Raw genomic sequence first — 72,089 nt, 5'->3', positions numbered from 1 at the left:
GTGTGAGTCTCGACTTACACCAAGCACATGTTGCATGGCCCACACACTGCTGGTAATGGGTTGGGCACAGAAGCGGTTCGCACTGTTCTTTCAGACTGTGCACGCGCAGTTTGTCTGCAGGACAGTGTACGGATGCCGCTCCGCTGCATGCAATCATGTACACTGCATGTGCTTTGGCTGACTGGTGGCTTATTTTCTTTCGCTGCTGTGCATACTTGGAGTCGTAGTGCTTTGACGCAATGCATTGGCCTGACGTGATCAGGGTGATGGATGTGCATGTGTGTAGCTTTTGCCAATCTGACAGCATTGAGTCATGTGTAAATCGCTTGTCAGATGGCACTTTGGAGCAAATGCTTCATTCTGGGCCACATGGTCGTCAAGTATGTATGCTTGTGCCAGTTGTGGCATTGCTGGGTCTTCCTGCCGCTGACATCTGTGCACACATGCATGGAAAATATACGTAAAAACACTAGTTAGAAATCACGTCACCAGAGGCATGCCCTTTTTTCGGCCAGAACATAACTTCCGCTCCAATGTCACAAAGACTTACTCTTTCGATACGTCCAGCATAGAAGCAGCAAAATGCCTGGTTAATTCGGTGGCACGAAATTATAGGTCGGGCGACGAAATTTCGACGAAAAAAGGAAAAGAGACAAACCGACGTGTAGCGACACCAAACTACAGAATTTCGTCGTTCTTGAAGAACTCATAACAGAAAAAGGTGAAAGGCGACTACTGAATCCTCGAGTGTGACGAATAACTCCGAGAAAGCGTGAGACTGGCCAGCACGTACTTACATGAAAACGATCGTATGTTGAGAATGCCTTTAGAAAAGTGCCCAAAAAGGGTGCATCTGAAAAATAGAACTCTGTGTTCCGACGTGATTTTTCAAATCTGGCGCATCGACTGAAAAGAAGAATGTGTTTTAATTATCGTCCTCAACAGTGAAATACTTTTAAGATGACGATGATTATTACATGTTTAGAACCAATTCGTAAAAACTCCAAGTCAATCTCCCATTGACACAAAGCTCGTTTATTTAACATAATCATATCCTATCCAATAAAAACAGTTCATAAAAACAGTTCATAAAAACAGCTTTTTAGGATCGGACCCAGTCCGCATAACCAAGAGAGCTAGCTCCCTTGGCTGCTGTTGGAATATGCAAGAATGGGCCTTCCATATAAGGTCTAACAAGCATAAGTGGCTATAGTTATGAAATGAACACCGGTAACCATGGAGACAGACCTCACTCTCATTATAGATACTGGTTATAAATAGACCGAATAAGGAAAATGATCTGATAGCCTATGAAGAGTAAAAGAAATTGAACCAATGACAACAAATACTCGTCAAGCACACGAGTTGTCATAGCAACACAAATAACAGTTGTCCACTAATTTTGTTGTTGGAGATTGAGTAGGAGTTTTTACTGGTTGATTCTAAATACAATAAATGCTCCGGCCTTGGGTTTATGACCAATAAAAACTAATTATAAAAACCTCGGGGGACCTCGGTTTTTATAGGGCCACCTAGAATTAATTCGTTGTTTCGGGTCACATCAGTAATCCGTACCAGGGTCGGTCGGTCGGGTTTATTTTTTATTTTAATATTTTTTATTATTTTGGTTACTGCCATGCGCGCCATGCATATGGCCATGTGCATACATAATAATCGCTTAGCCTTTGTCCATCAAGCCAGTCGATCAAATCTAGACGATCCAGCGCCTTCAGATCTAGGTCCCCAGCTAGCTCCAGGACCAGATCTTGACCTCGCTAGCAAACGAGTCTGACGAGCAGCTCCCACCAAAACTTCTAGAATTCTGTCAATGAGAGACACGGTGGCGGAGCTGATATTGTTTCAGGGCCGATCGCGGATCGGAGAATACAACGTCACCAAGCGCTGCAGCCTGTCATTTGGCTGCTTCTGACTCTGAGATCGACGTCTAGGTCTGGACTCAGTCACTGCTATTATTTTAGGGTCGCGTGTGTACATAGCCTAGTCATGTACATGTACATTTGCATGCACAATAAAAAAAACATTGCGGTCGGGTGAAAAAAGACGGTCGGTCGGGGGACTCGAAACAACGAATTAATTCTGGGTGGCCTAGTAGTTTTTATTGGTCATAAACTCTTCGCCTCCTCATTTATTGTATAAATAATTACTTTTTATTGTGGTTGTGATATTGTTGTTGTCTTCTTGTCTTGGCACATCAATTGATCAATTGACCTCAAGTGGCAGTACCCCTTTAAATTACCTGTTGCGAGAGATACCAGAAGTCCAGTTTGGCAGGTCATAGCCCAGTGAAACTTTGGTAATGGTCTCATAATGCATCTGGCCATGCGCACAAGAAAATTTAGAGCTTTATGATGGCTAAAAATGGTAAAATCAGTTTCCAGAAAAAAGACGGGCATATCGCACATATCTACAAAACTCGAGCCACAAGGGCAGGCAGAAAAATCTGTACAACAGGGGCAGTCATGCTTGTGTTGATGTACTATGGGTAGAGGCAGGTGCCAAACCTCAAATTTTAGTGAAAGAGAGAACACGAAGGAACACCCAGAACAGCCAAAAGTAGAATTAACGGAACGGCAAAAGTTCTTACAAATCTTCAAGCAAGCCAAGCCATAAGATGGTCAGTTTCTTAGTACAGATGTGAGGTTCAGCACCTTGGAAATTGGGTGTAGATAGCAAAAATGCCCTACATTGTGGCAGTGTGATGCACCAATCTAGAGATATGATGGCTCACAGCAGCCGCTATACATGAAAATAGGCCTAAAATCAGCAAAAAAAGGGACTCTTCAAAACCCACCGGCAGCATATGTTTCGCCTGTCGTCTCCTTCGTGTGGTCCTCGAAGCCCTTCTTCACAGCTCTCCGGTGTTTCCTTGCTTTCTTCTCTTTGTCTGACATCTTCCTCTTTCTGTGGTACTCTTTGTCTTGGTCTAGCATAGCCAGATTCTTCTTCAATTGTGCACCCACTGAACAGCCCATGCGACGCACAACATCAGCCAGGCTCCCATGTCCTTCATTGAAGAGCAACACTGCTAGGTACACAGCAGTTTCAACAGTCTGTGAGCCACAGAACATCTCTTTTGGGCATAAGTGCCAAATCATGGAGTTCAAGGCTTCATTCACATTCTGTGTGGCGCCACGGGTGCAGCGTTCCAGCAGCTTTAAGTCAGTCAGACGCATGTACAGTGGCTTCATTTCTTCAAACACAACAAGTGGTATGGTATTGCTGGAAGAGACTGCACCTGTGCTTGCAGCAATTCACTGTGGCTGGACTGGGCTTTTTCTCGTTGATATCTGCACCATGACGTGCTGGCTTCTGGACAGAACTGATGTCGCTTTGTGAGGTCTGGGAATTCCACGCTGTGGCAAACTGATGCCCAGATAGCACGAGCCATACCTGATGTTGAGCCGGGATTGCTGCGGATGGCTGCGCCATAATAGTTCTGCAGAGAATCAATTTTGCTGCCAGTCAATCTTCCTTTTCCGCCAATGGGCTTCCCATCAGATAGTGGCTTTGACCCACACTTCTGCTTCAGAGTACGTAAGTTGTGGCCAACACGCTTTTGAACGTGGCCAACACACTCCTCCTTATCAATATTCGTGTCACCATATGGCTTTAGCTGACATACACTGCGGTAGGCCTTCGAATCCCCATCACCAATGCAGCTTGTGTACTTCAGGCCATTATTCTGTTCAGAGCGACTCCACAGCAGTTTGACAGCCTCTGCTTCCATAGCTGGTGATGACACGGAAGTATTGGCTTGACAGTCAGCAGTGTGTGTCACTTTCCATGCATCAAAATCAGCCTGTGAAAGCTTGCCACTGGTAAGCCGGGCTTCTTTGGCAGTACAGCGAGTGCAGTGACGAGACAGCACCTCCACATCAGACTGTACGCTATACAGGGATGAGTACCCTCTTCTCATCCAGGTGCCATCTGTACTGACAGCGATGTTGGCGGGTGACGTTTCTCCGCTGGCGGTGCGATTCGTCAGCGCAGAATAAGCAGCACGCTTCATGCTCTGCTGGGCTGCAGCCTTGGCCGCATGGTGAAGCTTTTCGCTGTGACGTTGAAAATTTTTCTTCGTGACTGGTCCCGGCAGGTGTAGGAAAGCTGACAATTTTTTAAATCCTTCTCGTCCTCTGCCAAGCATCCGCATGCCCAGCACACTCATTCGGTTCAGGTCAAAATGATGTGTGGCCTTCTCTACAGCGTGTGACGAGGTAACATTGCCACAGTGATCGCAGGTCACTTCCACTGTTGATGCTAGGCCGGCACAAGCGCTCTCAGTCAACAATAGCTTTCCTTTCTTGCATTGCAAGAATTACAAATGGCAGCTGTGTGCAATAAATTCTGCAACTGAGACAAGCTGAAAATTCGATTGCCACGCTCCAAAGTGTCATCGATATCGCCCTCACTCTCAGATGACTCCTCTTCATCACTCGCCAACTCCCTTTCCTCCTCGCTCCATGGATTTGTAGAATCATCACTGGAAACACTTGTACGCTCGTCGCCGTCAGCTGATGCGTTCTCTATCAAATTCTCACCACTTGCATGCTCAGTCTCGACAGCCTGGAATTGGTTTCCATGGAACTGCCGCTTCCTTGCTCGATTGTGAAGGGACTTCTTCCTTTTATTTCCCATAGGAGCACAGGTTTGGAAAGAGAAGAGACAATTCGTAGATCTACCCAGCTGCAGATCAGAGACAAACAGCAAAGGAGCTGCAATTTTTTTGTTGAAAACTGCAGATGATCATGACCATGCATGATGACGGCCGCCCGCTTGCTGTTCGCGCGATCAGGTACGCACTGCGCGCTGTACTGGGCCGTTCTCGCACGATGAACCAGGAAACTTGCAGCAAACCGGTCCCGTGTACCTGGTGAATACCAAGGGCAATGTGGGGGTGGGCGGCGCGGCGGCCACGATCGGGAGATGATGGACGAACGAAAAAATTTCTATCATACCCAGTGCGTACCGTACGCATTGCGTACTCCAAAATTCGAATTTTCAATTCGAAATTTGAAATTTCCCAACCGTCATTAGGTTGATTGGCGAAAAATTACATATTTGGAAAATTCAGCACTCCAGGAATCGAATGAGCCTATAAACACCTCCAAATTCGAATTTTCATTTTTTGGCCATTTTTCAGCTGGCCGAAAGGGGTACTGCCACCTTTTTTGGAGGCTGAGCCCATCGTGTCCAGTAGTTACGCGGCCACTCTGCAGATGGCCGAATAAGAAAGGTGAGAGCGCCATGCCAGGGAGTCGTAAAAGCCCGGGAGAGGACACGCCACACATTCCCAGAAAACATCTTTGCCTCGCGCTGCCGGGGAACGCTGCCAAGGAACGCTGTTGCGAGGCAAGGAAATTATTATATCCGAAAATTGTGATGTCTTCTTGAAATACTAATTGGGACATTCTCCGATTTCTCTTAGAGCACGGAGACGATTGCTCCGTCGAGTCTTCTGATCTCTATTTTCATCCTCAATTCTTCCAGCTGCCTCGCTCATTCTCTCTCAGTTTATCGAAGTTAATTTATTCTGAGGCGCTGGAAATGCCTAATTGTACTTCAATTTTATTTGAGTTGGGGTGAACGAAATGAGATTTGTGGAAAATGACGCCACTTCCCGTGTTAGTCGCTGGTCGTATCATACAGCAGGTGATGGGCGAACGTTCGTGTTGAGATCCGCTGAGCTTCCTCGTACTCGTGGAGTTGAATTTGTGGCAGAAATTGCACTGAATTGCAGTCAAATGGTTGTGAATGAAACGAGATTTGTGGAAAATGACGCCACTTCCCGTGTTAGCCGCAGGTCGTATCATACAGCCCATATTCCATTGCAGGTGATGGGCGAACATTCGTGTTGAGATCCGCTGAGCTTCCTCGTACTCGTTGAGTTGAATTTGTGGCAGAAATTGCACTGAATTGCAGTCAAATGGTTGTGAATGTTTGAATTTGTGGCAGAAATTGCACTGAATTGCAGTCAAAATGGTTGTAAATGAAACGAGATTGTGGGAAATGAAGCCACTTCCCATTCCTGACAGGCTGGTGTCGTAGCGCCCACACAAAACACGTTTTCAGTCATTCAAGACAAAGGTCTACCGACACCTGAGAGACAGCAACTGGTACTGGGCAACAGATTCCCTGTAATTTTTCGAGCCCGTCGCTTGCCGGACCCGCTAATCCGCGTACCTGGCCTTGCTCAGAGTGCTCAGCTGTGTTTTGCATACATGGAAAAACTTGTTATGATTCTTTTCTTTTCTCTGCTTATTCTTTTACCAGGCGTGGGCCATCCCCTGGATTATCAAAATGGGTGCCTTATTATTTTTCTGTTTTTTAGCTTGTTTTCTTTACACTTCTTTGTGCGAGTTTCGTTTCAGATCTATTAAAAAAGTTCATACGTTTTGGTTGATGAAGTTGACATGTACATCAGTCCAAACACTGATAATAAACAATCTCTTTTCATCTTAATATGGCAATAAGTAGGACGAGCTGAAGCGACATGTGGACTACTTTATTAACAATGTAAGCGATGGAGACGATGCAAGAAACAACCTATAGGGTAAGGAAAAATACATGTAAGAAGAAAAAGTGCAATGGAAAAAAAAAGATGATTCGAACAAGTTTTCGTACAACACTCTTCAGGAATCACCGTTGTACTAAAGAACAAAATGAGAACAAAGGAAATAATATAGCAATCAAGGTAGGGTGACACGATACAATGACAGCACTGGAATATCGAGGTGCGATTTCTCACAAAAGTGTGCAGAAAACAAGGGTATACAAGTAAGAACTAAGCGTGACAAGTGTGTATCAGCAACAAAAACAAAAAAGTGAGAACGAATGATAATAATAACAATAATAAACAAGAAGGTGACAAAACACATTTAGGCACAAGTGGCAACAACGTTGCCACACTACACAAAAGAACATTATTTGAACAATTTTAGGGTAATAACACTATCTTTCTGGACACACAAATTCGGCTTATGAATGCGCTGACAAACAGCTTCCAAAACTTGTAACTGCAAAAGATAACCATGACGAGCACGGCACAAAACAGAAAAACAGGAATCAGAATAAGTACGACAACAGTCAGTACTAGAAACCAAATGATTGTATACTGAAGACTTGTTATTACGAGACGGACGCACACAATCTCGACTCACGCGCACACCCTCACACTCACTCTCACCCTCACTCAGCTCACCTTCTCCCTCACTGTCCGAATCAGAACCTGCTCCGTCATCCACAGCGGTTTGACTCTCCTCCTCACTTGCATCGTCCTGCGTCTCACCTTCACCACCCACGCCAACCGTGAATGCCGTTGCCTTCATGTCAGTCGTCGTCCTTTCCGATTGTTTCCTTTGTATTTTTACCGTGAATTCATAGGTCCGGTTGTAATCTGCTGTAGATCTCCGTGGTCTGTCATTTGCTGCTTTGTTTTGTGGATTAGTTGTTGTTGTTGTTGTTGTTGGATGTGAACCTGGTGTTGTTGTTGGATGTGAACCCTCCACCTCAGTCATGTTATCTACAACTTCGAATGCCGACATTGTGCTAGTCGGTATGTTGATAGGACTGTTCAGCACCTGAACGCACGTATCAAACAACACACTCCACTTCACATCCTTCCACCCAGTGCGCAATCTGAGAGGCCCAAACGCGGGAGGCCCAGGAAAAACCCATCACCTACACGGCAGGATAGTTCCTTGCCGCTGTCTGCTGCTCCCCCTCTGACATCTGTGTTGGACGGGCTTGAGCTTGGCAGCTCTTTGGAGGTGCGTGCGGAACCGCCATTGGTGCAGCCCTCGGGTGTGCCTAAGTCTGTGCCTCTGGGTGCTTTGCATGGGGCTGTGCCTCGAGTGATGACAGCACCTCTGCCTCCCCCTGACCCTCCTCCTTCGAGGTCTGTGTTGGTGGGGAGCACCCGCGGCGGTCGATTTGTCCCACCGGAACCAGAGCTGGATTCAACAGAAAGACCAACAACCATGGCTGCAACAACAACACCAGCTTCACATCCAACAACAACACCAGGTTCACATCCAACAACAACAACAACAACAACTAATCCACAAAACAAAGCAGCAAATGACAGACCACGGAGATCTACAGCAGATTACAACCGGACCTATGAATTCACGGTAAAAATACAAAGGAAACAATCGGAAAGGACGACGACTGACATGAAGGCAACGGCATTCACGGTTGGCGTGGGTGGTGAAGGTGAGACGCAGGACGGTGCAAGTGAGGAGGAGAGTCAAACCGCTGTGGATGACGGAGCAGGTTCTGATTCGGACAGTGAGGGAGAAGGTGAGCTGAGTGAGGGTGAGAGTGAGTGTGAGGGTGTGCGCGTGAGTCGAGATTGTGTGCGTCCGTCTCGTAATAACAAGTCTTCAGTATACAATCATTTGGTTTCTAGTACTGACTGTTGTCGTACTTATTCTGATTCCTGTTTTTCTGTTTTGTGCCGTGCTCGTCATGGTTATCTTTTGCAGTTACAAGTTTTGGAAGCTGTTTGTCAGCGCATTCATAAGCCGAATTTGTGTGTCCAGAAAGATAGTGTTATTACCCTAAAATTGTTCAAATAATGTTCTTTTGTGTAGTGTGGCAACGTTGTTGCCACTTGTGCCTAAATGTGTTTTGTCACCTTCTTGTTTATTATTGTTATTATTATCATTCGTTCTCACTTTTTTTGTTTTTGTTGCTGATACACACTTGTCACGCTTAGTTCTTACTTGTATACCCTTGTTTTCTGCACACTTTTGTGAGAAATCGCACCTCGATATTCCAGTGCTGTCATTGTATCGTGTCACCCTACCTTGATTGCTATATTATTTCCTTTGTTCTCATTTTGTTCTTTAGTACAACGGTGATTACTGAAGAGTGTTGTACGAAAACTTGTTCGAATCATCTTTTTTTTTCCATTGCACTTTTTCTTCTTACATGTATTTTTCCTTACTCTATAGGTTGTTTCTTGCATCGTCTCCATCGCTTACATTGTTAATAAAGTAGTCCACATGTCGCTTCAGCTCGTCCTACTTATTGCCATATTAAAATTATTGTCTCCTCGTCGAATTTTTAAATACTTCAGGTCTTTTCATCTTGTTTTTATTTTTCTAAACACCTACCGGTACTTTTACCCATTCTACTTCCCCATAGCTAGATCTAGCTTTGCTTTACATTTCTGTTTCTTTTTCCTGGTGCGTGCTTGTGGCATTGAAGCCGAGACCTTTGGTCGGTGGAGCCCCTGGTACCTCACCATCACTGCTGCCCAGTGCAGCCCCTGCTCAGTAGCTGTTTGTTTTTGTCCACAGAATTATTTATTTTACGAGTTGGGTTTGTGAATAATAGTAAAAAAATAAAAAAATAAAAATAAAATAAAAATAAGCCGCTGGTCGTATCATACAGTCCATATTCCATTGCAGGTGATGGGCGAAAGTTCTTGTGGAGATCCGCTGAGCTTCCTCGTACCCGTGGCGTTATGAATTTGTGTCAGAAATTGCACTTAAATTGCAGTCGAGTGGACTTCTGTGCGTGTGTTGTGAGTGAATCGCAACGGCTCCCTTCCTTCAGCATCGTCAAAATGCAACATAGAGCATTATTACGCACTCGTTCCACCATGATTCATGATATTGCCTGGATTCTTTTAAAAACAATCAATGTGTGTTCCCTATCTATCTACATTGTACATGGTTGCAGGTCGTTATTTATAAATCTTGATAATTTCAACACTTTTCTACTCGTATACTGAGTACGCGGTGACTTTAGCCGTTTAGGAAACGGAAGGCTCAGCCTCCAGGTTGGCCAGAAAGGTTCTCAGTGAATCTAACCGAAGTCTTGGCGAGTGTACAAAAGGTAAACCTATCATTTGTACTTCATAACGGAATTGTGCACAAAAATGCGCACACACGCACGCACGCGCGCGCACACACACACACGCACACAAACACTGTACAAACACACACAAAAGTACAAGCACATGTGCACATACACACGCCTCCCCCCCCCCCCCCCACACACACACACTCAACTCCCCACCCCCTGTACCTTGTGTACTGAGTCTGACAGACAGACACACAATCATGTTTATGCTTCCTTCGCCACCAGTTTCGGATAATGGTGTCAACAACGAGTTGTAAAATATTAGTATTTTAGGACTCCCTGCCCTGAAGGCGAGCACAGCGCCATGGATCGAGCAGATCCGGCCGCGCTGGCCTAGCGTGCTTCACTTTCTGGCTGAGGCAAACATCGTCCGCGTGCGCGCATCCCGTGTCCTCTCCCGGGCTTTTACGACTCCCTGCGCCATGCCAGTGCCATTCTCCTGTACCCTCATGTTACTCTCTACTCCAGCAGTGTACTAGCTAACTCATCTCGTGTTGAAATCCAACATCATATAAGACCGGTTGAGTTTACATGAACCATTCTGTGACTCTAGTCCTGTATGAGGCTGTGACTCTGTGTGAGCTGAGTGAGCAGAGTGACCATGGTGACTTCGACAACCGTACACCATGGTACACGGACTACAGTACATGACTTTTGCATGTACTTTCAGACCACTGAAATGGTAGACTCATGATGAGTGGATTCTGTCCACTGCCACTGCCCGTCGTCACTTCGTCGTCACTTGACGACGGGCAGTGGAACTAGTTCCATCACCATTCAGCAATCAGCAGGCAGGTTCGCGCTTTCCAGCCCGCGTAATTTTATCTGTCACTAGCAGCACCCCAGGCCAGCGTTGCCTGGCCGAATGTGGCATGCGGGTGAAGCAAGTACAGTCAGTATCGCCTATAGCGTTGGTGTTTGATTTTGAGCATTTTATCACTATAAGCGATATATTACTATGACCGATACTGCATGCAATGTATGCGAGTGGGGTGTCAAACGACTCAGCGCGCCGTGCACATACACACTGCATACATGTACAATGTCATGTAGCTAGCTGGCTGTAGCTCCTGACACACAAAATCAGGATTTCCTCATGATGGAGGCATATTTTGGCAACTTGTACAAGCAAAACTCACCAAACAACACTCACTGGACAAGTTCTTCACGAAGAAGTAACACCCCGTTCTCCTCTGACATCGCTTGATTTTACATCAATCACTATAACCGATGCAAAATAGTGTAATAGACGTCTTTTGAAATATGAATTTGATCACTATAGGCGATATATTACTATAGACGATTATTACTATACGCGATAACTGTGAATACTTAGTTATGGCAAATGAAAATGAATTTGAGAAATTGATCACTTTATCCGGTATATTACGGACTGTACATGAACAGCACACTTGCTCAGCACGTGGTGGTGGCCAGACCGCTGAAGTCCTGGTGAGGAAGGTTCTTCATCGTTGGAAGGAGAAGGAGGGACGTCTGTTACGCCTTCGGGAGGCTGGTCAGGGTTGTCCATCACCTAGTGGCGGATGAAGCGGCTCAAAAATTCATAAACTTTCATAAAAATTCATAAACTTACGAACAAAAGTGCGATGCGCTCTTCACTGCAGATCAGATGCAGAGTGCAGTCAGTGCAGATCTTTTGTTGCAGATGTTTCTATTTGCAGAGAACGGTTCACGTGGTCCGCAGCGCTTGTGCGGCTGCTAGTGCTACCTATGGCCTATATGGCCTAGGCTAGGCCATATAGGTGGCTACATGATTCGCACGCTTCGCGTGCTCAGTGCTTCTGCGCGCGGCTGCTACCGCTACTCGTACGATCGTACTGATCGTGTCTGCTACCACCTACATGTATACACTGTTCGCACGCTTCACGTGCTCAGCACGTGGTGGTGGCTACACGATTCACACGCTTCGCGTGCTCACTGCTCAGTGCTTCTGCGGCGCGCGCGGCCGCTAGCTAGCTACACTGCGCTACACGATTCGCACGCTTCGCGTGCTCAGTGCTTCTGCGGCCGCTAGCTACTCTGCGTGCGCTACACTGTTCGCACGCTTCGCGTGATCAGGGCAGCGCTGCTCCGCAGCGCTTCAGCGTCACACAAAAACACACGTCACAGGTGTCTCTTCTCTATAAGGAGCGTGACACACAGACACACGTCACAGGTGCCTCTTCTCTATAAGGAGCGTGACACACAGACACACGTCACAGGTGCCTCTTCTTTATAAGTAAAGATTGGTCGACTCCAAGGCGACAGTCATGTGACATACGGGAACAAGTTTTTTTATTGTTTCATGCATAGCTCTTTTACATTCGCTTGAAAGTTTAGTTTCAACTCGTTAGTGCTTGCGATTGCCTGATGGCGTTTACTTGCGCTTTATTATTGTGCTGGTCTGTGGACTTATTTGTGATGATTGCCGTGGCTGACCTGTTCTATTGTGCCTTCCTATTATGTTTACTGCTGGCTTGTTAGATTTCCTGGAGCAGCAGAAGTCTAAATCGACTTGGTACTGAGTCAATGAGAAAATCTAGTTCTTTTCGAGCCTCCTGAGCTGGACTCGGCAAAGGCAGTCCTTTTAGAACGAGCTCTTTCTGTTTATAGCCGCTCCTTCATCCTGGTCCAAATTTATCAATGCATCAGTGTCTACTTCAGTATCGATAGAGACGCTATCGCCAGAGCCTATGGCACAACGAGAAAACTATTCTTCGTCTGTTTGATATTCACTTCGCGTACGTTTCTTCCAGTGTAGCGATCTCCAGTATTCTAAAAGAAAACTTGTAAATCATTTAGAAAAGAAAAGGGACATATGGATACGAGTTAAGAGTAACTCTCCATCACTGTAACTGGATACAATTACACAGTCAGAAAGTGCAATAACTAGGCACAAAACTGACAGAGTACTGAGGCATTCGACATCCTGACACCTAGCTTCAACACATCTCCGTAGCGCTAACCGACAGCCTTCCAACTTGGAAGGTTCAAGGTTATGAAAAGACCACAGAGGGGAAGGCAAGCGCACGTACGTCGTGTGAAAGAACTTGTTTTGAAGTCAACTAGTCCATCACAATGTCGTGCATGAGGAGTACAGTAGGAGTTTGGCTTTTGGCTTGAACAATTCGTTTTCGCAAAGCTTCCCCTTTCTTTACTTATCTTTGATATTTATGAACAATCCAAGTTGGGTGGTGTGCTGCTTTGCTGCTTCGAATTGTAGTTAGACCGCTTTGTCAAATATCGTACTGGTCTCGTCATCGTCCAGTAACAATCGATATTCTTTGTTCCGTTGGGACTGTAGCTTTTTGCTCGTTTTTCGTTGCGTTTGCCTTCCACTCCTTGGTCTTTAATAACCTTGAACCTTCCAAGTTGGAAGGCTGTCGGTTAGCGCTACGGAGATGTGTTGAAGCTAGGTGTCAGGATGTCGAATGCCTCAGTACTCTGTCAGTTTTGTGCCTAGTTATTGCACTTTCTGACTGTATATAGTACTGTATCTAGTTACAGTGCATGAAAGTGATGGAGAGTTACTCTTAACTCGTATCCATAATTATGTCCTTTTCTTTTCTACATTAATTTTATTTATGGCTCAACATCCGAGTTGTAAATCATTTCTCCGGATTTGTGTAACTAGCTGGCTCGTGGTTGGGCATGCTTCATACATGGCTTGTCAGTAAGTTGTATGCCTTTACCTGACTACATAGCTACATACCGACGTCCTTTGATGATTGTGGCAATGTGGCCAGGTCAATGTACAGTCATGTACATGTATGTAGCACTTAGTGGCAAAGGTGTTAGTATGTGCTCTTTAGACTAGTTTAGTCTTACGTGTCTACACAATCACACAGTCACGTGCCGGTACAATGACTATGTACAAGGTTGCACGTCATCATGATCACTGTAGTCTGTCGGCTAAGTGTAGCCGATTGTTGCCAAAAACCTGGCATTTCCTGAACTCATTATGCCGCTCAAACCTCACATAATGCTCCTTTTGTTCCTTTCTAATGTTCCGTAATGCTCTGATGTTCGGATAGTCTTATAATGCCCAATATAATGCCGGCAGTATCCGCTGGACCCTAGACTGTATGCTCAGATACACAAAGAGCAGACATGAATGATCCACACAATCATACGGAACGAAGTTTTTAGCAAACGCGAGCTCTAGCAAGTCACGCCGAGCAAACATCGAGCGAGCGACGCATGACGCCCACGTTGAGCACCACATATTAATGCCATGGTGAATGCCACGTCGCACGTCGCCCACACGTTGAATGTCACGTTCAATGACACGTAAATTGTAACGTCACCCTCGAGTGCCACGCGCGTAGGTCTACGCGTGCATGCAGCTTGAGAAGTACTGTAAAAGCCATACTTATATGTAACGAAGTGCTAATTCAAACGAGTTAACGAGGAGAAATCTGTCGTTAGAATAGAAATCGATATACAGAAATCGATACATATGCTGTTCTATTGAGCGTTGAGAACGCGTGAGAATCGTTACCTTTGCTACACGTAAACTAGTCTTTTTTGGAAATCGTTATTATATGCGCCTCGTTAGAATAATGGCTTTTACAGTACCCTAAACTAAAGCCTAAGGGTGGGGTAGTACTTGACCTGTGAGTGGATCCAGGAGAGAGGAAAGCAGCTATTAACTGAACCTCAGTGCATGTATTTCTACGCAGAAGCCTGGCGAAGGTTCACGAACCGTAGCAGGGGCGATCTTTATTATCTTTATTATAGTACTTTACTTCGAAGTATTGTCAAAGTCTGCGTGTAGTAGTACAATACTTCAGTAAGGTTACAATTGTTGTCTACGTAGGATACGTAGAATAACACGCACTGTTAGTACTGCGCGTGGGCCGTGGCTTTGAGTTTGCTCACAATGGACATAGTATGACATGATGCGCTCCCCGTTACTAGTAGTAGTAATAATTAGTATGTCATGCGAATGGCTCAGACCAGGGCACTCTCGAGTGGTGTAAGTTGCCAGTATGATGCAAACCAGAATATTGATCTGATGTTGATTGATGGAAGAAGGATAGGTTTGCCATCACTGTGTATAACAGTAGTCATACTGGCTGGCGAGCCGAAGGTTGACGAAGAGCAGCGGGGGCGATCGTTATTACTGTATTATTGTCGAAGTCTACGTGTAGCAGTACAGTACATGTACTTCAGTTAGACTAGCCTAGGTACTAAGGTAGGATGAGTAGAATACCACGCACTGGTACTGTTCGAAGTATTGTCGAAGTCCACGTGTAGTACAGTGTTGCTCAATGAAATCCAGTCTAGTCACTCAAGTACACGCCGGGCGTTGCGCAGCCCTAGACCTGCGAACACTGGGCTGCAAAATGGTGCAAGGTGCAAACTTGAGTGACGGGGCTGGATTTCATTGAGCGGGACTGTAGTACAGCACTTCAGTAAGACTAGTCTACGTAGGATGTGTAGAATAAAACGCACTGTTAGTACTGCGCGTGGGCCTTAAGCCTTGTTTGCTCACAGACATCTAGCATATGGCCAAAGTGCCTCTTGAGTGGTGTGGATCCAGCCTTCCAGGGGAGAGGAAAGCGGCTACTAACTGAACCGAAGTGCATGTATTTCTACGCAGACGCCTGGCGAAGGTTGACGAAGAGTAGCGAAGGCGATCGCATCTAGCATATGGCCAAAGTGCCTCTTGAGTGGTGTGGATCCAGGGGAGAGGAAAGCGGCTACTAACTGAACTGAAGTGCATGTATTTCTACGCAGACGCCTGGCGAAGGTTGACGAAGAGTAGCGAGGGCGATCGTTATTATAGTATTGTCTTAGTCTAAGATAGCAGTACAGTATTTCACTTGGCGGCAGAAGGAGCGGAAGGAGAATCTGCCTCTAACAGGTTGTCCAGTTGGCAATTTTGAGTTTTCCAACATGGCGGCAGACAAGTATAATTATAATAACAATAATAATATTATACAATGTATTCGCGTGAAGAAGAGGCTGGACTGTCTTGGGCACTGAAAGAAGGACTATAGCAGAGCTGCCGTAAGTAAAGTATGTCCTGTTTGTTATCTCTTCCACTAGGAAGTTCTAAATTCTTTTCCAACTGGCGTAGCAGAGTCTGTACTATTATCAGAGTAAATACTTAGCGAGATGCACTGAAAACCTGCAACTAACCTTACTTATCACATGCAAGTGCATAATAATAACTGAGGGCATGCGATCAGTCACTCTGCAGACGTCTTCAGAACGTTTCCGAAGCAATGGGAAACACGTTGTAGTGCGAGGGAAAGCTACTAGTGTTTGTCTGGAGGTGCCTTCACGGGAAAGCTAGTGCCATATTGTCTGTACTGTTCGTAAGATCTGAGTCATCAGAGGTCCAACGGTCTGCTCATTCAGCCATCCTCGGCCGTCCGTCGCAGGATAAGCACTCTGGAACCTGCTGCTGGATGACGTTCGGACCATAGCAAGACAGAACAGGTTTAGCATAAGTTGCCTACCGTTGAATTTGTTGCTCAGACTAGCCCTCCCCTAGCTCTCCTCGACCACCCTGTCACCCCTGATACTCGCTTGACTCGTCTGTCAGACACTTCTTCTTTCGTAATTTTCTAAGTCCTGTCCTCTCTTTTCTAATTGCGGCTCATCCATTCGCCTTTATATCATTAGGCCTAGTTCCCGTTTATTGTGCCAATTAAAATAAACCAACCAACCAACCATATTGGACAGTAGGTGGTGGCCTTTTGGGAGTACACTTCCCATGCACAGCAGTACGTGCAGTTACATCCAGATATATCCAGTATTTGCAGTCCCAAAACGTGTCGTAGCTGGTTATATAATGGCTCGAAAGGTATCCTTCTCGTTATATGAACATTGTTTGCAATGAGAAATGTTAGCTCTGGCGGTCTCAGTCTTTTATTTCAGTGGAGGGCTAATTTGTGTCTATTGAACAGCGTGCAGGCCATTTCCTTGAACACAGGTAGATTCATGAATTGTAAATTAGGGACGTGATAGCATAAGGAAAAACTGACGTTGCCGGTGCTTAGAGATTTCAAACATGGCAGGAATCCAGCTTCGGAAAAGAGTGTCTCCTTTACTGGTAAGGTGTGGTCCTTTCACTTTCATGCCAACTTGAGTTTTGCCGGAATTTAAATATCTCCAGTAGGTGTGCATTGACTTTGCCAAGTCAAAAACCTGTCTTTTCTACTTTTCCCCACAAATTTTCTTTGTGAGAAGACAACTTTGGCGACCACTCCAAGTACAATGTACAAGGTAGAGTTCACAGGATCCTATCTCGGTGGATACTGATTTTGTCACCCTACTTTTTTTCTTGTACCATCTGTACTGTGTGCATGCAGGTGCAATTATAAGTTCAACATCTGAGCCGGTTCTGCCCCCTACGACACTGACATGGCTTCTCACAGTCAGTTTGTCAGTGACTGTTGCTGGAACAAGTCATTTTTCTGTTCTCTTTCCTCTGCTTTTATTACTGGTTTGAACTTTTTCATCACACTTGCATACTTCACGATTGTTTTGTTCCCCAGCTTTTCACTCAAATCTGACATACACACACCCACATGTATGCGTGTGTCTGCCCATCTGTTGAATGTGATTTGTTTTGGGCAGCCCATCGTCCGAGTTATTCCTTTGCTGGCGAAGAACGCGGTGATGATGACGAAAATGATGATAATAATTATGGTAAGTTGGAATGAGCTTCAAGCTGTTGCCTCTGTATGATGAAAAGAATGGAAGTAATTATGCAACCGATGATGATAACTTTTGCGCTCTTGCCACTTTGTATTGCCGCTGAGGCTGTACCATGGTGAGCTAGTGCACTGAGGTTGCTGGCGGGGTTTGGGGATGCTGTGTGGTGTTTGCAAGTACCTGGGAAGAGATCTTGCTGTGGTGTGTGTTGCGTTTCTTGTTCTTTGGAATGGCGGAATGTCTCCACACTCCAGTTGGAAGGACCAGGTACTGAGGGTTTGGAGGCACTCATAATGTGTACTGGTACCATTATGGGTGTCCTTCCAGCTGCCCTTTAAAAGAATAATGCAGGGTTCAGCTGGTCCCGGGTAGTAAGTCATTCCACAAAAAAAGATTAAAGAAAGAGAAAAAAGAATGACCCTGTGCGGGCGGGAAGTCATTCTGCATTAAAAAAGAAGGAAAAAAAGAAAAAGAAAAGAAAGAAAAGAAGAATGACTCACCGGTGCTTGACGACAAAAAAAGAATGTGGTGGGCTCCGCGCCTGCAGCATGCATGTCGTGTTTCACTGAGGCTCAGTCCCAGTGCCCGCTTTCTTTTTCATTTGGTCCCATGCACGCACGGTTGGGCCGAGTACATGGGATACGCACATCATTGCTGTGCGTATCACTCATGATTTCATACTTTTCTATGGCCAGTTCCATGGCTGGAAACCTGGATCTGTTTGAGACTATCTGAGATGTCCAAACTCCGGAGGTCCGTGGTGTTGTATTTTTCAACACTGCGGGGTTCGACGCTATTTCCGAACACATATCATTTCCTTTTTCTTTTGTTGTTGGCCTAGGATGATACGCTGCACTGGTTGGTGTCTATTGGACATCTGTGCATGCTGAGGCCATTTCCACTGTCTTGAAGTGTGCGTGCGTGCCCGCGTTTTTGGCAGTTTGTGTTTAGTGGTTTCTTTTTCTTTGTGTTTGCACTTTTGCTTGTTTATGGAAGGATATCGGAGAGCCGGAGGAAGCTGCACCAGGTACAGCTGGTTGGAGTCAAGTGGATCCGCCACAAAAAAGAAGGACATTATTGAAGTTCAGCTTGAAGTAAGTAACTGAGTTTAGAAGACCACAGCTGTTTTCCACTGAGTTGTGTTGGCCTACAATCTTAGAACAGGACACTGTGAGGCACTGTTGATGACACACTTTCATGCCAACTTGAGTTTTGTCAGATTTTAGATACCTCCAGCAGGTGTGCATTGACTTTGCGAAGTCTAAAACCTGTCTTTTCTACCTTTTCCCCACTAGGTTTATTTGTGAGAAGATAACTTTGCCGACCACTCCAATTACAATAGACAAGGTAGAGTTCACAGGATCCTGTCTCGGTGGATACTGATTTTGTCACCCTACTTTTTATCTTGTACCATGTGTGCTGTGTTCATGCAGGTGCAATTATAAGTACAAAATCTGAGCCGGTTTTGCCCCCTACGACACTGACGATGCTTCTCACAGTCAGTTCGTCAGTGACTGCTGCTGGAACAAGTCATTTTTGTGTTCTATTTTCTCTGCTTTTATTGCCGGTTTGAAAGTTTACATCGCACTTGTATACTTCACGATTGTTTTGTTCCCCAGCTTTTCACTCAAATCTGACATACACACACACACACACATATGTATGCGTGTGTCTGCCCGTCTGTTGAATGTGACTTGTTTTGGGCAGCCCATCGTCCGAGGAATTCCGTTGCTGGCGAAGAACGCGATGATAATATGGTGAGTTGGAGTGAGCTTTCAAGCTGTTGCCTCTGTATGATGAAAATAATGTAAATAATTATGCGAGCTAAGTGCAACGGTGGGTGAAAAACTAATAATTATAACGCTAAAACTGTGTAGTGAGACAAACAATCATGTTGTGCACCTACGAAAACAATTTTAACGCAACTACATGTTCCTTCTGCTTACAAAGACCAGGCTTATGCAAACGAATACAAACAGGCTCAAGTACTTTCAACTGACTAGCATACCGTGCACGACAAAGAACAGAAAAACTAAAATCATCATACACCTGCAGACACTTAGGGTGAGACAACAAGTGAAGAAAAATGGCAGACTTCTTACGATCACAATCACCATCTGATTCCTCGTCTCCAACAACCGCAACCTCGTCCTCCGTTTCATCTCCCAACTCGTCCTCAGTGTCGTCCTCCGTGTCATTCTCCTCATCAACATTGATCGGTCCCAGGCTCGTTTGACGTTGTTTAACCTCTGTTCGTTGACTCCTCCTTTGATCTTGATGGCAACTTGTTACCATTGTTGTTGTTGTTGTTGTTGTTGTTGTTGTTGTTGTTGTTGTTAAATCTTGTGTTCCCAGTGTCCTCGCCGGTGCTTGATCTTCAGTACTGTAATAATTCATTGAATAATTAGCCGTTGATCGTCTAGGTCTTTGAATGTTGATTGTGTTACTTTCTTTGTTGAATTCCGTTCCCTTCAGCCTTCTTTCTCGTTGTTCACAATCAGTGCTTGCCTCATCCATATATGCACGTGCCACCGACACCACAGACTCAGCCCCAGCACCGCCGATGATAGATGTAGGTGGCGGTTCTGGAGGAGGCAACGGCAAAGACGGCGATGAGGGCATTACCTCATCATAGCGTCCACTTTGGTCTTGAGCTGAATGTTGGTGTGTTGTGTTATCTTGTGTTGTTATGGTGCATTGTGTTGTGGTGACAATATGCCCATTACCCGACTCCAAGGCTCTCGATACGGGTAATGGAGGCACTATTGCCGATGACGGAAATTGTGCTAACGATGGCTGTGGCCGAGGGTTCTTCATTGGCCTGCCGCGTTTTGGTCGCAGTGCCCGTGCCGAGCCAGTCAGCATATGCAGTGGGACGTGCTGCTTGATACGTGCGTTCAGATGTTGAAGAGTCCTACCAACGTACCGACTACCGCATTGTCGGCACTCAAATTGGTATACCAATTTAGATGCAAGTTGGGTTGGTAGGACATCCTTCCTCACCGTGAACGCACGTACAGTTGTGAAAACGGGTACAAAATGTACCGCGTAGTACGTTTGCTGTACAATTTTCCGTACCAAGCGACTCATGGATAATGAGAGGTTACCTTTCCAGGGGAGAGAAAGATACGTGGGACATTTGTCCGGGCCAAAACGTTTTTCCTTTTTATCCAGCCTTTCGCTCATGAGTTCCTTCAATAGATCGTCAGGGTACCCGTTCTTTAGAAAAACGGACTTAAGGAAGTCCAGTTCCTCAGCTAGTTTGGAAGAGGAGCAAATACGCTCTGCTCGATCCACCAAGTTACGCACTAAATTCACCTTGTATTGGTACGAACAATACGAGTCAAACATTATGTACTGGCCGGTGAATGTAGGCTTTCTGTACACAGATGTTACGGTACCCTGACTAAACTTTTCCACAAGGACATCTAGAAAGGGAAGTTTGTTGGCTTGTTCGTGTTCACACGTAAAACGTATGGAAGGATGTAGGTCATTTAGAATACCAAGAAAGATTTGGCTATCTTCAAGAGAATCAAACCAGGTGAAGGAATCATCAACAAAACGAACGTACAATGCTGGCCACAACTGTTCTGCAAGCAGTGACTCGCAGTAACCAACGAACACATTCGCTAAAACTGGACCCAATGGAGAGCCCATGGCTACCCCATCAACCTGCCTGTACATAATGTCACCGAAGGAAAACTCCACACCAGTCGTCACGAGCAACATCAGTTCCCGGAACGCCGTCTCCGATATCCATGGCGTGTCAACTTCATCATTTCGGTACAACACATCTAGGCAAATATTGATAGTCTCTTCTAACGGGACGTTCGTGAACAGACTAACAACATCAAACGAGCACATATGCGCGGAGGCCGGAACCGGGTGGGAGCGAAGGACGTCAATGAATTTGAAGGTGTCTTTAACTGTATGTTTGCAATAGAACGTTTGCACGATGTCAAGCCAACCACACAGCCATTTAGAGATATTATATTGTGGTGATGCAACCATGGATAATATGGGGCGCAACGGACAGTTCGGTTTATGTATTTTTGGTAGCCCATAGAGACGTGGCCGGACGGAACCAATGGGCCGCATTTTGAAGAACTCTTCCTCCGATATCTGTTTATTTTCCTTAAGTCTCTTGAGAAAACTATTCAACTTTTTCTCTACTCGAACTGTGTTGTCATGAGTAGATACCGGACCGAGTTGGACAAACTTACTCGTGTCCTCAAGGATGACCGCCATTTTTGTATTGTACTCTTGTGTGCTGATAATAACTGTAGCTCGACCCTTGTCTGGTCTTGTGATTCTAATATCGTTGTTGTTCGTAAGATGACGTCGAGCCTTAAGGTGTTCTCTGGATAATGAAAATGTGCTTCGGTCTGGAGGTTTTTCTGCGTGTTCTTCGGCGATGGCTCGAAGATTAGCCGTACAGATAGCACGCTGATTTTCAGATGCTGGTGTAAAATTCTTCATGAGTTTTTTGTGGAACATTTCGAATTGCGTAAGAACTATTTCCTTTCTGTTGTTAGAAGGAGGAATACCAAACTCCGTTCCCCGGCAAAGTAATTCCTTTTGCACAGGGGATAGTTCGATGTTGGCCAGATTAATAATCGTGTCCATGTTGGGCTTAAAGGAGCCATACCGCTTTGCACGCAGCCATTTGATGTTTTTCTCGTACTTGGCGAGGAGTTTGACTTGCTGTTTGCTGTCATTCTCGGCCAGTAGTGTACTGAATCTGAGGTAGTCGTGATAGGAAAGGAACGAACGAGCCGAACTATACAGACGTTTAAATTGAGACTTAACAGAACATAATGTGTCACTAGAGCGCGCAATGTCGTCTTTGAGGAATACTCTTTCTATTGCTAATGAGTGATAAGCACGGGCTTTGTGCACCCGATTCTGGATGGAAGTAGGGCACACTCCATTTTCCTTACAGCGCTTCAAAAAGATAATATTATGTGAAATGTTTCTAGCCAAGTAGCGTTTGCGCAGAGCATCATTCAGGGTTTCAACCTGACTCCTAGAGTATCTCCGTTTAAAATATGCAAATAATCGACGTGGAGACAACAATTTTATAATAGCAATAAAAAGAACAAATTCTGCAGTCATCGCCACACTACAACGAAGTCATGAAAGTTTACCAGAATTAATTTTCTTGTCACATTCATCAGTGGAAAGTCGTGACGAGGTTGCGGTTGTTGGAGACGAGGAATCAGATGGTGATTGTGATCGTAAGAAGTCGGCCGTTTTTCTTCACTTGTTGTCTCACCCTAAGTGTCTGCAGGTGTATGATGATTTTAGTTTTTCTGTTCTTTGTCGTGCACGGTATGCTAGTCAGTTGAAAGTACTTGAGGCTGTTTGTATTCGTTTGCATAAGCCTGATCTTTGTAAGCAGAAGAAACATGTAGTTGCGTTAAAATTGTTTTCGTAGGTGCACAACATGATTGTTTGTCTCACTACACAGTTTTAGCGTTATAATTATTAGTTTTTCACCCCCCGTTGCACTTAGCTCTCACTTCACTGAAATAATTATGCAACCGCCTTTTTTACTGGCAAACAAAACAAAATGTGCCATTGTGGAGAAGCAGAGCACAATAGTGGCAAAACAATTCCATGAAAAGAAGAATGTTTTTAAAAGTATTTCAATGTTGATGATGAAAACTATTACATGTATAATGACTTTTAATGACTTTTATTGTGGTTGTGATACTGTTGTTGTCTTCGTGTTTTACCACAGCATGTTGATATTTTGGAGGCTGAGCCCATCATGACCAGTAGATACTCGGCCGTTGCTGGGGAAGAAAGCGATGATGAAGACGCTGATGATGATAATAATTATGGTAAGTTTGAATCGTGGCTTGGAAGCTGTTGCCTCTGTATGATGAAAATAATGCAAGCAACCGATGATGATAAATGATGAGAAATCTGTCGTTAGAATAGAAATCGTTATACAGAAATCGATACATACAGTGTATGCTGTTCTATTGAACGTTGAGAACGCGTGAGAATCGTTAACTTTGGTACACGACACGTAAACTAGTCTTTTTGGAAATCGTTATTATATGCGCCTCGTTAGAATAATGGCTTTTACAGTACCCTAAACTAAAGCCTAAGGGTGGGGTAGTACTTGACCTGTGAGTGGATACATCGGAGAGAGGAAAGCAGCTACTAACTGAACCTCAGTGCATGTATTTCTACGCGGAAGCCTGGCGGAGGTTCACGAACAGTAGCGGGGGCGATCTTTATTATAGTACTTCGAAGTACGTACTTAAGTATAGGGCTTGAAAGTGCTACGTCACAGCATAGCAACAATTTCAAAAATTCAAAAATTGGATCCACTTGGATCCAGTTTTTGTATGGATCCAAGCACATTTCAAGCCGTCTTACTCACAGCAAGGTGATGTAACCAGTGAAACTGACTGATTTGGCTACTGGGGGCGGGGTTACAACTGGTGGCGAAGTAAAGGTCACCCCGGCATACGACATGAGTGGGTTGCTATGCACCCGCATACTGAGGCAATAGCAAAGTCACACCTTAGTGGATCCAAAATAGAAATAATGATGTCAACTTAGTCACTCCCTGCGGGTTTTGACGTCATCACTTTCAAGCCCTATTGTCGAAGTCTACGTCAGTACGTGTAGCAGTACAGTACATGTACTTCAGTAAGACTAGTCTACGTACTAAGCTAGGATGTGTAGAATACCACGGACTGTTACTGTTCGAAGTATTGTCGAAGTCCACGTGTAGTACATGTAGAGTGTAGTACAGCACTTCAGTAAGGCTAGTCTAGGTAGGATGTGTAGAATAACACGCACTGTTAGTACTGCACGTGGGCCTTGTTTGCTCACAGACATCTAGCATATGGCCAAAGGGACTGAGTCTTGAGAAGTAATTAGTTGAGTGGTGTGGATCCAGGGGAGAGGAAAGCGACTACTAACTGAACCGCAGTGCATGTATTTCTACGCGGTCCGCGGCCTGGCAAAGGTTGACGAAGAGTAGCGAGGGCGATCGTTATTATACAGTATTGTCTAAGTCTAAGTATGCAGTACAGTATTTCACTTGGCGGCAGAAGGAGCGGAAGGAGAATCTGGCTCTAACAGGTTGTCCAGTTGGAGATTTTGAGTTTTCCAAAATGGCGGCAGACAAGTATATAAATAATATACAATGTATTCGCGTGAAGAAGAGGCTGGACTTTCTTGGGCACTGAAAGAAGGACTATAGCAGAGCTGCCGTAAGTAAAGTATGTCCTGTTTGTTATCTCTTCCACTAGGAAGTTCTAAATTCTTTTCCAACTGGCTTTACAGAGTCTGTACTATTATCAGAGTAAATACTTAGCGAGATGCACTGAAAACCTGCAACTAACCTTACTTATCACATGCAAGTGCATAATAATAACTGAGGGCATGCGATCAGTCACTCTGCAGACGTCTTCAGAACGTTTGCCAAGCAATTGGAAATACGTTGTAGTGCGAGGGCAAGCTACTAGTGTTTGTCTGGAGGTGCCTTCACGGGAAAGCTAGTGCCATATTGTCTGTACTGTTCGTAAGATCTGAGTCATCAGAGGTCCAACGGTCTGCTCATTCAGCCATCCTCGGCCGTCCGTCGCAGGATAAGCACTCTGGAACCTGCTGCTGGATGACGTTCGGACCATAGCAAGACAGAACAGGTTTAGCATAAGCTGCCTACAATTTGTTGCTCAGACTAGCCCTCCCCTAGCTCTCCTCGACCACCCTGTCACCCCTGATACTCGCTTGACTCGTCTGTCAGACACTTCTTCTTTCGTAATTTTCTAAGTCCTGTCCTCTCTTTTCTAATTGCGGCTCATCCATTCGCCTTTATATCATTAGGCCTAGTTCCCGTTTATTGTGCCAATTAAAATAAACCAACCAACCAACCATATTGGACAGTAGGTGGTGGACGTGTGGGAGTACACTTCCCATGCACAGCAGTACGTGCAGTTACATCCAGATATATCCAGTATTTGCAGTCCCAAAACGTGTCGTAGCTGGTTATAATAATGGCTCGAAAGGTATCTTTCTCGTTATATGAACTTTGTTTGCAATGAGAAATGTTAGCTCTGGCGGTCTCAGTCTTTGATTTCAGTGGAGGGCTAATTTGTGTCTATTGAACAGCGTGCAGGCCATTTCCTTGAACACAGGTAGATTCATGAATTGTAAATTAGGGACATGATAGCATAAAGAAAAACTGACGTTGCCGGTGCTTAGAGATTTCGAACATGGCAGGAATCCAGCTTCGGAAAAGAGTGTCTCCTTTGCTGGTAAGGTGTGTTCCTTTCACTTTCATGCCAACTTGAGTTCTGCCGGAATTTAAATATCTCCAGTAGGTGTGCATTGACTTTGCCAAGTCAAAAACCTGTCTTTTCTACTTTTCCCCACAAATTTTCTTTGTGAGAAGACAACTTTGGCGACCACTCCAAGTACAAGTACAAGGTAGAGTTCGCAGGATCCTATCTCGGTGGATACTGATTTTGTCACCCTACTTTTTATCTTGTACCATGTGTGCTGTGTGCATGCAGGTGCAATTATAAGTTCAACATCTGAGCCGGTTCTGCCCCCTACGACACTGACATGGCTTCTCACAGTCAGTTTGTCAGTGACTGTTGCTGGAACAAGTCGTTTTTCTGTTCTCTTTCCTCTGCTTTTATTACCGGTTTGACCTTTTTCATCACACTTGCATACTTCACGATTGTTTTGTTCCCCAGCTTTTCACTCAAATCTGACATACACACACCCACATGTATGCGTGTGTCTGCCCGTCTGTTGAATGTGATTTGTTTTGGGCAGCCCATCGTCCGAGTCATTCCTTTGCTGGCGAAGAACGCGGTGATGATGACGAAAATGATGATAATATGGTAAGTTGGAATGAGCTTCAAGCAGTTACCTCTGTATGATGAAAATAATGGAAGTAATTATGCAACCGATGATGATAACTTTTGCTCTCTTGCCACTTTGTATTGCCGCTGAGGCTGTACAATGGTAAGCTAGTGCACTGAGGTTGCTGGTGGGGTTTGGGGATGCTGTGTGGTGTTTGCAAGTACCTGGGAAGAAATCTTAATGTGGTGTGTGTTGCGTTTCTTGTTCTTTGGAATGGCGGAATGTCTCCGCAATCCAGTTGGAAGGACCAGGTACTGAGGGTTTGGAGGCACTCATAATGTGTACTGGTACCATTATGGGTGTCCTTCCAGCTGCCCTCTAAAAGAATAATGCAGGGTTCAGCTGGTCCCGGGTAGTAAGTCATTCCACAAAAAAAGATTAAAGAAAGAGAAAAAAGAATGACCCGGTGCGGGCGGGAAGTCATTCTGCATTAAAAAAGAAGAAAAAAAGAAGAAGAAAAGAAAGAAAAGAAGTATGACTCACCGGTGCTTGACGACAAAAAAAAGAATGTGGTGGGCCCCGTGCCTGCAGCATGCATGTCGTGTTTCACTGAGGCTCAGTCCCAGTGCCCGCTTTCTTTTTCATTTGGTCCCATGCACGCACGGTTGGGCCGAGTACATATGATACGCACATCATTGCTGTGCGTATCACTCATGATTTCATACTTTTCTATGGCCAGTTCCATGGCTGGAAACCTGGATCTGTTTGAGACTATCTGAGATGTCCAAACTCCGGAGGTCCGTGGTGTTGTATTTTTCAACACTGCGGGGTTCGACGCTATTTCCGAACACATATTATTTCCTTTTTCTTTTGTTGTTGGCCTAGGATGATACACTGCACTGGTTGGTGTCTATTGGACATCTGTGCATGCTGAGGCCATTTCCACTGTCTTGAAGTGTGCGTGCGTGCGTGCCCGCGTTTTTGGCAGTGTGTGTTTAGTGGTTTCTTTTTCTTTGTGTTTGCACTTTTGCTTGTTTATGGAAGGATATCGGAGAGCCGGAGGAAGCTGCACCAGGTACAGCTGGTTGGAGTCAAGTGGATCCGCGAGAAAAAAAGAAGGACAGTATTGAAGTCCAGCTTGAAGTAAGTAACTGAGTTTAGAAGACCACAGCTGTTTTCCACTGAGTTGTGTTGGCCTACAATCTTACAACAGGACACTGTCAGGCACTGTTGATGACACACTTTCATGCCAACTTGAGTTTTGTCAGATTTTAGACACCTCCAGCAGGTGTGCATTGACTTTGCCAAGTCAAAAACCTGTCTTTTCTACCTTTCCCCACTAGGTTTATTTGTGAGAAGATAACTTTGCCGACCACTCCAATTACAATAGACAAGGTAGAGTTCACAGGATTCTGTCTCGGTGGATACTGATTTTGTCACCCTACTTTTTTTCTTGTACCATGTGTGCTGTGTGCATGCAGGTGCAATTATAAGTACAACATCTGAGCCGGTTTTGCCCCCTACGACACTGACGATGCTTCTCACAGTCAGTTCGTCAGTGACTGTTGCTGGAACAAGTCATTTTTCTGTTCTCTTTCCTCTGCTTTTATTACAGGTTTGACCTTTTTCATCACACTTGCATACTTCACGATTGTTTTGTTCCCCAGCTTTTCACTCAAATCTGACATACACACACCCACATGTATGCGTGTGTCTGCCCGTCTGTTGAATGTGATTTGTTCTGGGCAGCCCATCGTCCGAGTCATTCCTTTGCTGGCGAAGAACGCGGTGATGATGACGAAAATGATGATAATATGGTAAGTTGGAATAAGCTTCAAGCAGTTACCTCTGTATGATGAAAATAATGGAAGTAATTATGCAACCGATGATGATAACTTTTGCTCTCTTGCCACTTTGTATTGCCGTTGAGGCTGTACAATGGTAAGCTAGTGCACTGAGGTTGCTGGTGGGGTTTGGGGATGCTGTGTGGTGTTTGCAAGTACCTGGGAAGAGATCTTGCTGTGGTGTGTGTTGCGTTTCTTGTTCTTTGGAATGGCGGAATGGTTTCACAATCCAGTTGGAAGGACCAGGTAATGAGGGTTTGGAGGCACTCATAATGTGTACTGGTACCATTATGGGTGTCCTTCCAGCTGCCCCTTAAAAGAATAATGCAGGGTTCAGCTGGTCCCGGGTAGTAAGTCATTCCACAAAAAAAGATTAAAGAAAGAGAAAAAAGAATGACCCGGTGCGGGCGGGAAGTCATTCTGCATTAAAAAAGAAGGAAAAAAAGAAGAAGAAAAGAAAGAAAAGAAGAATGACTCACCGGTGCTTGACGACAAAAAAAAAGAATGTGGTGGGCTCCGTGCCTGCAGCATGCATGTCGTGTTTCACTGAGGCTCAGTCCCAGTGCCCGCTTTCTTTTTCATTTGGTCCCATGCACGCACGGTTGGGCCGAGTACATATGATACGCACATCATTGCTGTGCGTATCACTCATGATTTCATACTTTTCTATGGCCAGTTCCATGGCTGGAAACCTGGATCTGTTTGAGACTATCTGAGATGTCCAAACTCCGGAGGTCCGTGGTGTTGTATTTTTCAACACTGCGGGGTTCGACGCTATTTCCGAACACATATTATTTCCTTTTTCTTTTGTTGTTGGCCTAGGATGATACGCTGCACTGGTTGGTGTCTATTGGACATCTGTGCATGCTGAGGCCATTTCCACTGTCTTGAAGTGTGCGTGCGTGCGTGCCCGCGTTTTTGCCAGTGTGTGTTTAGTGGTTCCTTTTTCTTTGTGTTTGCACTTTTGCTTGTTTATGGAAGGATATCGGAGAGCCGGAGGAAGCTGCACCAGTTACAGCTGGTTGGAGTCAAGTGGATCCGCGAGAAAAAAGAAGGACAATATTGAAGTCCAGCTTGAAGTAAGTAACTGAGTTTAGAAGACCACAGCTGTTTTCCACTGAGTGTGTTGGCCTACAATCTTAGTACAGGACACTGTCAGGCACTGTTGATGATTACGCCTCTTTCACGGGCAAACAAAACACAATTTGCCATGTTGGAGAAATAGAACACTATACAAATACTGGCGAAACAATTTCATGAAAACAGTCGATGCGCCAAGCCAGCTGAGTGGGTCTTTTTATTTTTTTCGCGGGAAAGTTTATGTGGTGAACTGTGTTGGTAAAGATGAAGATGTCAGTCAATGAAATTTGCTATATTTCTTGTGTCTAACCAACCCTGTACGGATCGAACTGACGATTCCCGAGTGCGACAAATGTCCTGAAGTCTGCTCCTATTAGCTAGGTATCTAGAAATTTCAACTTGAGTGTCAAGTGAAGACTTTGCCAGTTGCAGATGAGGGAATTCTCGCTTCACGATTTTCCTGGTGTGTGGAGATACGTCGGAATGCCGACCCACCACACCCGACATGATGCTTCGGCCGGAATGCAGGTTGGTGCAGATAATTGCCTAATAATATATGTCAAAGCGTGTATACCTTTCCTTTCGTTGCATGCTTGGTTAATCCGACGGCACGAAATTATAGACATTTCGAAATTAACTTGAATATTATTTGGTCGTTGTATATCTTAGTAGTATCTATTCGAAGTGGCTTATGCGAACATTTTTGGCTGGTTTGCATGATTTGCATGCCCATTAATGCAGCTGCAGGCCATGCTGATGTCTACGCGAACAAGCACATAATAATAAACGAGAGAGCTTGGAAGCTCAGGGCCCTGCGCTATGCTTTGTTGCCTAGCTCATCGTGCATGTTGGTGGAACTGATGGAAATGCTTTTTCCTTTGATTAGCTACATCATTGTATTGCAAAAACAGTTTAATGAGATACTGAAGTAACGTCTTCTGCATAGCTATGGGACCGGCGCTGACTCTGCCGATCACGGGCGTTCTGGAGTCGACGGGATGTCTGTCCTGACGTTTCCTGGGACCGGCGCTGACTCTGCCGATCACGGGCGTTCTTCTTCTTCTTATTATTATTATACTGACGGCAACTAACATCCCTTCTTATTGTATTTACTCGTCTCCCTACTTCGTATTTCTTTCCATACAGCAGGGAGTCGTTTACATAATAATTATGACTCCCTGCTATACATCTACATGACTGTATATACGTTATAATTATTATGCTATCGGCCTACATGCGATTCCCGGGCTGGTCGACAGGCGGCCCAGCCAGCCTGCTAGTGGGATCTCGGCCTCGCACACAAATCCACACAAAATGTTACTGCACTGAATGCATTCCCCCGATACACTTCGCATATATACTCATTCTCTTGTTGGTACCGTACCCTTGATGGTACGGGACAGGTACGGGATAGCGCCAGGCATTTCGATGGCACAAACAAACAAAAATATCGGGGCCAGCTGTCTTTGCTAGTACGGTACAGTACGGGACAGATACGGGATAGCGCCAGGCGTGACACAAACAAACAAACAAACAAACAAATAAACAAACAAACAAACAAACACCAAATTAAAGCTGTGTGGACCCTGGCTAGCGCCAGACGTTACTGAAGTAACGTCTTCTGCATAGCTACGGGAATAAAATGTCTTAGTATTCCCTGTCAGTTTGTGCCTTTTTGTCGCGCTCGCCGACTGTATATGATCTAGCGACATTGGTACATGGTGGACAGTTAGTCATAACTCGCATTTTGTCCTTATTCTTTTTATCCATGATTACATTGGCTCACCATCCGAGTTTATTTATTTGTGATAGGGCAATATGTAATGTACACACACACACACACACACACACACACACACACACACACACACACACACACACACACATACACACACCACCACACACACAGTGACACACACACCACACGCACACCCGCACACACCATCACATTACGACAAAATCAAGGCAATGCCGGCGAAGCTCTATAATTTTCTTGTGCCGCGTGCTAGGAGCATAATGGCATTGCCCGATAGTTTGGAGTTGACAGGAGGGCATGCACATCGAAACCACGCCTTGTCAACGACCCGTTCTTGCTCAGTTTTAACGACCACACTCAGCCAAAGAAACAAAACAACAACGAAGCACAACGACACACCAACGCTGATGTGGCATCGCAAATCCCGTACCGTGCACGCAGGCACTAGGTTGCAACAGAAAAAAGACGCGCTGCAAGCGTGCCAAGCAGCGAGTGAGTACAGAACGCGTACTAATGCCAGTCATGGCAACGGAAGATATGGAGATCGAGAGCAGAGTACGAAAAAAAGCACACATTCAAAGTTCAAACTGTGCAACAGAAGCAGAAGAGGAAAACGAAAATGAACACTTGTCGTGAAGTGAAGTGCTTCTGTCCAAGGGTGCTTGCACCCGACGGGGTGACAGCGCCCCTAGTCAGACAATACAAGGCAAACGAAATAGAAATTAGCTGAGTCACAGCGCGGGACTCCGAAACGAAAACCGGTGAGTATGTAAATATTAATTGTTTCGTACCTGCTGTACAACGTAACAATTGCTCAAATTCGTAACGTATTTCAAACTAGCACTCGTAGAATTGTAGTGCGAATGTGCCACTCGATTATAGTAACAACGACAAAGAGATACTCTTCTAAACACCCGATAATAGCACTTGGTGTAAATGGGTTCCCATGTTCACACACACATACACACACACACACACACCACACACACGCACACACCATCACATTACGACAAAATCAAGGCAATGCTGGCGAAGCTCTATAATTTTCTTGTGCCGCGTGCTAGGAGCATAATGGCATTGTCCGATAATAGCACTTGGTGTAAATGGGTTCCCATATTTGTGAAGTACATGTATTATTCGGTTGCTGGCTATCAATTGTGCTGTGAGCATGGCAGAGTGAGGTCTTCCAGCTTTGTTGGTGTTTGCTCTATCTTGTGTTTACGCTCTGCAGAAAGGATCATATGTAGTGCCTTCTCAGCATTACATTACATCCATTGCGTAGCAGCAATGTGCCATCCTTCCGCGACTTAGGTGGAATGACGTGCAAGTGGTGCTCCAGGGTCAACTTCAATTTGCCCAGCACGTATGCCGCTAGCTTGGGGTCAGCAGCTGGGTGCAAAGTCTCTGTATACAAATCGTGCACTGTCGTCAACAATATGGCATCCTTGTCCAGCAATTCCCGTCCTGTAGCGGCAATGACTATAATATTGGGGAAATCACTCTCGGCACCTTCCGTGCTGTACTGAGTGATGATGCTTCGCAATTGGTGGTCTGTGCTTGGTGCATTGTCGGCAGGGAGCATGTCAATTTGCTTTTGGTAGCAGCGTCTACAAAATCGACTCTCGTCTGAAATCCTGACATGGTGCATGCTACGCAACACATGCTCTGCAAGCTGAAAGTTTGGTGACTTCCGCCTGTGTTCTGGTGTGAGTCTCGACTTACACCAAGCACATGTTGCATGGCCCACACACTGCTGGTAATGGGTTGGGCACAGAAGCGGTTCGCACTGTTCTTTCAGACTGTGCACGCGCAGTTTGTTTGCAGGACAGTGTACGGATGCCGCTCCGCTGCAATCATGTACACTGCATGTGCTTTGGCTGACTGGTGGCTTATTTTCTTTCGCTGCTGTGCATACTTGGCGTCGTAGTGCTTTGACGCACTTGCAATAAATGCATTGGCCTGACGTGATGGATGTGCATGTGTGTAGCTTTTGCCAATCTGACAGCATTGAGTCATGTGTAAATCGCTTGTCAGATGGCACTTTGGAGCAAATGCTTCATTCTGGGCCACATGGTCGTCAAGTATGTATGCTTGTGCCAGTTGTGGCATTGCTGGGTCTTCCTGCCGCTGACATCTGTGCACACATGCATGGAAAATATACGTAAAAACACTAGTTAGAAATCACGTCACCAGAGGCATGCCCTTTTTTCGGCCAGAACATAACTTCCGCTCCAATGTCACAAAGACTTACTCTTTCGATACGTCCAGCATAGAAGCAGCGAAATGCCTGGTTAATTCGGTGGCACGAAATTATAGGTCGGGCGACGAAATTTCGACGAAAAAAGGAAAAGAGACAAACCGACGTGTAGCGACACCAAACTACAGAATTTCGTCGTTCTTGAAGAACTCATAACAGAAAAAGGTGAAAGGCGACTACTGAATCCTCGAGTGTGACGAATAACTCCGAGAAAGCGTGAGACTGGCCAGCACGTACATACATGAAAACGATCGTATGTTGAGAATGCCTTGAGAAAAGTGCCCAAAAAGGGTGCATCTGAAAAATAGAACTCTGTGTTCCGACGTGATTTTTCAAATCTGGCGCATCGACTGAAAAGAAGAATGTGTTTTAAAGGGGAAGTGCATCGATTTTTCAAGTAGGGCTCAGATGAAAGACAATTGGATATCGGTTCCGATGGTATATCTCTCGCTTGCGTACGGCAAGGGAAACTTGCCATATCGCCGATTTCCTGATCCCGTTTCCATGGCGACTACAGGTGATGACGCACATTCTGCTTAGCTCCGTGAGAGAGAGAAGGTCGATCAGTGAAGAATTGTGTCATTTTCAGGCGTCTTCTTGTATTCACGAAGTGAAAGAAGTACTGTGTTCAAGGCTGTTAGTGCCGTGAACTGTTTATTAGTAGTCCTCTCCGTTGTGTACTGGGACGTGACACCGACAGGGGAAAGCTGGAGTGCGGAGACGTTAGCTGGCAAGCGAAAATCGTGACGAACCAAGTGCTGAAATCTTGGTTGGGACAAATCAAACGTTCAGCATTTACCTCAACCAAGGACCATGCCGTTTGCTCTTTCCACTTCCTGAAGAGATGGATGCGCTGCCTGCTGGAGAATCTCCTATCTCTCGTAACATCTTCTGAAGCCAGGTGAGACGACGAGTAGCGGAGATTAGCGAACGAAATAATGTCGTATGTTTTGAAATTTTTGCTGAACATATCTCAGGAGAGATGGCATGTATGAACTTAGTCCATGTGAACTCAATCAGCCCATGAACTAACCCATGAACAAATGCTTTCCTTGCAGACGTGCATGTGTCTATCCAATCTACACGTAGAGATCATTCCATGCCCTCAGTGAATGGCCTATTTTTATATTATTTGTCCATACACTTCATCTGCATGTTGTCTCTATGGAGAAGGGTATTGTTCATTTCAAATGAAGAAGTTCGGGCAATAGATGCTTTCCTCTGGTACAATTCTGTTGACCTGATGTTCTTTCTAGCTTCATGGGTAGCTTACGTGAGGTACCATCACCATCATGTTTACATGAGGGTCAAACACTGCACCGTTCTTTGTTGTGACATGACGTAAGTTATTGTAAGTGCTCGCAGACTCCATACGTTCCAGCAACACCTAGCATGGTTTTCCGTGAACGTTGTGGGTGAACAAATTCTGTCCAACATATTTATACAGACATGCCAGCACACAAAAATGCACCATACACACACTTGCCCTGTCGAGTCACTGCCACGTGGGCCCGGAGGGGCAGTGGAGAGAGAATGGGAGAACGCCGCCCCATGGCGCCCGGGACACAAAAACAAGAGTTTGTCTACGTAGGGAGCAACACACATATACATACACCACACACACACACACACACACACACACACACACACACAAAATGAGAGTTCGGGTCATCTGCCACGAGACTGACGTACGGCCGGGGAGAGCTTCAGCAGCGGTGTCTATTCCTGCCCTAGACCGAACGGAAGCAGCGGTCGCAGGACACACAGTATTCACCACAGCACGGCTCCACTGTCGTTGGGGGCTGAGCCACACACTTGTGACGAGCAAGAACGCCACAGCTAAGAAAGCAACGGCCACAGCGATCACACTGGCATGCTCCACGCTGCTCCTGCACACACTCTCTCTCTCTCTCACACACACACACACACACACACGTGCGCACATACTGCAAGAAATAAAGAGAGCACGAGTGTCAGATTCTTGCAGAGGACGTGTTTATCAGCACACACTTATACATGAACATGCAGGCACTCAACGACCAACTATGCACCATGCCGTATGTTCGTCAAACATAAGATTGCAATACCAAAGAACAACAAACAAGATCACTTACTTCGTTCTCCTCCAAGTGTGTCCTCCCCAGCCAGGCCATCTCCTGCATTTCCCTAGGCGGAATGTAGCCTACGAAATGGTTTCTCTAGACTTGGAGAAGATGCTTGATATTCGCCATCTCTCCTGAGAAATGTTCAGCAAAAATTTCAAAACATACGACATTATTTCGTTCGCTAATCTCCGCTACTCGTCGTCTCACCTGGCTTCAGAAGATGTTACGAGAGATAGGAGATTCTCCAGCAGGCAGCGCATCCATCTCTTCAGGAAGTGGAAAGAGCAAACGGCATGGTCCTTGGTTGAGGTAAATGCTGAACGTTTGATTTGTCCCAACCAAGATTTCAGCACTTGGTTCGTCACGATTTTCGCTTGCCAGCTAACGTCTCCGCACTCCAGCTTTCCCCTGTCGGTGTCACGTCCCAGTACACAACGGAGAGGACTACTAATAAACAGTTCACGGCACTAACAGCCTTGAACACAGTACTTCTTTCACTTCGTGAATACAAGAAGACACCTGAAAATGACACAATTCTTCACTGATCGACCTTCTCTCTCACGGAGCTAAGCAGAATGTGCGTCATCACCTGTAGTCGCCATGGAAACGGGATCAGGAAATCGGCGATATGGCAAGTTTCCCTTGCCGTACGCAAGCGAGAGATATACCATCGGAACCGATATCCAATTGTCTTTCATCTGAGCCCTACTTGAAAAATCGATGCACTTCCCCTTTAATTATCGTCATCAACAGTGAAATACTTTTAAGATGACGATGATTATTACATGTTTAGAACCAACTCGTAAAAACTCCAAGTCAATCTCCCATTGACACAAAGCTCGTTTATTTAAAGGGGAAGTTAAGGCAAAAATTAAAATTTCACCAGTTGTAGTCTTCGGGGTGCTGAGTCGAATGGTCTTGGTCCGAGGAAGTTGAGACGCTCCCTTCCTACTTGAATCCCAATCGAACTCGCGCACTTCCACCGAAACTGGGTGACTGCGCCCTACGAGATGGGGATTTGTATGCAAAATGTCACTAAAAGCGCCATTTCGTTCTTATAAAAGCACGGATGACCGCGATTGGCCCATATGTTGTAGTCTTTTGGACGCTGAGTCGACTGGTTTTGGTCCGAAAAGGCTGCGATGCAGCGTTCCTCCTTTATTCCCAATCGAACATGGCTGAACAAGCGGTCACGTGCTCCTGGGTGCCCAAATCACCTGGTCACCACGCCAGCAGGCGACAAATTTCACACCAAGGTTCAACTCGAGTGACAGGAGTGCATCCAAAAAAGGTCAAACAGGCTAGTAAGTTGTACCCTGCAGGCATGGTGACCAGGTGACTGGTGTACGCAGGAGCACGTGACCGCTTGTTCAACCATGTTCGATTGGGAATAAAGGAGGAACGCTACATCGCAGCCTTTTCGGACCAAAACCAGTCGACTCAGCGTCCAAAAGACTACAACATATGGGCCAATCGCGGTCATCCGTGCTTTTATAAGAACGAAATGGCGCTTTTAGTGACATTTTGCATACAAATCCCCATCTCGTAGGGCGCAGTCACCCAGTTTCGGTGGAAGTGCGCGAGTTCGATTGGGATTCAAGTAGGAAGGGAGCGTCTCAGCTTTCTCGGACCAAGACCATTCGACTCAGCACCCCGAAGACTACAACTGGTGAAATTTTAATTTTTGCCTTAACTTCCCCTTTAACTTCAATCTCCCATTGACAGAAAGCTCGTTTATTCCCGTAGCTATGCAGAAGACGTTACTTCAGTAACGTCTGGCGCTAGCCAGGGTCCACACAGCTTTAATTTGGTGTTTGTTTGTTTGTTTGTTTGTGTCACGCCTGGCGCTATCCCGTATCTGTCCCGTACCGTACCAACAAATACAGCTGGCCACACAATATTTTTGTTTGTTTGTGCCATCGGCATGCCTGGCGCTATCCCATACCTGTCCCGTACCATCAAGAGTACGGTACCATCAAGAGAATGAGTATACATGTATATGCGAAGTGTATCCGCGGAATGCATTCAGTGCAGTAACATTTTGTGTGGATTTGTGTGCGAGGCCGAGATCCCACTAGCAGGCTGGCTGGGCCGCCTGTCGACCAGCCCGGGAATCGCAGTAGGTCGATAGCATAATGATTATAACGTGTATACAGTCATGTAGATGTATAGCAGGGAGGCATATTATGTAAACGACTCTCTGCTGTATGGGGAGATTTTCTGGAAAGAAATACGAAGTAGGGAGACGAGTAAATGCAATTAGAATGGATGGTAGTTGCCGTCAGTATAATAATAAGAAAAAGAAGAACGCCCGTGATCGGCAGAGTCAGCGCCGGTCCCAGGAAACGTCAGGACAGACATCCCGTCGATTCCAGAACGCCCGTGATGGGCAGAGTCAGCGCCGGTCCCATAACTATGCAGAAGACGTTACTTCAGTAACTCATTGAAACATTTTTGCAATACAATGATGTAGCTAATCAAAGGAAAAAAACATTTCCATCAGTTCTAACAACATGCACGATGAGCTACAGTGCATTTCAAAACTATAGACGCGTAGGGTTTTTGAAATATTTCAAATCTGGCTGGAACTTTTTGAGAATAGTTTTCGGAATATTGCTCAGGATCGCTCCACAATTACTCTCATAATTATAGTTTCTAAAGGATTGGATAACAGACGCCCAATTTGGAAAAATTTATGCACAAAGTGATCACAGATTTTATGTGGTATAGATGCTGGCATAACGGTTTTTGCCTAGGTACGCGTCTATAGTTTTGAAATGGACTGTAGTCAACAAAGCATAGCGCAGGGCCTGAGCTTCCAAGCTCTCTCGTTTAACATAATCATATCCTATCCAATAAAAACAGTTCATAAAAACAGTTCATAAAAACAGCTTTTTAGGATCGGACCCAGTCCGCATAACCAAGAGAGCTAGCTCCCTTGGCTGCTGTTGGAATATGCAAGAATGGGCCTTCCATATAAGGTCTAACAAGCATAAGTGGCTATAGTTATGAAATGAACACCGGTAACCATGGAGACAGACCTCACTCTCATTGTAGATACTGGTTATAAATAGACCGAATAAGGAAAATGATCTGATAGCCTATGAAGAGTAAAAGAAATTGAACCAATGACAACAAATGCTCGTCAAGCACACGAGTTGTCATAGCAACACAAATAACAGTTGTCCACTAATTTTGTTGTTGGAGATTGAGTAGGAGTTTTTAATGGTTGATTCTAAATACAATAAATGCTCCGGCCTTGGGTTTATGACCAATAAAAACTAATTATAAAAACCTCGGGGGACCTCGGTTTTTATAGTAGTTTTTATTGGTCATAAACTCTTGGCCTCCTCATTTATTGTATACATAATGACTTTTTATTGTGGTTGTGATATTGTTGTTGTCTTCTTGTCTTGGCACATCAATTGATCAATTGACCTCAAGTGGCAGTACCCCTTTAAATTACCTGTTGCGAGAGATACCAGAAGTCCAGTTTGGCAGGTCATAGCCCAGTGAAACTTTGGTAATGGTCTCATAATGCATCTGGCCATGCGCACAAGAAAATTTAGAGCTTTATGATGGCTAAAAATGGTAAAATCAGTTTCCAGAAAAAAGACGGGCATATCGCACATATCTACAAAACTCGAGCCACAAGGGCAGGCAGAAAAATCTATACAACAGGGGCAGTCATGCTTGTGCTGATGTACTATGGGTAGAGGCAGGTGCCAAACCTCAAATTTTAGTGAAAGAGAGAACACGAAGGAACACCCAGAACAGCCAAAAGTAGAATTAACGGAACGGCAAAAGTTCTTACAAATCTTCAAGCAAGCCAAGCCATAAGATGGTCAGTTTCTTAGTACAGATGTGAGGTTCAGCACCTTGGAAATTGGGTGTAGATAGGAAAAATGCCCTACATTGTGGCAGTGTGATGCACCAATCTAGAGATATGATGGCTCACAGCAGCCGCTATACATGAAAATAGGCCTAAAATCAGCAAAAAAAGGGACTCTTCAAAACCCACCGGCAGCATATGTTTCGCCTTCCGTCTCCTTCGTGTGGTCCTCGAAGCCCTTCTTCACAGCTCTCCGGTGTTTCCTTGCTTTCTTCTCTTTGTCTGACATCTTCCTCTTTCTGTGGTACTCTTTGTCTTGGTCGAGCATAGCCAGATTCTTCTTCAATTGTGCACCCACTGAACAGCCCATGCGACGCACAACATCAGCCAGGCTCCCATGTCCTTCATTGAAGAGCAACACTGCTAGGTACACAGCAGTTTCAACAGTCTGTGAGCCACAGAACATCTCTTTTGGGCATAAGTGCCAAATCATGGAGTTCAAGGCTTCATTCACATTCTGTGTGGCGCCACGGGTGCAGCGTTCCAGCAGCTTTAAGTCAGTCAGACGCATGTACAGTGGCTTCATTTCTTCAAACACAACAAGTGGTATGGTATTGCTGGAAGAGACTGCACCTGTGCTTGCAGCAATTCACTGTGGCTGGACTGGGCTTTTTCTCGTTGATATCTGCACCATGACGTGCTGGCTTCTGGACAGAACTGATGTCGCTTTGTGAGGTCTGGGAATTCCACGCTGTGGCAAACTGATGCCCAGATAGCACGAGCCATACCTGATGTTGAGCCGGGATTGCTGCGGATTGCTGCGCCATAATAGTTCTGCAGAGAATCAATTTTGCTGCCAGTCAATCTTCCTTTTCCGCCAATGGGCTTCCCATCAGATAGTGGCTTTGACCCACACTTCTGCTTCAGAGTACGTAAGTAATTTTACTTGTGGCCAACACGCTTTTGAACGTGGCCAACACACTCCTCCTTATCAATATTCGTGTCACCATATGGCTTTAGCTGACATACACTGCGGTAGGCCTTCGAATCCCCATCACCAATGTAGCTTGTGTACTTCAGGCCATTATTCTGTTCAGAGCGACTCCACAGCAGTTTGACAGCCTCTGCTTCCATAGCTGGTGATGACACGGAAGTATTGGCTTGACAGTCAGCAGTGTGCGTCACTTTCCATGCATCAAAATCAGCCTGTGAAAGCTTGCCACTGGTAAGCCGGGCTTCTTTGGCAGTACAGCGAGTGCAGTGACGAGACAGCACCTCCACATCAGACTGTACGCTATACAGGGATGAGTACCCTCTTCTCATCCAGGTGCCATCTGTACTGACAGCGATGTTGGCGGGTGACGTTTCTCCGCTGGCGGTGCGATTCGTCAGCGCAGAATAAGCAGCACGCTTCATGCTCTGCTGGGCTGCAGCCTTGGCCGCATGGTGAAGCTTTTCGCTGTGACGTTGAAAAAATTTCTTCGTGACTGGTCCCGGCAGGTGTAGGAAAGCTGACAATTTTTTAAATCCTTCTCGTCCTCTGCCAAGCATCCGCATGCCCAGCACACTCATTCGGTTCAGGTCAAAATGATGTGTGGCCTTCTCCACAGCGTGTGACGAGGTAACATTGCCACAGTGATCGCAGGTCACTTCCACTGTTGATGCTAGGCCGGCACAAGCGCTCTCAGTCAACAATAGCTTTCCTTTCTTGCAAGAATTACAAATGGCAGCTGTGTGCAATAAATTCTGCAACTGAGACAAGCTGAAAATTCGATTGCCACGCTCCAAAGTGTCATCGATATCGCCCTCACTCTCAGATGACTCCTCCGGCTTCATGTTGTTGTTGTTGTATACTTTATTTATAGTGGAAATCAAAACAGGCAAAATGCCTAATAACATTGGACCCACTGTGAATAACATGTTAAAGGATATTGTGGAAAAAAAAAAAAAAAAAAAAAAGGAGATACAAGAGAAAAAGAGAAAGGAAAAAATGACGGAAGGTTGGTTGCAACGAACAGATATCAATCCAGTAAGCATTGGAAAACCTATGTCGCTGATAATATATACTACAAGGCTTGAGATTTAAAATCCAAATACCTATTTGAACATTTTGCTGCTGGTGGCAATCTATTCCACATAATGGCTCCAGCGTGCGTTAGGCGCTTAGCAGAACGAGCAGTGCTAGCAGGTGGGACCACAAGCAAGTTGCTTTGGCCTCCCCGAGTGCGAGTTGAGGGCACGACAGCAAAAAAGGACTCAAACAGGGTGCTACATGCATCATGCAAACATCGCCAGATGAAACACAACATATTCAAGTGCACAGAAACCTGTAGATCACATACATGCATTCGATTTAGCAGGGGACATCACTCGCCAACTCCCTTTCCTCCTCGCTCCATGGATTTGTAGAATCATCACTGGAAACACTTGTACGCTCGTCGCCGTCAGCTGATGCGTTCTCTATCAAATTCTCACCACTTGCATGCTCAGTCTCGACAGCCTGGAATTGGTTTCCATGGAACTGCCGCTTCCTTGCTCGATTGTGAAGGGACTTCTTCCTTTTATTTCCCATAGGAGCACAGGTTTGGAAAGAGAAGAGACAATTCGTAGATCTACCCAGCTGCAGATCAGAGACAAACAGCAAAGGAGCTGCAATTTTTTTGTTGAAAACTGCAGATGATCATGACCATGCATGATGACGGCCGCGCGCTTGCTGTTCGCGCGATCAGGTACGCACTGCGCGCTGTACTACTGGGCCGTTCTCGCACGATGAACCAGGAAACTTGCAGCAAACCGGTCCCGTGTACCTGGTGAATACCAAGAGCAATGTGGGGGTGGGCGGCGCGGCGGCCACGATCGGGAGATGATGGACGAACGAAAAAAATTCTATCATACCCAGTGCGTACCGTACGCATTGCGTACTCCAAAATTCGATTTTTCAATTCGAAATTTGAAATGTCCCAACCGTCATTAGGTTGATTGGCGAAAAAATTACATATTTGGAAAATTCAGCACTCCAGGAATCGAATGAGCCTATAAACACCTCCAAATTCGAATTTTCATTTTTTGGCCATTTTTCAGCTGGCCGAAAGGGGTACTGCCACCTTTTTTGGAGGCTGAGCCCATCGTGTCCAGTAGTTACGCGGCCACTCTGGATACAAACTTACAGAGACGCTTTGTTTCCAGCGCGACAAACACCTCGTGAAGCCCCAGGTAGCAGCGTGAGTCAGAGTCGCTCATGGAGTTGTGCTAAACAGACGTTGAGAGCCAGTATAGCTATTCACAACGCTGTCACCTCCAACAACTAGTCGCACGTCCGCGTGAGGGACAACAATACGAACTTAGAAGTTGCGACTTCGGCGGTAATGTCATGAAGTTGGTTGCTCCAACGAGGAGCACACGCTTCTTGCCGAATTTGACACTTGACTGACTCACGACTGCCACCCAGAGCACACCAGGAGCACGTCGCACCTTCCGCTCGGCAAACCTGAAAGAAAGCACCACTCCCTGCTCAATACACAGTGTTTTGGGGAATTCACCCCTGGTGTGCTCCGGGTGGCAGTCGTGAGTCAGTCAAGTGTCAAATTCGGCAAGAAGCGTGTGCTCCTCGTTGGAGCAACCAACTTCATGACATTACCGCCGAAGTCGCAACTTCTAAGTTAATAAACAAGAAGGTGACAAAACACATTTAGGCACAAGTGGCAACAACGTTGCCACACTACACGAAAGAACATTATTTGAACAATTTTAGGGTAATAACACTATCTTTCTGGACACACAAATTCGGCTTATGAATGCGCTGACAAACAGCTTCCAAAACTTGTAACTGCAAAAGATAACCATGACGAGCACGGCACAAAACAGAAAAACAGGAATCAGAATAAGTACGACAACAGTCAGTACTAGAAACCAAATGATTGTATACTGAAGACTTGTTATTACGAGACGGACGCACACAATCTCGAGTCACTCGCACACCCTCACACTCACTCTCACCCTCACTCAGCTCACCTTCTCCCTCACTGTCCGAATCAGAACCTGCTCCGTCATCCACAGCGGTTTGACTCTCCTCCTCACTTGCATCGTCCTGCGTCTCACCTTCACCACCCACGCCAACCGTGAATGCCGTTGCCTTCATGTCAGTCGTCGTCCTTTCCGATTGTTTCCTTTGTATTTTTACCGTGAATTCATAGGTCCGGTTGTAATCTGCTGTAGATCTCCGTGGTCTGTCATTTGCTGCTTTGTTTTGTGGATTAGTTGTTGTTGTTGTTGTTGGATGTGAACCTGGTGTTGTTGTTGGATGTGAAGCTGGTGTTGTTGTTGCAGCCATGGTTGTTGGTCTTTCTGTTGAATCCAGCTCTGGTTCCGGTGGGACAAATCGACCGCCGCGGGTGCTCCCCACCAACACAGACCTCGAAGGAGGAGGGTCAGGGGGAGGCAGAGGTGCTGTCATCACTCGAGGCACAGCCCCATGCAAAGCACCCAGAGGCACAGACTTAGGCACACCCGAGGGCTGCACCAATGGCGGTTCCGCACGCACCTCCAAAGAGCTGCCAAGCTCAAGCCCGTCCAACACAGATGTCAGAGGGGGAGCAGCAGACAGCGGCAAGGAACTATCCTGCCGTGTAGGTGATGGGTTTTTCCTGGGCCTCCCGCGTTTGGGCCTCTCAGATTGCGCACTGGGTGGAAGGATGTGAAGTGGAGTGTGTTGTTTGATACGTGCGTTCAGGTGCTGAACAGTCCTACCAACATACCGACTAGCACAATGTCGGCATTCGAAGTTGTAGATAACATGACTGAGGTGGAGGGTTCACATCCAACAACAACACCAGGTTCACATCCAACAACAACAACAACAACTAATCCACAAAACAAAGCAGCAAATGACAGACCACGGAGATCTACAGCAGATTACAACCGGACCTATGAATTCACGGTAAAAATACAAAGGAAACAATCGGAAAGGACGACGACTGACATGAAGGCAACGGCATTCACGGTTGGCGTGGGTGGTGAAGGTGAGACGCAGGACGATGCAAGTGAGGAGGAGAGTCAAACCGCTGTGGATGACGGAGCAGGTTCTGATTTGGACAGTGAGGGAGAAGGTGAGCTGAGTGAGGGTGAGAGTGAGTGTGAGGGTGTGCGCGTGAGTCGAGATTGTGTGCGTCCGTCTCGTAATAACAAGTCTTCAGTATACAATCATTTGGTTTCTAGTACTGACTGTTGTCGTACTTATTCTGATTCCTGTTTTTCTGTTTTGTGCCGTGCTCGTCATGGTTATCTTTTGCAGTTACAAGTTTTGGAAGCTGTTTGTCAGCGCATTCATAAGCCGAATTTGTGTGTCCAGAAAGATAGTGTTATTACCCTAAAATTGTTCAAATAATGTTCTTTTTTTCACTTGTGCCTAAATGTGTTTTGTCACCTTCTTGTTTATTGCAATTTCAAATTTGGACTTCACGGAGAATTTTCAAAGTGTTAGGACATTTGAGGCCACATGCCACTGATTGATCGAGGAAGGATAGATTTACCATCACTGTGGATAAGAGTCATACTGTAGCTCAGTTGGTTAGAGCATTGCTCGCGAATAGCAAGGTCCCTGGTTCGAGTCCCGGTGGTGTGACTGATGATTTTTTCTTTCTTTCATATCTGGCTTGCAAGTGTTGAGTTTCGGAGAGAAAAGAGCAGTACGTGGCATGTGGCCTCAAATGTCCTAACACTTTGAAAATTCTCCGTGAAGTCCAAATTTGAAATTGCAATTTGTTGTTTGCTCGCAGTGGACATAGTTTGATGCGCTCCCCATGATATCAAGCGAATGGCCGAGGGCCCTCTTGATTGGTGTGAGTTGCCAGTATGATGCAAGCCAGGTATTGATTGATCGAGGAAGGATAGATTTACCATCACTGTGGATAAGAGTCATACTGTAGCTCAGTTGGTTAGAGCATTGCTCGCGAATAGCAAGGTCCCTGGTTCGAGTCCCGGTGGTGTGACTGATGATTTTTTCTTTCTTTCATATCTGGCTTGCAAGTGTTGAGTTTCGGAGAGAAAAGAGCAGTACGTGGCATGTGGCCTCAAATGTCCTAACACTTTGAAAATTCTCCGTGAAGTCCAAATTTGAAATTGCAATTTGTTGTTTGCTCGCAGTGGACATAGTTTGATGCGCTCCCCATGATATCAAGCGAATGGCCGAGGGCCCTCTTGATTGGTGTGAGTTGCCAGTATGATGCAAGCCAGGTATTGATTGATCGAGGAAGGATAGATTTACCATCACTGTGGATAAGAGTCATACTGTAGCTCAGTTGGTTAGAGCATTGCTCGCGAATAGCAAGGTCCCTGGTTCGAGTCCCGGTGGTGTGACTGATGATTTTTTTCTTTCTTTCATATCTGGCTTGCAAGTGTTGAGTTTCGGAGAGAAAAGAGCAGTACGTGGCATGTGGCCTAAAATGTTCTTGTTTATTATTGTTATTATTATCATTCGTTCTCACTTTTTTGTTTTTGTTGCTGATACACACTTGTCACGCTTAGTTCTTACTTGTATACCCTTGTTTTCTGCACACTTTTGTGAGAAATCGCACCTCGATATTCCAGTGCTGTCATTGTATCGTGTCACCCTACCTTGATCGCTATATTATTTCCTTTGACTTTGTTCTCATTTTGTTCTTTAGTACAACGGTGATTCCTGAAGAGTGTTGTACGAAAACTTGTTCGAATCACCTTTTTTTTCCATTGCACTTTTTCTTCTTACATGTATTTTTCCTTACCCTATAGGTTGTTTCTTGCATCGTCTCCATCGCTTACATTGTTAATAAAGTAGTCCACATGTCGCTTCAGCTCGTCCTACTTATTGCCATATTAAGATGAAAAGAGATTGTTTATTATCAGTGTTTGGACTGATGTACATGCCAACTTCATCAACCAAAACGTATGAACTTTTTTAATAGATCTGAAACGAAACTCGCACAAAGAAGTGTAAAGAAAACAAGCTAAAAAACAGAAAAATAATAAGGCACCCATTTTGATAATCCAGGGGATGGCCCACGCCTGGTAAAAGAATAAGCAGAGAAAAGAAAAGAATCATAACAAGTTTTTCCATGTATGCAAAACACAGCTGAGCACTCTGAGCAAGGCCAGGTACGCGGATTAGCGGGTCCGGCAAGCGACGGGCTCGAAAAATTACAGGGAATCTGTTGCCCAGTACCAGTTGCTGTCTCTCAGGTGTCGGTAGACCTTTGTCTTGAATGACTGAAAACGTGTTTTGTGTGGGCGCTGCGACAGCAGCCTGTCAGGAATGGGAAGTGGCTTCATTTCCCACAATCTCGTTTCATTCACAACCATTTGACTGCAATTCAGTGCAATTTCTGCCACAAATTCAAACATTCACAACCATTTGACTGCAATTCAGTGCAATTTCTGCCACAAATTCAACTCCACGAGTACGAGGAAGCTCAGCGGATCTCAACACGAATGTTCGCCCATCACCTGCAATGGAATATGGGCTGTATGATACGACCAGCGGCTAACACGGGAAGTGGCGTCATTTTCCACAAATCTCATTTCGTTCACCCCAACTCAAATAAAATTGAAGTACAATTAGGCATTTCCAGCGCCTCAGAATAAATTAACTTCGATAAACTGAGAGAGAATGAGCGAGGCAGCTGGAAGAATTGAGGATGAAAATAGAGATCAGAAGACTCGACGGAGCAATCGTCTCCGTGCTCTAAGAGAAATCGGAGAATGTCCCAATTAGTATTTCAAGAAGACATCACAATTTTCGGATATAATAATTTCCTTGCCTCGCAACAGCGTTCCTTGGCAGCGTTCCCCGGCAGCGCGAGGCAAAGATGTTTTCTGGGAATGTGTGGCGTGTCCTCTCCCGGGCTTTTACGACTCCCTGGCATGCAGTCATGTGACATACGGGAACAAGTTTTTTATTGTTTCATGCATAGCTCTTTTACATTCGCTTGAAAGTTTAGTTTCAACTCGTTAGTGCTTGCGATTGCCTGATGGCGTATACTTGCGCTTTATTATTGTGCTGGTCTGTGGACTTATTTGTGATGATTGCCGTGGCTGACCTGTTCTATTGTGCCTTCCTATTATGTTTACTGCTGGCTTGTTAGATTTCCTGGAGCAGCAGAAGTCTAAATCGACTTGGTACTGAGTCAATGAGAAAATCTAGTTCTTTTCGAGCCTCCTGAGCTGGACTCGGCAAAGGCAGTCCTTTTAGAACGAGCTCTTTCTGTTTATAGCCGCTCCTTCATCTTGGTCCAAATTTATCAATGCATCAGTGTCTACTTCAGTATCGATAGAGACGCTATCGCCAGAGCCTATGGCACAACGAGAAAACTATTCTTCGTCTGTTTGATATTCACTTCGCGTACGTTTCTTCCTGTGTAGCGATCTCCAGTATTCTAAAAGAAAACTTGTAAATCATTTAGAAAAGAAAAGGGACATATGGATACGAGTTAAGAGTAACTCTCCATCACTGTAACTGGATACTATATACAGTCAGAAAGTGCAATACCTAGGCACAAAACTGACAGAGTACTGAGGCATTCGACATCCTGACACCTAGCTTCAACACATCTCCGTAGCGCTAACCGACAGCCTTCCAACTTGGAAGGTTCAAGGTTATGAAAAGACCACAGAGGGGAAGGCAAGCGCACGTACGTCGTGTGAAACAACTTGTTTTGAAGTCAACTAGTCCATCACAATGTCGTGCATGAGGAGTACAGTAGGAGTTTGGCTTTTGGCTTGAACAATTCGTTTTCGCAAAGCTTCCCCTTTCTTTACTTATCTTTGATATTAAATATCATTGTTCATAAATTTTATGAACAATCCAAGTTGGGTGGTGTGCTGCTTTGCTGCTTCGAATTGTAGTTAGACCGCTTTGTCAAATATCGTACTGGTCTCGTCATCGTCCAGAGAGAGAGAGAGAGAGAGAGAGAGAGAGAGAGAGAGAGAGAGGTTTGAGTTTTTTTGAGCTCCGTAGGTTTTCGTCGTTTTTTTCGCAGCCCACCCGGCCTGGTGATGGTTTGGCCTGGAGAGCAGTATATAAGTGGTGCTTTTCAGGCACAATCTTCCTCAGCTTACTCAAGCTCAACTGATGAGGGGTGAATTCCCCGAAACACTGTGTATTGAGCAGGGAGTGGTGCTTTCTTTCAGGTTTGCCGAGCGGAAGGTGCGACGTGCTCCTGGTGTGCTCCGGGTGGCAGTCGTGAGTCAGTCAAGTGTCAAATTCGGCAAGAAGCGTGTGCTCCTCGTTGGAGCAACCAACTTCTTGTTTATTATTGTTATTATTATCATTCGTTCTCACTTTTTTGTTTTTGTTGCTGATACACACTTGTCACGCTTAGTTCTTACTTGTATACCCTTGTTTTCTGCACACTTTTGTGAGAAATCGCACCTCGATATTCCAGTGCTGTCATTGTATCGTGTCACCCTACCTTGATCGCTATATTATTTCCTTTGTTCTCATTTTGTTCTTTAGTACAACGGTGATTCCTGAAGAGTGTTGTACGAAAACTTGTTTGAATCATCTTTTTTTTCCATTGCACTTTTTCTTCTTACATGTATTTTTCCTTACCCTATAGGTTGTTTCTTGCATCGTCTCCATCGCTTACATTGTTAATAAAGTAGTCCACATGTCGCTTCAGCTCGTCCTACTTATTGTCATATTAAAATTATTGTCTCCTCGTCGAATTTTTAAATACTTCAGGTCTTTTCATCTTGTTTTTATTTTTCTAAACACCTACCGGTACTTTTACCCATTCTACTTCCCCATAGCTAGATCTAGCTTTGCTTTACATTTCTGTTTCTTTTTCCTGGTGCGTGCTTGTGGCATTGAAGCCGAGACCTTTGGTCGGTGGAGCCCCTGGTACCTCACCATCACTGCTGCCCTGTGCAGCCCCTGCTCAGTAGCTGTTTGTTTTTGTCCACATAATTATTTATTTTACGAGTTGGGTTTGTGAATAATAGTAAAAAAATAAAATAAATAAAATAAAAATAAAAATAAGCCGCTGGTCGTATCATACAGCCCATATTCCATTGCAGGTGATGGGCGAAAGTTCTTGTGGAGATCCGCTGAGCTTCCTCGTACTCGTGGCGTTATGAATTTGTGTCAGAAATTGCACTTAAATTGCAGTCGAGTGGACTTCTGTGCGTGTGTTGTGAGTGAATCGCAACGGCTCCCTTCCTTCAGCATCGTCAAAACGCAACATAGAGCATTATTACGCACTCGTTCCACCATGATTCATGATATTGCCTGGATTCTTTTAAAAACAATCAATGTGTGTTCCCTATCTATCTACATTGTACATGGTTGCAGGTCGTTATTTATAAATCTTGATAATTTCAACACTTTTCTACTCGTATACTGAGTACGCGGTGACTTTAGCCGTTTAGGAAACGGAAGGCTCAGCCTCCAGGTTGGCCAGAAAGGTTCTCAGTGAATCTAACCGAAGTCTTGGCGAGTGTACAAAAGGTAAACCTATCATATGTACTTCATAACGGAATTGTGCACAAAAATGCGCACACACGCACGCACGCGCGCACACACACACACACACGCACACAAACACTGTACAAACACACACAAAAGTACAAGCACATGTGCACATACACACGCCTCCCCCCCCCCCCCCACACACACACTCAACTCCCCACCCCCTGTACCTTGTGTACTGAGTCTGACAGACAGACACACAATCATGTTTATGCTTCCTTCGCCACCAGTTTCGGATAATGGTGTCAACAACGAGTTGTAAAATATTAGTATTTTAGGACTCCCTGCCCTGAAGGCGAGCACAGCGCCGTGGATCGAGCAGATCCGGCCACGCCGGCCTAGCGTGCTTCACTTTCTGGCCGAGGCAAACATCGTCCGCGTGCGCGCATTCCTTGTCCTCTCCTGGGCTTTTACGACTCCCTGCGCCATGCCAGTGCCATTCTCCTGTACCCTCATGTTACTCTCTACTCCAGCAGTGTACTAGCTAACTCATCTCGTGTTGAAATCCAACATCAATTATAAGACGGGTTGAGTTTACATGAACCATTCTGTGACGTCCTGTATGAGGCTGTGACTCTGTGTGAGCTGAGTGAGCAGAGCCAGAGTGACTTGGACAACCGTACACCATGGTACACGGACTACAGTACATGACTTTTGCATGTACTTTCAGACCACTGAAATGGTAGACTCATGATGAGTGGATTCTGTCCACTGCCACCATGGCCACTGCCCGTCGTCACTTCGTCGTCACTTGACGACGGGCAGTGGAACTAGTTCCATCACCATTCAGCAATCAGCAGGCAGGTTCGCGCTTTCCAGCCCGCGTAATTTTATCTGTCACTAGCAGCACCCCAGGCCAGCGTTGCCTGGCCGAATGTGGCATGCGGGCGCGGGTGAAGCAAGTACATGAACAGCACACTTGCTCAGCACGTGGTGGTGGCCAGACCGCTGAAGTCCTGGTGAGGAAGGTTCTTCATCATTGGAAGGAGAAGGAGGGACGTCTGTCTGGTCAGGGTTGTCCATCACCTAGTGGCGGATGAAGCGGCTCAAAAATTCATAAACTTACGAACAAAAGTGCGATGCGCTCTTCACTGCAGATCAGATGCAGAGTGCAGTCAGTGCAGATCTTTTGAATCCTTTTGTTGCAGATGTTTCTATTTGCAGAGAACGGTTCACGTGGTCCGCAGCGCTTGTGCGGCTGCTAGTGCTACCTATGGCCTAGGCTATATGCGCTAGGTGGCTACATGATTCGCACGCTTCGCGTGCTCAGTGCTTCTGCGCCCGGCTGCTACCGCTACTCGTAGATCTACTGATCGTGTCTGATCTGCTACCACCTACACTGTTCGCACGCTTGGCGTGCTCAGCACGTGGTGGTGGCTACACGATTCGCACGCTTCGCGCGATCGCGTGCTCAGTGCTTCTGCGGCGCGGCCGCTAGCTACACTGCGCTACACGATTCGCACGCTTCGCGTGCTCAGTGCTTCTGCGGCCGCTAGCTACACTGCGCTACACTGTTCGCACGCTTCGCGTGCTCAGGGCAGCGCTGCTCCGCAGCGCTTCAGCGTCACACAAAAACACACGTCACAGGTGCCTCTTCTCTATAAGTATAAGGAGCGTGACACACAGACACACGTCACAGGTGCCTCTTCTCTATAAGGAGCGTGACACACAGACACACGTCACAGGTGCCTCTTCTTTATAAGTAAAGATTGGTCGACTCCAAGGCGACAGGCCGGAGTGGAGCCCTTAGGAGACGTAGTGTAGAATCGTAGCTTAGTGTAGAGTAGGTGATATTTTGAGTAGCTGGCAGGTGAACCCCTGAGACTTCTGTGCAGTCTCCCAGGCATCGAAGCCAATGTCATCAGCTTGATCCAGCAATTGTCGTCGTATGTTAGTCAGTCTAGAGATAGAGAGGAGCGCGTGAAACGGCGTGTGGATGAGCTATGTGCACACGTTTCGGAGTTACGAGGCGAACTGAGCTCCTTGAGGCAGTCCGCCATTGCCCCCATGCAGGGGCGTACATAGGGCGGTTCCCGGGATGCCCGGGAACCAGTAAAAAAACTTCGATATGGGTACGGAGAGGTTTTTGATCCAGGCCCAGCGCTCGCAGTACAGACAGTCAGTAGTGCAAGTGCATGCAGTGCATGACTGGATCCATGGAGTCCGCCTGACGGTCCGAGGACGGTGACTGTAGCCCAGGTGTGAAAGTGATAACAGCCTGGGTTCAACAAAATCTCTAGGTACATCGCCGGATTCCTCGATCTCAGAGTCAAATTTTCCTTTGCAGTTTGTTTTGACAAAGTTGGTCGTGTTTTGGACGATGCTTTCGCTTTATGGAAAAGAAAAATGAAGCGTCGACATCCAGAGGGCCAGAGCTCTATTCAGAGCTATTTTAAGCAGCAGGCAAAGCATGTAGCCAGTGCTAGTGGCGAAGGTCAAGCTATAGATGAGAATGCAGACGCACCTGACTTGCAAGCGAAGTCTGCATGCAACGAGCAGCGCTGCGGAAGAAATTGTCGGCGAAGCTGTAGAGCGACCGTTGTTGGAAGCTGCTAGATCATCCAAAACCTACTTCAGTGACATGGGAGTGTGTTGGAACGGATATTCTGAACGTCGACGTCCACAGTGGAATCCAGTTGCCAGAAAATTGCCGGACACAGAAAAGATTTCCGTCATCGATAATCATTGTGCGCCACCGAAGGCGAAGGATTTCATTTCCTGTGCGTGTCCAGACGAATGGCAAACAGCGTCACTTTCAACTATCTTTGTTATTAGAGGAGTTACCCTGGGTAGTCTTTTGACCAGCGTGCAATGGTGGCTTCTGCTTGCCCTGTGTGATGTTTGCTACAGATGATTCGAAACTTAGGCAGCTTTCAAAACTGCATGCAATCGTCATGCTGAACAAAACATCCATAAAACGTAAAATCTAAAATGCGTAGCAATGACATCTTCCAGCAGCTTGTGGATGTTAATTTCACCCAGTCTGAGGAGAGTATGCAGAAACTCCGTGGGATACGAAAAACAGCACTTCAATTGTGAAGAATGTTGGTCCATCAGTTGGCATGGGAACCACTCCTGGAGGCGAGCGGCGTACGCCCCTGCATGCATGTCGACCAACAGCAACAAAAAGGCGAGGAGGTCAAGGAGAGTGCAGCTAGTAGTACGAATAGTACCCGTACGCTAACTGGAAAGTCTAAGCCGCGCGCAAATAGTGAAAAAAAGTCAAAGCAGCAGGCAGAACACGTGGGAACGCACACTGAACCCCGTACCCGTAGCGCTGCCACACCCTGGCACGCAGGCAAGACGGTGCCCTCAGTGGACACGGAAACGGAGTACAAGGATAAAGCAAACCCGGTATGTACTACAAACCACAGTCCAAAGGTCGCAGACACACAGACAAACACTGTGGGTTCGCAGCACGTTCCACCACTACCTGTGGATGATGACTCATGGCAACTAGTCTCTTCTGTCTCCCCTCGCCTTAGCGTCAGGCGTGGGGTCATTTGGATTGGAAACCTGCGCCCAGCTATTAGCATTGAGCAACTGGAATCCTTTATCCAACAACGTGCCCTGACAGCCAATCAGCAGCTCACGATATTTAGTAGCAAACTGATCAGCAAGGCTGATGGCAAGGTCGGTGCTCGTGTGATGATCAGCTGAGCCTCAGTTGAAGCCCTCACACAGCCAAACTTCTGGCCCAGGCCTGTTTATGCACGCCCATGGGTCTTTCGTGATGACCAGAGAAACGCAGCAGACAAGCAACAACAGGAGCAACAGCAGAAGACACAGGAAAATCAGCACCAGGAATCTACACCAAGTCTTGAACAGAGAAACACAGCAGACCAGCAGCAACAGCAGAAGAAACGGCAGGAGGAGCACCAGAAGACACAGGAAAATCAGCATCAGGAATCTACACCTGAAGAGCACCAGCATTTGCAGACAGAACAGCAGAACCTGCATACTGCATCTAGTGACAGCCAATGCCCTGCGTCCAGTGACAGCCAATGCCCTGCGTCTAATGACAGCCAATGCCCTGCGTCCAGTGACAGCCAATGCCCTGCGTCTAATGACAGCCAAAGCCCTGCATCTAGTGATGTCCACCAGGACAGTGGCCAGCACCAGCCCAAGCTTCAAGATACGTCAACTACGTCTGCTCCAGCCAAAGCCACGCCACCTCGCCCTGGAAAGCGTCATGCAGAAGATTCCCCTGGATCCATGTCGGGAATACCATGCAAAATGCAACCTCCATCTAGCTCTCAATGAGTAAGCTAAATCCAGTTGCGCGGGAGTTCTACCCTCAGGCTGCTACCGTATCTATTAACAGACTGCCACAATCTCATTCAACACATACCACCATTGGATTCCTTAACATCTGCAGCCTGCGCTACAAGATAGACACGCTGTCTGCTCTGATTAGGGAAAGGACATGGGATGTTGTTGGGATTGCGGAGACATGGCTGGACGCGTCTATAGCTGATGGAGAAGTGAACATTGAAGGATACAGTTTGGTGAGAAATGACCGAAAGGGGAGAAAAGGAGGTGGCGTCTGTATTTTTTACCGGTCCTACTTGCCCATCAAACCACGGCCGGATCTCAACCAAGGGGACACGGAGGTAGTGTGGGTTGAGCTAAATGGAAAGGCAGGCAATCACTTAATTGGCTGCATATACCGACCACCAGATGCGCCAGTCTCCTACTGGTCCACCCTTGAGGCATCGCTGCATCAAGCTGCTATGGTTACCTCAGCCGTCACATTGATGGGTGACTTCAATGTCAATATCTCGCATTCCCAGCCACAGCATGCCCAGCCCCTTCTGGATCTCTGTGGTGCATATGGCCTCACTAATATCGTCCACTCCGTTACGCGAGTCTCACCTCGGTGTCCAGCTGGCACTACTATTGACCTGATACTGACTACAGAGGATAAGGATTTGCATGATTGCCGAGTCCTGCCGCTTACACTCAGTGACCACTTTGGAGTTGAAGCAACCTTCAATGCAAGACATGCCCGGCCAGACATCCCCAAGCAGCGTGTGCGTCGCCGTTTAGATAACATTGACTTGGTTGCCTTCCGACTTGACCTAGCTGCTGCTGAACTTCATGTGTACCCACCAGACTCTGATGTGCAAGCCATGTGGGACCACTGGCATCAACGATTCCTTTCTGTCCTCGACAGGCATGCGCCATTGCAGCAATGCAAGATTAAGACAGGCAAGCTCCATCCTCCATGGTCTGACAGAGAGCTATACAAGATAAACCAGCTGAAGCGTCGCCTGCATCGAAAGTGGCTTGCTGACAAAGCCAACTCTGAAGCTCACGCAGCATATAGACGTGCCCGCTCGGTTGCTGCGAATACAAACAGGTGCAAACGCAACCAGTACTTCCAAAGTCAGTGCCAAGATAATTGCCAGAACCCACGCAAGTTATGGTCAGTCCTAAATACTGTGACTGGACGCAAGAGACAATCAATCCAGCCGACATGCGACATCGAACATGTTGCGTCCACGTTTGGCAAGGTAGTCTCTGATGATGCTCGGCCTTCAGTTCTCTCTATGCCTCAGGGACCACAGCCTCGGTCTGCCCTGACCTCATTCCAACATGTGCGTGCCTGCGATGCTGAACAGCTTTTGAAGCGCATCGACCCGCGCAAAGCAACTGGGAGCGACGGCATCCCAGGCTTACTTCTAAAGTACTGTGCCGACCTGCTAGCACCATCAGTTGCAGCACTTTTCAATGCGTCCCTGACCTCCGGCACTGTACCCGCTGGCTTTAAGCGTGCGTATGTGACCCCATTGCACAAGGCTGGCGATCCATCTGTCGCCAACAATTTCCGTCCTGTGTCCCTGCTCCCAATTCTCTCGAAGCTGCTAGAGAAGGTGGTGCAGAAGGCACTTGTCACCTTTCTGGATATGGCTGGTTCTCTGCCCAGCACACAGTTTGCATTCCGGACAGGACATTCCACGGAGGATGCCCTTGTGCTGATGGTAAACAGGATCCTCGCCTCAAGAGACCGCCGCATGTTCACGGGTGTGGTCCTCCTGGATATGTCGAAGGCGTTCGACAAGGTTCGCCACCAGCAACTAGTCGAAGATCTCTTCTGTGTGGGCGTCACTGGAACAGCGCTCCAGTGGCTCATGTCATACTTGTCTGATCGCTGCCAGATTGTCCAGCTGGGATCCCAGCTTAGCACAGTGGCAGCCTGCTCCTGTGGAGTACCACAGGGGTCGGTATTAGGTCCACTGCTGTTCAGCCTTTACACCCGGGACATACCATCTGTTGCCCAGCAAGCTGAGTCCATCCAGTTCGCAGATGACATCGCACTGACCTGCAGTCGCCCAACACAACAGGAACTGACCGCCACTCTCTCCAGAGCAGTGACATGCATTGCTGACTGGCTGAAGCAGCGAGGTTTGATCCTTAATACATCAAAAAGTCAGGCATTGGTAGTACCGGCTGCGAAGCTAGAAGCGCAACCTGAACTGGACGTATGGTGTCATGCGACTAAGCTGCCATCTGTCTCTTCTGCTCGCTACCTCGGAGTTCACATTGACAGCGCCATGTCTTGGAACACCCAGATGGATAGGTGCGTTGCCCGCCTCACCAAGAAAGTCGGTGTGCTGTGGCGGATGCGCCGCTGCCTCAGCATGCAAAGCCGCATCCAGTACTTCAAGTCGGTGATCATGCCTGATTTCTCATATGGCTCCAATGCCTTCTCAGCATCGCTGGCGGGTAAGCACCTGGACCGTCTCCAAGTTCTGCAGAATCGTGCGGCTCGAGCTGTGTACGGATGCTCGCCGCGCACCTCTGCCAGAAACCTGCTAGTCCAACTCGGCGCCTACCGTGTCCGGGAGATCTTCATCCAGAAGCTCATCTTCCTGGTTTGGCGCTGCCGCTACTCCCGTGCTAGCCCCACACTGCAAGTGCTGTTGCTACCAACCAGTGGCGCTCCTACTCGGCTGCAATTATCTATGGGTCTAAGACCACCGCCAACCCGCACTGAGCTGGGTAAGGGTTGTCTCGCGTTCCAAGGAGCTAGGCTCTGGAATGCGTTGCCCAGCGAGGTGCGGGCCATACCGCACCCGGCCCAATTTCGCACTGCTGCTGTTCCACACAGCATGAACCCTTGAGGTCAGACAGATCACTATCGCCATATTTTCATTATATGCCTGCCTGTTGGCCTGCCTGCCCGTCTCTCTCCCTGTTCTCTGACAACTTGCTTGTTAATTCGTGCGGTTGTTTTCAGACGTAAAGCCCTGCTGTAGAGGTCTCAGCCCTCATTTGTTAGTCTCTCTCTCTCTCTCTCTCTCTCTCTCTCTCTCTCTCTCTCTCTCTGTTTTTGGTGGACAAAAATATCTCTGGCGTTGATTGCTTTCTTGCTTCGACTTCTGCCGCGCCTTTGTTCTCGTACTCCCCTTTATGTACAAGTGTTGTGCAGACCCTCCCTTAATATAGTCTGTCTCATTTTGTCCTGAGATGTTTTGATGCATAGTGATTATGACGCTCATCATTCGCTCCCTTGTCACTGGACAGTTCTGTCCGTTTGGTTTTAGCGAATTCAAATAAAGAAAACAACAACAACAACAGTAACAATCGATATTCTTTGTTCCGTTGGGACTGTAGCTTTTTGCTCGTTTTTCGTTGCGCTTGCCTTCCACTCTTTGGTCTTTAATAACCTTGAACCTTCCAAGTTGGAAGGCTGTCGGTTAGCGCTACGGAGATGTGTTGAAGCTAGGTGTCAGGACGTCGAATGTCTCAGTACTCTGTCAGTTTTGTGCCTAGTTATTGCACTTTCTGACTGTATTTAGTACTGTATCTAGTTACAGTGCATGAAAGAGTTACTCTTAAGGGGGCACATCACCCAAAAATTTCATATGGCATTCAATTGACCGTAACTTTGGTGTTTCTCAGTGGATTTGAGTGAAATTTTGACCACACACTCCTGCCACTATGCTGGCCCTCAGGACATGATTTACAAGTTCTTGCGTCTCACTGACAGGCTTTCCAGGCCGGAAAAACTCAAATTTCCGGCATAGTGCTACGGTGTGCGAGCCACCCAGGAGCCAAACAAATGCATTTACATTTTTTCACATTTTCGTGCCCTTTCTGTCCGTGCGCGGGACCCAAACCTAAAACAAGTCCAGAAGCAGCCATGGGTGGTGGGGTAGGGCCCCTCAACGTGGCCCTGGAATCTGTCACAACGGAACGAGTGGGCGTTCTTTCACGGACTCCCACAGACCCAAGGCAATTTTTGAATTTTTTTAGGTTTGGCACGTGCTACGAGGTCGTACCTTTGATACAACATCCAGTGCTGGGACCTCCACAGCAAGCCATTTCCACAGCGCTGCAAACCAAATCCAGGATGCCCTCAGAAACCGGCAAAGACTGCCACTCACGTTTCACTACTGCCTAGTACTGAATCCTACCTGACTTCTTGACACGACTCAAACTTGCCAAAGTCACTAAATCAACGTCAACTACAATAATCAAGCCACATATCTGCAACGTCACGAGGGTGCTGGCAAAAGTCCTGCTGCACGGCGGCGGGCTTCGCCCGCCGCCGTGCAGCCCAATACGTGGTTTTTTAACGTGATTTTTTGGACTTTTTTGGACTTGGGGCAAAATTCTGCACACTTTCGCGTGTTTCCATAATACGACAAGTTGCGCACGGTCTGCTCACATTCAAATACAGTGCTGCCAACAAATGACAGCATGCAACAAAAAAATCTTTCCTTGCAAGGGGCACATTTTCGGCCATAACTCTTGAACGGCTGGTCAGATAGGGACACAGTTTTCAGAGAATTTGCAGCTATTCATGCTCTTTCAACTGATGTAGCACTCAATATGAATTTACAAATTCGATTTTTCAGCGAATTTTTGGGTGATGTGCCCCCTTAACTCGTATCCATAATTATGTCCTTTTCTTTTCTACATTAATTTTATTTATGGCTCAACATCCGAGTTGTAAATCATTTCTCCAGATTTGTGTAACTAGCTGGCTCGCGGTTGGGCATGCTTCATACATGGCTTGTCAGTAAGTTGTATGCCTTTACCTGAATACATAGCTACATACCGACGTCCTTTGATGATTGTGGCAATGTGGCCAGGTCAATGTACAGTCATGTACATGTATGTAGCACTTAGTGGCAAAGGTGTTAGTATGATTGTGCTCTTACTGACTAGTTTAGTCTTACGTGTCTACACAATCACACAGTCACGTGCCGGTACAATGACTATGTACATGTACAAGGTTGCACGTCATCATGATCACTGTAGTCTGTCGGCTAAGTGTAGCCGATTGTTGCCAAAAACCTGGCATTTCCTGAACTCATTATGCCGCTCAAACCTCACATAATGCTCCTTTTGTTCCTTTCTAATGCTCCGTAATGCTCTGATGTTCGGATAGTCTTATAATGCCCAATATAATGCCGGCAGTATCCGCTGGACCCTAGACTGTATGCTCAGATACACAAAGAGCAGACATGAATGATCCACACAATCATACGGAACGAAGTTTTTAGCAAACGCGAGCTCTAGCAAGTCACGCCGAGCAAACATCGAGCGAGCGACGCATGACGCCCACGTTGAGCACCACATATTAATGCCATGGTGAATGCCACGTCGCACGTCGCCCACACGTTGAATGTCACGTTCAATGACACGTAAATTGTAACGTCACCATAGAGTGCCACGCGCGTAGGTCTACGCGTGCATGCAGCTTGAGAAGTACTGTAAAAGCCATAATTATATGTAACGAAGTGCTAATTCTAACGAGTTAACGAGGAGAAATCTGTCGTTAGAATAGAAATCGCTATACAGAGATCGATACATATGCTGTTCTATTGAGCGTTGAGAACGCGTGAGAATCGTTACCTTTGCTACACGTAAACTAGTCTTTTTTGGAAATCGTTTTTTATATGCGCCTCGTTAGAATAATGGCTTTTACAGTACCCTAAACTAAAGCCTAAGGGTGGGGTAGTACTTGACCTGTGAGTGGATCCATGAGAGAGGAAAGCAGCTACTAGACTAACTGAACCTCAGTGCATGTATTTCTACGCAGAAGCCTGGCGAAGGTTCACGAACCGTAGCGGGGGCGATCTTTATTATCTTTATTATAGTACTGTACTTCGAAGTATTGTCAAAGTCTGCGTGTAGTAGTACAATACTTCAGTAAATACTGCGCGTGGGCCTTGTTTGCTCACAGACATCTAGCATATGGCCAAAGTGCCTCTTGAGTGGTGTGGATCCAGGGGAGAGGAAAGCGGCTACTAACTGAACCGAAGTGCATGTATTTCTACGCAGACGCCTGGCGAAGGTTGACGAAGAGTAGCGAGGGCGATCGTTAATAGTATTGTCTTAGTCTAAGATAGCAGTACAGTATTTCACTTGGCGGCAGAAGGAGCGGAAGGAGAATCTGCCTCTAACAGGTTGTCCAGTTGGAGATTTTGAGTTTTCCAACATGGCGGCAGACAAGTATAATTATAATAACAATAATAATATTATACAATGTATTCGCGTGAAGAAGAGGCTGGACTTTCTTGGGCACTGAAAGAAGGACTATAGCAGAGCTGCCGTAAGTAAAGTATGTCCTGTTTGTTATCTCTTCCACTAGGAAGTTCTAAATTCTTTTCCAACTGGCGTAGCAGAGTCTGTACTATTATCAGAGTAAATACTTAGCGAGATGCACTGAAAACCTGCAACTAACCTTACTTATCACGTGGAAGTGCATAATAATAACTGAGGGCATGCGATCAGTCACTCTGCAGACGTCTTCAGAACGTTTGCGAAGCAATTGGAAACACGTTGTAGTGCGAGGGAAAGCTACTAGTGTTTGTCTGGAGGTGCCTTCACGGGAAAGCTAGTGCCATATTGTCTGTACTGTTCGTAAGATCTGAGTCATCAGAGGTCCAACGGTCTGCTCATTCAGCCATCCTCGGCCGTCCGTCGCAGGATATGCACTCTGGAACCTGCTGCTGGATGACGTTCGGACCATAGCAAGACAGAACAGGTTTAGCATAAGCTGCCTACAATTTGTTGCTCAGACTAGCCCTCCCCTAGCTCTCCTCGACCACCCTGTCACCCCTGATACTCGCTTGACTCGTCTGTCAGACACTTCTTCTTTCGTAATTTTCTAAGTCCTGTCCTCTCTTTTCTAATTGCGGCTCATCCATTCGCCTTTATATCATTAGGCCTAGTTCCCGTTTATTGTGCCAATTAAAATAAACCAACCAACCAACCATATTGGACAGTAGGTGGTGGACGTGTGGGAGTACACTTCCCATGCACAGCAGTACGTGCAGTTACATCCAGATATATCCAGTATTTGCAGTCCCAAAACGTGTCGTAGCTGGTTATATAATGGCTCGAAAGGTATCCTTCTCGTTATATGAACATTGTTTGCAATGAGAAATGTTAGCTCTGGCGGTCTCAGTCTTTGATTTCAGTGGAGGACTAATTTGTGTCTATTGAACAGCGTGCAGGCCATTTCCTTGAACACAGGTAGATTCATGAATTGTAAATTAGGGACGTGATAGCATAAGGAAAAACTGACGTTGCCGGTGCTTAGAGATTTCGAACATGGCAGGAATCCAGCTTCGGAAAAGAGTGTCTCCTTTGCTGGTAAGGTGTGGTCCTTTCACTTTCATGCCAACTTGAGTTTTGCCGGAATTTAAATATCTCCAGTAGGTGTGCATTGACTTTGCCAAGTCAAAAACCTGTCTTTTCTACCTTTCCCCACTAGGTTTATTGGTGAGAAGATAACTTTGCCGACCACTCCAATTACAATAGACAAGGTAGAGTTCACAGGATTCTGTCTCGGTGGATACTGATTTTGTCACCCTACTTTTTATCTTGTACCATGTGTGCTGTGTGCATGCAGGTGCAAGTATAAGTTCAACATCTGAGCCGGTTCTGCCCCCTACGACACTGACATGGCTTCTCACAGTCAGTTTGTCAGTGACTGTTGCTGGAACAAGTCGTTTTTCTGTTCTCTTTCCTCTGCTTTTATTTCCGGTTTGACCTTTTTCATCACACTTGCATACTTCACGATTGTTTTGTTCCCCAGCTTTTCACTCAAATCTGACATACACACACCCACATGTATGCGTGTGTCTGCCCATCTGTTGAATGTGATTTGTTTTGGGCAGCCCATCGTCTGAGTCATTCCTTTGCTGGCGAAGAACGCGGTGATGATGACGAAAATGATGATAATATGGTAAGTTGGAATGAGCTTCAAGCAGTTACCTCTGTATGATGAAAATAATGGAAGTAATTATGCAACCGATGATGTTACTTTTGCTCTCTTGCCACTTTGTATTGCCGTTGAGGCTGTACAATGGTAAGCTAGTGCACTGAGGTTGCTGGTGGGGTTTGGGGATGCTGTGTGGTGTTTGCAAGTACCTGGGAAGAGATCTTGCTGTGGTGTGTGTTGCGTTTCTAGTTCTTTGGAATGGCGGAATGTCTCCACAATCCAGTTGGAAGGACCAGGTACTGAGGGTTTGGAGGCACTCATAGTGTGTACTGGTACCATTATGGGTGTCCTTCCAGCTGCCCTTTAAAAGAATAATGCAGGGTTCAGCTGGTCCCGGGTAGTAAGTCATTCCACAAAAAAAGATTAAAGAAAGAGAAAAAAGAATGACCCTGTGCGGGCGGGAAGTCATTCTGCATTAAAAAAGAAGGAAAAAAAGAAGAAGAAAAGAAAGAAAAGAAGAATGACTCACCGGTGCTTGACGACAAAAAAAAGAATGTGGTGGGCTCCGTGCCTGCAGCATGCATGTCGTGTTTCACTGAGGCTCAGTCCCAGTGCCCGCTTTCTTTTTCATTTGGTCCCATGCACGCACGGTTGGGCCGAGTACATATGATACGCACATCATTGCTGTGCGTATCACTCATGATTTCATACTTTTCTATGGCCAGTTCCATGGCTGGAAACCTGGATCTGTTTGAGACTATCTGAGATGTCCAAACTCCGGAGGTCCGTGGTGTTGTATTTATCAACACTGCGGGGTTCGACGCTATTTCCGAACACATATTATTTCCTTTTTCTTTTGTTGTTGGCCTAGGATGATACGCTGCACTGGTTGGTGTCTATTGGACATCTGTGCATGCTGAGGCCATTTCCACTGTCTTGAAGTGTGCGTGCGTGCGTGCCCGCGTTTTTGGCAGTGTGTGTTTAGTGGTTCTTTTTTCTTTGTGTTTGCACTTTTGCTTGTTTATGGAAGGATATCGGAGAGCCGGAAGAAGCTGCACCAGGTACAGCTGGTTGGAGTCAAGTGGATCCGCGAGAAAAAAGAAGGACAATATTGAAGTCCAGCTTGAAGTAAGTAACTGAGTTTAGAAGACCACAGCTGTTTTCCACTGAGTTGTGTTGGCCTACAATCTTAGAACAGGACACTGTCAGGCACTGTTGATGACACACTTTCATGCCAACTTGAGTTTTGTCAGAGTTTAGATACCTCCAGCAGGTGTGCATTGACTTTGCCAAGTCAAAAACCTGTCTTTTCTACCTTTCCCCACTAGGTTTATTGGTGAGAAGATAACTTTGCCGACCACTCCAATTACAATAGACAAGGTAGAGTTCACAGGATTCTGTCTCGGTGGATACTGATTTTGTCACCCTACTTTTTTTCTTGTACCATGTGTGCTGTGTGCCTGCAGGTGCAATTATAAGTACAACATCTGAGCCGGTTTTGCCCCTGCGACACTGACGATGCTTCTCACAGAAAATTTGTCAGTGACTGCTGCTGGAACAAGTCATTTTTCTGTTCTCTCTTCTCTGCTTTTATTGCCGGTTTGAAAGTTTACATCGCACTTGTATACTTCACGATTGTTTTGTTCCCCAGCTTTTCACTCAAATCTGACATACACACACACACACACACACACACACACACACACACACATATGTATGCGTGTGTCTGCCCGTCTGTTGAATGTGACTTGTTTTGGGCAGCCTATCGTCCGAGGAATTCCGTTGCTGTCGAAGAACGCGATGATAATATGGTTAGTTGGAGTGAGCTTTCAAGCTGTTGCCTCTGTATGATGAAAATAATGTAAATAATTATGCAACCGCCCTTTTTACAGGCAAACAAAACAAAATGTGCCATTGTGGAGAAGCAGAGCACAATAGTGGCGAAACAATTCCATGAAAAGAAGAATGTTTTTAAAAGTATTTCAATGTTGATGATGAAAACTATTACATGTATAATGACTTTTAATGACTTTTATTGTGGTTGTGATACTGTTGTTGTCTTCGTGTTTTACCACAGCATGTTGATATTTTGGAGGCTGAGCCCATCATGACCAGTAGATACTCGGCCGTTGCTGGGGAAGAAAGCGATGATGAAGACGCGGATGATGATAATAATTATGGTAAGTTTGAATCGTGGCTTGGAAGCTGTTGCCTCTGTATGATGAAAATAATGCAAGCAACCGATGATGATAAATGATGAGAAATCTGTCGTTAGAATAGAAATCGTTATACAGAAATCTATACATACAATGTATGCTGTTCTATTGAGCGTTGAGAACGCGTGAGAATCGTTACCTTTGGTACACGACACGTAAACTAGTCTTTTTGGAAGTCGTTATTATATGCGCCTCGTTAGAATAATGGCTTTTACAGTACCCTAAACTAAAGCCTTAGGGTGGGGTAGTACTTGACCTGTGAGTGGATACATCGGAGAGAGGAAAGCAGCTACTAACTGAACCTCAGTGCATGTATTTCTACGCGGAAGCCTGGCGGAGGTTCACGAACAGTAGCGGGGGCGATCTTTATTATAGTACTTCGAAGTACGTACTTAAGTATAGGGCTTGAAAGTGCTACGTCACAGCATAGCAACAATTTCAAAAATTCAAAAATTGGATCCACTTGGATCCAGTTTTTGTATGGATCCAAGCACATTTCAAGCCGTCTTACTCACAGCAAGGTGATGTAACCAGTGAAACTGACTGATTTGGCTACTGGGGGCGGGGTTACAACTGGTGGCGAAGTAAAAGTCGTCCCTGCCTACGACATGAGTGGGTTGCTATGCACCCACATACTGAGGCAATAGCAAAGTCACACCTTAGTGGATCCAAAATAGAAATAATGATGTCAACTTAGTCACTCCCTGCGGGTTTTGACGTCATCACTTTCAAGGCCTATTGTCGAAGTCTACGTGTAGCAGTACAGTACATGTACTTCAGTAAGACTAGTCTACGTACTAAGCTAGGATGTGTAGAATACCACGTACTGTTACTGTTCGAAGTATTGTCGAAGTCCACGTGTAGTACATGTAGAGTGTAGTACAGCACTTCAGTAAGGCTAGTCTAGGTAGGATGTGTAGAATAACACGCACTGTTAGTACTGCACGTGGGCCTTGTTTGCTCACAGACATCTAGCATATGGCCAAAGGGACTGAGTCTTGAGAAGTAATTAGTTGAGTGGTGTGGATCCAGGGGAGAGGAAAGCGACTACTAACTGAACCGCAGTGCATGTATTTCTACGCGGTCCGCGGCCTGGCAAAGGTTGACGAAGAGTAGCGAGGGCGATCGTTATTATACAGTATTGTCTAAGTCTAAGTATGCAGTACAGTATTTCACTTGGCGGCAGAAGGAGCGGAAGGAGAATCTGGCTCTAACAGGTTGTCCAGTTGGAGATTTTGAGTTTTCCAAAATGGCGGCAGACAAGTATATAAATAATATACAATGTATTCGCGTGAAGAAGAGGCTGGACTTTCTTGGGCACTGAAAGAAGGACTATAGCAGAGCTGCCGTAAGTAAAGTATGTCCTGTTTGTTATCTCTTCCACTAGGAAGTTCTAAATTCTTTTCCAACTGGCTTTACAGAGTCTGTACTATTATCAGAGTAAATACTTAGCGAGATGCACTGAAAACCTGCAACTAACCTTACTTATCACATGCAAGTGCATAATAATAACTGAGGGCATGCGATCAGTCACTCTGCAGACGTCTTCAGAACGTTTGCCAAGCAATTGGAAATACGTTGTAGTGCGAGGGCAAGCTACTAGTGTTTGTCTGGAGGTGCCTTCACGGGAAAGCTAGTGCCATATTGTCTGTACTGTTCGTAAGATCTGAGTCATCAGAGGTCCAACGGTCTGCTCATTCAGCCATCCTCGGCCGTCCGTCGCAGGATAAGCACTCTGGAACCTGCTGCTGGATGACGTTCGGACCATAGCAAGACAGAACAGGTTTAGCATAAGCTGCCTACAATTTGTTGCTCAGACTAGCCCTCCCCTAGCTCTCCTCGACCACCCTGTCACCCCTGATACTCGCTTGACTCGTCTGTCAGACACTTCTTCTTTCGTAATTTTCTAAGTCCTGTCCTCTCTTTTCTAATTGCGGCTCATCCATTCGCCTTTATATCATTAGGCCTAGTTCCCGTTTATTGTGCCAATTAAAATAAACCAACCAACCAACCATATTGGACAGTAGGTGGTGGACGTGTGGGAGTACACTTCCCATGCACAGCAGTACGTGCAGTTAAATCCAGATATATCCAGTATTTGCAGTCCCAAAACGTGTCGTAGCTGGTTATATAATGGCTCGAAAGGTATCCTTCTCGTTATATGAACATTGTTTGCAATGAGAAATGTTAGCTCTGGCGGTCTCAGTCTTTGATTTCAGTGGAGGGCTAATTTGTGTCTATTGAACAGCGTGCAGGCCATTTCCTTGAACACAGGTAGATTCATGAATTGTAAATTAGGGACGTGATAGCATAAGGAAAAACTGACGTTGCCGGTGCTTAGAGATTTCAAACATGGCAGGAATCCAGCTTCGGAAAAGAGTGTCTCCTTTGCTGGTAAGGTGTGGTTCTTTCACTTTCATGCCAACTTGAGTTTTGCCGGAATTTAAATATCTCCAGTAGGTGTGCATTGACTTTGCCAAGTCAAAAACCTGTCTTTTCTACTTTTCCCCACAAGTTTTCTTTGTGAGAAGACAACTTTGGCGACCACTCCAAGTACAATGTACAACTGGGTAGAGTTCACAGGATTCTGTCTCGGTGGATACTGATTTTGTCACCCTACTTTTTATCTTGTACCATGTGTGCTGTGTGCATGCAGGTGCAATTATAAGTTCAACATCTGAGCCGGTTCTGCCCCCTACGACACTGACATGGCTTCTCACAGTCAGTTTGTCAGTGACTGTTGCTGGAACAAGTCGTTTTTCTGTTCTCTTTCCTCTGCTTCAAGTTATTACCGGTTTGACCTTTTTCATCACACTTGCATACTTCACGATTGTTTTGTTCCCCAGCTTTTCACTCAAATCTGACATTCACACACCCACATGTATGCGTGTGTCTGCCCGTCTGTTGAATGTGATTTGTTTTGGGCAGCCCATCTTCTGAGTCATTCCCTTGCTGGCGAAGAACGCGGTGATGATGACGAAAATGATGACAATATGGTAAGTTGGAATGAGCTTGCAAGCTGTTGCCTCTGTATGATGAAAATAATAGAAGTAATTATGCAACCGATGATGATAACTTTTGCGCTCCTGCCACTTTGTATTGTCGCTGAGGCTGTACCATGGTGAGCTAGTGCACTGAGGTTGCTGGTGGGGTTTGGGGATGCTGTGTGGTGTTTGCAAGTACCTGGGAAGAGATCTTGCTGTGGTGTGTGTTGCGTTTCTTGTTCTTTGGAATGGCGGAATGTCTCCACAATCCAGTTGGAAGGACCAGGTACTGAGGGTTTGGAGGCACTCATAATGTGTACTGGTACCATTATGGGTGACCTTCCAGCTGCCCTTTAAAAGAATAATGCAGGGTTCAGCTGGTCCCGGGTAGTAAGTCATTCCACAAAAAAGATTAAAGAAAGAGAAAAAAGAATGACCCTGTGCGGGCGGGAAGTCATTCTGCATTAAAAAAGAAGGAAAAAAAGAAGAAGAAAAGAAAGAAAAGAAGAATGACTCACCGGTGCTTGACGACAAAAAAAAGAATGTGGTGGGCTCCGTGCCTGCAGCATGCATGTCGTGTTTCACTGAGGCTCAGTCCCAGTGCCCGCTTTCTTTTTCATTTGGTCCCATGCACGCACGGTTGGGCCGAGTACATATGATACGCACATCATTGCTGTGCGTATCACTCATGATTTCATACTTTTCTATGGCCAGTTCCATGGCTGGAAACCTGGATCTGTTTGAGACTATCTGAGATGTCCAAACTCCGGAGGTCCGTGGTGTTGTATTTTTCAACACTGCGGGGTTCGACGCTATTTCCGAACACATATTATTTCCTTTTTCTTTTGTTGTTGGCCTAGGATGATACACTGCACTGGTTGGTGTCTATTGGACATCTGTGCATGCTGAGGCCATTTCCACTGTCTTGAAGTGTGCGTGCGTGCGTGCCCGCGTTTTTGGCAGTGTGTGTTTAGTGGTTCTTTTTTCTTTGTGTTTGCACTTTTGCTTGTTTATGGAAGGATATCGGAGAGCCGGAGGAAGCTGCACCAGTTACAGCTGGTTGGAGTCAAGTGGATCCGCGAGAAAAAAGAAGGACAGTATTGAAGTCCAGCTTGATGTAAGTAACTGAGTTTAGAAGACCACAGCTATTTTCCACTGAGTTGTGTTGGCCTACAATCTTAGAATAGGACACTGTCAGGCACCGTTGATGATACCGCCTCTTTCACGGGCAAACAGACACAATTTGCCATGCTGGAGAAATAGAACACAATTCAAATACTGGCGAAACAATTGCATGAAAAGAAGAATGTGTTTAAATTATCGTCATGAACGGTGAAATACGTAAGTATTTCACTGTTGATGACGATAGTTATTACATGTATAAGTATAATGTTATCGTATTGTTAACCCGAGGGCCGTTGGCCCGAGGGCTAACCTCCAGGGGCAATAATTATGCCATTAGGCACCATGCGATAACACATTTATCACATGGCCCACAGAGCAGACCATTGGGCTGCTGTTGAAACTAGCCCAAATGCCAACACATACTCTTGATAGTGTAGTGAGCAAAATAAACGCTCCATACTTATCGAAGATATACGCAGTAAGTATAATAATATTATGGCATGGTTGGGAGGGCAACCATGCCATTATAATTATTCAGTGCCCGACAAGTGAGCCCGTGGCCGTAGGCACAAGGGCTCACTTGGAGGGCACTGAAAATCCATAATTACCCGACCAACCATGCCATATTGGATTTATCACTTTCAGGCGAACGACCACGCGCGTTCAGATGTACACTGCACTGCATCATGTGCATGGGATAATTAACATCTTTGTATTCACTGCTTTAATGGTGTGGTCTGTCAGCTCCAGTCGAATGTAATCCTAGCTATGTTGTGCGTTGGCAGTCAGCTTGTCTACATCAGAACATACACAATGGTACGCAGTCACCATGTTCACATCCCGGAGATTTCACGCATCCAATCACAGGCCAGGGTATCACGGTTGACGGGCTTTGGACGCGGGTGTTGGACTGATCGATTGCCTGCACATACAGATCAGGGATTGGCCCGATCCTAGGAAACGCTCACGTGACATGTGATAATAAGTTTTTTAATCGTTTCATGCCCGGCTCTTTTACATTCGCTTGAAAGTAATTAGTTTAGTTTCAACTCGTTCGTGCTTGCGATTGCCTGATGGCGTTTACTTGCGTTCTATTGTGCTGGTCTGTGGACCTATTTGTGATGATTGCCGTGGCTGACCTGTTCTCTTGTCCGTTCCTATTATGTTCACTGCTGGCTTCCTAGATTTCCTGGAGCAGCAGAAGTCAGTCTAAAGCGGAGCTGCACATGGGTGTCAGCCTCCAGCTAGTAGGTAGCGCAGCAGAACTGGATGCCAAGGCCCTCGACATAGCCGTGCAAGGGTTCTAAATATAACAGCACTGTAGGGTGCCGGAAGAAGCATCACATAATTATAGCAAGAAGGAGCCACCGGTGTGTGTGATCTCCGCTAACCTAATCTGTAGGGCACTGTCCCGGAAAAACAGGGTTGCTGAGGACGAATCCCGCTTGTGGATCCTTCTTTCACAACTCTGGCGCCTTGCAATGGGTTGAACTCACGACCTATTGTACCCCCACCCCCAACGAGTAGGTACGGCGTGTGGACACAACCTGTTGGGACGGCGGGCAGTGTAGGAAGAAAGAGCCATGGCAGTGTGTGATCTCTGGTAGCCTAATGGATCGGATAAAGTCCCGGAAAGACAAGGGTGCTTTGTACGAATTCCGCTCCTGGATCTTTCTTTTGCGACATTGGCGCCTGGCAATGGTTCGAAGAACCCGTGACTCATCGTATTTCCCGCGAGTAGGTACAGCGTGAGAACACAGCGTGCTGGGGCGGGGAGCAATGTAGCAAGAAGAAGCCACGGAAGTTTGTAACCCCGGTACCCTAATCTGTAGGGCACTGTCCCGTAAAGACAGAGGTGCTGGGTTCAAATCCCGCTCATAGATCCTTCTTTTGCGACATTGGCGCCTAGCAGTGGGTGAAACACATGACCCATCGTGCCCCCCCCCCCCCCCCCCAAGACGGCGTGATACCACAGTTTACTGGGGTGGGGGCAGTGTCGCAAGAAGGAGCCACAGGTTTGTGTGATCCCGACCCCAGTAGCCTAATCTGTAGGGCACTGTCCCGCAAAGACAGGGTCGCTGGGTACAAATCCCGCTCGTGGATCCTTCTTTTGCAACTCTGGCGCCTAGCAATGGGTCAACTCCACGCCCCATTATACGCCTGGCAAAGGCTTTGCGACATTGGCGTCTGGCAATAGCTTTGCGACATTGGCGACTAGCAATGGCTATGTGACATTCGCGCCTGGCAATGGCTTTGCGACATTGCCGTCTGGCAATGGCTTTGCAACATTGGCGCCTGGCAATGGCTTTGCGACATTGGCGCTGGGCAATGGCTTTGCGACATTCGCGCCTGGCAATGGCTTTGCAACATCGGCGCCTGGCAATGGCTTTGCGACACTGCCTTGTAGCAGATGGCTTTTTGACATTGCCGACTGACAATGGCCTTGCGACATTGGCGTCTGGCAATGGCTTTGCGACATTGCCGCCTGGCAATGGCTGTGCAACATTGGTGCCCGGCAATTGCTTTGCAACATTGGCGCCTGGCAATGGCTTTGCGATATTGCCATCTAGCGATGGCTGTGCGACATTGCTTTCTGGCAATGGCTTTGCGACATTGCCATCCGGCAATGGCTTTGCGACATTAGCGCCTGGCACTGGCTTTGCAACATTGGCGTCAGGCAATGGCTTTGCGACATTGGCGCATGGCGATGCCTTTGCGACATTGGCGCCTGAAAATGGCTTTGCGACATTGGCGCCTGAAAATGGCTTTGCGAAATTGGCGCCTTCGCAATGGCTTTGCGACATTGCCATCTGGCAATGGCTTTGCGGCATTGGCGCGTGTCAATGGCTTTGCGACATTGGCGCCAGGCAATGCCTTTGCGACATTGGCGTCTGGCAATGGCTTTGCGACATTGGCGTCCGGCAATTTTTTTGCCACATTGCCGCCTGGCCATTGCTTTGCAACATTGGCGCCTGGCAATGGCTTTGGGACTTTGGCGCCTGGCAATGGCTTTGGGACTTTGGCGCCTGGCAAAGGCTTTGCGACGTTGCGGCCTGGAAATGGCTTTGAGACTTTGGCGCCTGGCAATGGCTTTGCGACCCTGGCGCCTGACAATGGCTTTGCGACATTGGCACCTGGCAATGGCTTTGGGACATTGACGTCTGGCGATGGCTTTGCGACATTGGCGCCTCTCAATGGCTTTGCGATATTGGCGCCTGGCAATGACTTTGCATCACTGGCGCCTAGCAATGGCTTTCCAACATTGCCGTCATGCCAATGGCTTTGCAACATTGCCATTTGGCAATGGCTTTCCGACATTGCCGTCTGGCAACGGCTTTGCTACTTTGGAGCTTGGGAAAGGCTTTGCGACATTGGCGCATGGCAATGGCTTTGCGACATTGGCGCATGGCGATGCCTTTGCGACATTTGCGCTTGAAAATGGCTTTGCAACATAGCCGCCTTCGCAATGGCTTTGCGACATTGCCATCCGGCAATGGGTTTGCCACATTGCCATCTGTCAATGGCGTTGCGACATAGGCGCCTGGCAATGGCTTTGCGACATTGCCGCCTGGCAATGGCTTTGCAACATTGACGCCTGGCAATGGCTTTACGATATTGCCGCTTGGCAATAACTTTGCGAAATTGGCGCCTAGCAATAGCTTTGAGACACTGGCACCTGACAATGGGCTTTGCCAACATTGCCGTTTGGCAATGGCTGTGCGACATTGCCGTCTGGCGCAATGGCTTTGCAACATTGCCGTTTGGCAACGGCTGTGTGACATTGCCGTCTGGCAATGGCTTT

The 72,089-nt window shown here is 46.2% G+C and overlaps 2 protein-coding genes and 1 long non-coding RNA gene across 3 annotated transcripts; all 3 read left to right on the top strand.

The window, feature by feature from the left end:
* The first annotated feature begins 19,131 nt into the window (after positions 1-19,131).
* Positions 19,132-29,313, top strand: LOC135806853 (uncharacterized). Its single transcript, XM_065321055.1, has 6 exons — positions 19,132-19,319; positions 23,306-23,408; positions 26,374-26,441; positions 27,448-27,546; positions 28,153-28,220; positions 29,229-29,313. Exons 1-6 carry the CDS (start codon positions 19,221-19,223, stop codon positions 29,311-29,313), a joined length of 522 nt encoding a protein of 173 aa, XP_065177127.1. The 5' UTR covers positions 19,132-19,220.
* Positions 29,314-52,817: 23,504 nt separating this feature from the next.
* On the top strand, positions 52,818-54,038 carry LOC135806746 (involucrin-like). The gene is made up of 2 exons (XM_065320995.1): positions 52,818-53,129; positions 53,517-54,038. The coding sequence occupies exons 1-2, from the start codon at positions 52,818-52,820 to the stop codon at positions 54,036-54,038; spliced, it is 834 nt and encodes a 277-aa protein (XP_065177067.1).
* Positions 54,039-63,006: 8,968 nt separating this feature from the next.
* On the top strand, positions 63,007-64,133 carry LOC135806809 (uncharacterized). The gene is made up of 3 exons (XR_010551288.1): positions 63,007-63,090; positions 63,429-63,773; positions 64,040-64,133. It is a non-coding gene; the product is annotated as an uncharacterized LOC135806809 (long non-coding RNA).
* The last annotated feature ends 7,956 nt before the right edge of the window (positions 64,134-72,089 follow it).

Source organism: Sycon ciliatum, chromosome 1 (genome assembly GCF_964019385.1).
Source record: "Sycon ciliatum chromosome 1, ocSycCili1.1, whole genome shotgun sequence".
Lineage (NCBI taxonomy): Eukaryota > Metazoa > Porifera > Calcarea > Leucosolenida > Sycettidae > Sycon > Sycon ciliatum.
This window is presented reverse-complemented; position numbering and strand designations above follow the sequence as displayed.

Excerpts from the sequence above, each read along its gene's own strand:
- LOC135806746 (XM_065320995.1), top strand. The coding sequence starts at position 52,818 with ATGTTGGTCCATCAGTTGGCATGGGAACCACTCCTGGAGGCGAGCGGC. Across the intron at positions 53,130-53,516 it reads ACAAGGATAAAGCAAACCCG|AGAAACGCAGCAGACAAGCA; the intron begins GTATGTACTACA and ends CGTGATGACCAG.
- LOC135806853 (XM_065321055.1), top strand. The coding sequence starts at position 19,221 with ATGTATGCGTGTGTCTGCCCGTCTGTTGAATGTGACTTGTTTTGGGCA. Across the intron at positions 19,320-23,305 it reads AAGAACGCGATGATAATATG|CATGTTGATATTTTGGAGGC; the intron begins GTGAGTTGGAGT and ends GTTTTACCACAG. Across the intron at positions 28,221-29,228 it reads ACGAAAATGATGATAATATG|GATATCGGAGAGCCGGAGGA; the intron begins GTAAGTTGGAAT and ends TGTTTATGGAAG.